The following is a 71174-nucleotide window of genomic DNA, read 5'->3' as shown; positions in this document are numbered from 1 at the left end:
GGCGAGCAAGGCAGACTGGTAGGTGGGCTGGGTGGGTGCCAGGTTAGGTGACCCTAACCTCACATAGGACACAGCCAAGACTGTGAGTCTCCAAAGTCAACATGGAGAGAAGCAACAGATGAGGAAAACCGCTGAGGGAAGGAAGGCTCTTGTGAAAGGAGAAAGACCCCAAAAAGCCTTTGCAAGCCAGGGTAGGTCCCCCATGGTCTCCCTCCTCCCTCCCATGGATGGTCCATATTATATCTTTCTGACTTCTGCAAAACTTCCTCTTGAGGAGGAAGAGGAGGAAGAAGAAAAGAGGGAGAAAAGGCTCTGGGAGACCTGGGAGCTGCTGCCCCCAGTTCCCAGCTCCACTTTCATACAAGCATGGGTTGAGGAGGGTCCCCCCCTTACCCGACGAAACAGGGGTGACTGCCGGCTGGTGCCATCATCTCCCCACCCACCACAGTGCATGGGTTGGAGCCAGCTGCTTCACAGCTCCACAGAAGCCATGACACAGCAGCCGTGTCCAAGGCCCCGGAAGTGTTGAAACAGCCTCTCTCCAGCCACATGCAGGATTTCCACCCAGGAGCCTGGTGGAGATGCAGCGAATGGTGCTTCAACGTGTGAAAAAAAAAAAGTAAAAAAGCAAGAAGCTCCTGTGGGGCCATCGAGGAGCAAGTTAACTCTACAGCACCCAAATGAGGGGAGGGTTGGTATCCTTCCCCTCCCTTTGTGCTCCTGGATACTGGGACTTCCTCCCTCTGCCCCCATGCTGCGTGAGGAGAAAGCAGGAAAAGCCAGGGCGAAGCCATCAGGGACTTCTGTTACAGGTACCAGCACAGCACTCCCCATTGCACGCAGGGAGATGAAGAGTGGAAGGAGGAACTGAGAGGCTCAGCCTTTATAGACCACTGCCATCCGCATAAATATTGAACCCAAATGCGTTCTACCTCATGTCTGAACCAAACCTAAGCGATACTTGGGGAAACCTCAAGTTCTCATGAGCAAACAGAAAAACATCCTCTGTGTCAGAAAAGGAAGCAGTGAATAAGGGATAGTGAGCAAGGAAAAAACTGCAAGAAGCTTCAAGAAAATGCGGATTTGTTCACAAAATTTGGGTTTTATCAAAAATCTTTTTTTTTATTGCAATCAAAGTTTTCAAGTAGATTTTGCCATGCGAACTCTAGTGGGCTCTGATGTCCTCGTCTGATATTGCTGTTCTACTTGATATTTGCTTTGGTTATTCCTGCACAGGTTCTCACTCACCATTAAATTCCCCCCCCCTTTTTCTTTTTTTTTTTGCAAATTCCTTGCAAGAAATTCATAATCAGCTTCCCTGAAAAACTCAGTAGTTCAAGAGTGCCATCTTGAGGTTTACTATATTTAAGGACTAACATGTTGATTGAACTACTAGTATTCAGGGAATAGTTAGTGAGCTCAAGCACCTAGAAAATAAGATATCATTTTAAAAAGGCATGAACATACATACAGAGGGGCGGTTTGTCTCTGCTGTGTATTACCTGCAGCTAAGGGATCTAGCTAACAGAAATGTCACTCCCAGTCAAGATTTTCAAAAGCAAATAATAATAATAATAATAGTGAATGCTCTGCTTTGGGGTTTTCTACTCAAAATGCCTTAGGAGATACTTGGTGTTCAGACTGTGCTCAATTCCAGACATCTGAAAATCAATGAACTTTCAAAGTATTTTAAGCCAGGCACTAAAAATGACTAATTATGATTACTATTTTTTTGTGTGTATGTCTATAAGATGCAGGTTTGCTTGTATTCTTAATTTAAGTTAAAAGTAATGTCAGAGACAAAATAAAAGTCTTTCATAAATATCTAAAATCAACATGGGGAGTATATTGCTTTTAGATATTCCTATGTTTTAAAATACAGGAGAGACTTTCACGCTTTGGGATATAAGTATAGGAGGTATTATGAAATAATTTTCCTTCTACAGCATTGTCAAGGCACTAGTAATTTATCACTGAAGGAAAGTAAATGAGTAAGTTGTTACAACAAATCATGCATAGGTTGAGAATTTACCATTGAAAGTGGGATGTTGCTTTTCATTCTTCCTGCTGCAACTGCCAGGTGGCTTTTGGCTTGGGAAAAGGATGTGTGCCAACATGTTCACAATAAAGTGCATTAAGGATGAGGCGCCCCAGGAAACTAGAGACCCTCAAAAATATGCATTGTTAGCACCGCAAACAACCTGTGTTTCCTTGTGATAGTTTTCATTTTGAAGCCCAGCAAAAAAGTAAACCTTTCTGAAATCATTGCCCATGATGTATATTCCCCAGTTAGCACCACTACGCGAATCGCACAAGTATGTTTCATTCTTTTTACAAGAGTTTTAGATTGTATTAGATGGAAAGTCCTAAAACTATGAATTTAGCTGAAGTCTAAATGAAAAGCCATCTCCCTCCAGCTATGTAACAGTCAGTTTAAAGGGAGAAGTCCTGTTTGTTTTCCAGTGCAGCAGCAGACTGCAGCAGAAGGTATTTTTATCCTAAGCATCTAGTACAGCAACGACACATCTCATGAAAGAAATCCAGTATCGGCTCTGATCATCTTTAAACTACCAGGGACTGAGTCATATCCCGGTCTGGAAGGAGGAGTGGGTAATAAACTAATTTCACAGCAAAGAAAACCATGAATTTGAGTTATTTTTCTTGCTTTGAAGTCCAAAATACCTTGCCAACAAATCTCGGCGGTGTGTCAGATCTTCCAAAGGGGATGGGAGCAGCCCACCACAGCCTAAGGGCTGCGCTTACTGCACAGACCTGCCTCCTGCCTGATGACCAGGGCAGCGCCGGGATGACTCAAGCTGAAAGAAAGATATTTGCAGTGGTCCGACAGGGGCCAAATAGTGCAGCCACAGTCAAGGAGGCTGGAGCAAATGAGGTCCGTCTCCACAAAGAGAGGCCATTTCGAAGATCTAGATTGTGTTAAGCCTATTGCCTATTCACAGGGAATAATGCTGGCTTCTGAAAGTAGCTTGTGTTATTTCTTGAGGAGTAGTTTGAGCATGAACAAGGTGGCAGAGTCTGTCTCTGCATGAGTAAGAGGTCACTGAGACGGAGATGTGAGCTGGTCCACTTGGAAACTATTGCTTGGGTACGAGCCAGGTGTCTATTTTGGGTCCCTCCATAGGCAGGAGTTGCCTGCAGTCAAGCCAGACTCCTTTCCAGGACAGGCCAAAATGTTGCCCTGTCTCCTGGAAGGGCAAAAAGCAGGAACAGTGGAATAACTAAAAAGAAATTAAAATTAGTTGCCTCTTAGGTCTAGGGACGTTCAAATAATTTCAAGGTTGCTACTGTAATTCTTATGATCAATTCCCAGTGACAACTGAGAAGCCAATGAAAAGGTTCAAAAAGATTTGTGCAAAAATTAATTTCACAGTCTGATCAACTACTGAAAGGTTTTGAATGTGGAAGTTTCAAAACTTTTTTAGCCAAATGTTACATTTACAATGGCCAAAGAGGAATGAAATTTGTGTACATCTGAAAAAAAATGACATTCTATAGTTTGGCCTAATATGTTAATATCCTTCTGAATGTTTCATAAAATTTACATTAGTCACTGTATTACTAAGTTGTCTTTGAAGTTTTTTTTTTTAGAGTTACTGTCGTGTACCATAATATATCTTACATGTGCTGTAAAAGAATGGCATTGTGTCCTGTCATGTCCTTACCTTGTATTCTAAACAAAGATTTTTGTCTGTGTTAATATAAAATCTGAATACTCTGGAAAATTGTAATTTTTTGAGCCTTAAAATTTCTATTGATATTTTCCTACCAGGCTTCTTGTTGCTTTGTCTTATTCTGTATTTTTATAAGATGCCCCAGATACTTGACATTCATGTTTTTGCCTTTCTGCAAACTTGATTTTTTATTATTACGACTCAAAAATAATTGGTGCTACCTTATAAAACAAATCATACATTTAAAATTTAAAACTTTTTCCTGCCAAAGTTAGTAAAATTTATTTTTTGAAGAGAAAAATGAATAAAAGAGAAAAAAGATTTGCATTACAGCTGTATTCAAAATAACAAAAACTGAGGAATGAGGTCCTTCACAAAATACAAAATAACTGGCAAGGACAAAAAGCAGAGAAAAAGAGGGTGCTGGGAGGAGTTCGGAGGGGGAGCTTCAACATTGTGTACTGGACAGAAATCCAAAACCAGATGGCAAAACTGCTGATCAGAACTTGAAAAAATGAGGCGTTTAACGCTGCTGCGGGGAAAGCAGCTCTTTAAGTCCTAGGAGAAGAGTCCTTCTCTTGCTGTTGAGCCCCTGCATCCTGCTTCCCTGTGGGCCTCGTAGGGTGTCCCCTTCCTCACTGAAGGGTCCTCTCCAGCTTGATGCTCCCCAGCTGGGGTGAGGGCTCTCCTCAGCTGTGGGATAGAGGCAGGGTCTCAGCACTTGGGTCCTTTGTGGCATCTGCCATGTACCCAAAGCAATGTATGCAGGGACCAACCGCCGACCAAAGACTAGCTTACGACAGTGAGCTGGTTGGCTTTCCCAGCTTACATTCAAGAATGAGACTGAACCACACACATCAGGAGAAAATAATTTTATTGGAAGGAGGAGAGCGGCTCATCTGTCTTGAGTTAAGCCACCACTGTAGTGATTTGGAGTGGTAAATACAGGAACGTTCTCTGGATACAGCTGTGAGGTAAGAAAACCATAAGCTTTTCCACAAGATATTTCTGCAAGGGACACACAAATGATCTTTTAATTCCTGCATGTGCAAAAAATATTTCCAGGAGAATTTAAATAGCATCACTTGCTTGAGAGCAAAGGGCTGAAGTTTATGTAATGACAACAGAATTTAGAAATTAGCAAGTAATAGAGAAGGAAACTGCTGTTTAAAAACACTCTATCCACGCATTGAGAAATACACACTCAATACACCATCAGTGCTGCTACCAGCTAATGCTGGCTGCATATTCTGAATTGCTGGGTATAACTCTGTGATAAGCTCATGCACGTTATTTCTTTGCATTGAGCAAAGAAACCTTAGAGCAGGACCTACAACAAGCTAGTAAACATAAAAGAAGGACTGTCTTTGAATTAACTGGAAAAAAATAAATCCGTATAGAACCTGTATGTAATCTTTTTACCTCTATGCGTTTTTTAAGCCAAGTTCACCTGCCAACAAGCCGAAGGCCTAGAGCTAGTGAAATCTGGAGCTGAATGTGAGAGAGGAGACCTAACCAACCTCATGAGCAACTGAGTGTAAAAGTTATTGAGAAGACATCGTGCGAGTGTGTGTGCACATGCTTAGTTTTTCCATGTGAAAGGTGGTACATATAAATATACATATGGTCCATTGCAGCTGAAGGCATGATTGTTCTAGAGTCAATCCCAAAAGTATGTGCACAAATGTGAGCTTGCAAGTGTGTGCAGGGTATGAATTCCTCATGGTGTGAGGAGACACGATGAGAGTTATGTTCACCCACACCACTCACCAGCCAAGCCGGCGCTACCCATAGTACAAAGCCAGCAGTATCAATTCAACCCAGATGAAACTAAAAAGCCTAACTGTAAAGTTGCCAATATATAAAGAAAAAACAATCATATCAAATGCGTGTTTCTGTGTGCAACATCAGCTGCCTTGAGGGGATCCAGGGTTTCTAAGTAAAGCCAACCGTGCTAAAGCTATCCAGCCACACCTCTTGTAGCAAGGCTGATGCCTTCACTAGCGGGGCGCTTTGCACCAAACAATACTGCAACTGATGAATATGGCGATGGGGGCGACAGCCATGGACTAGGGGGCAGAAGGGATAAAAATATATATGCAGAGAGCTGGACACACCATTTTCCTTTGCTTACTTTTGATCTTACTGCCTGGTAAGATGTTAATGTTACCTGTTAAAAACTTGAAGATCCAGATGGGACCAAGGCTGTAACCAAGACGTCTGTGGCTGCCGGTATTCCTAAAGCCGAGCCATTTAGGCTTGTTCAGAAACAGTTTTGACTGTGTTAAAACAATGGGAGCTAGAGGAATTTTGCTCCCATCGTTGCTACCGTCAGTGGGACTGATAGTAATTGTAGGAAATTAGTGAAAAAAAGCAGCTGCAAACATAGGCACAGCCTCAAGCTATCAAAGTGACTTCTGAGCATTATATTTCTCTGGAGAGGAATGCCCAGTCTCCCAGGAAACCAAGTTTGGCTACATCCTCCTCTTGCCTTTCATGTAATGTGTCAATACTTATTTATAATTGTATTTTCTTCATGTAGAGTCAGAATACGCGTTAACCCCTGATTATAGTTTTTTCTTTTTAAAGTCCATGGAAACACAAGTTTCAGTTTCCCCCCTGTTTCTGATTTATGATTAAGATATATCTCCTCTGTGATGGCTCATATGCTGTCACTTTTGAACAGAAGAGCACTAGGGAACTTCCAGCTTTGAAATTAATTACAGGAATAAAGCCTTCTTTGCATATTTTCTAATTATCCCTTTCTTTGTTAATGCCAAATAATGCCTTTAGCATCTTCCTGGAAAAAGTCTCATTGACCCTGCTCTGTGATTATGGTGCTTTTATCTCCCATCTGTGCTGTGAAAGCTACAGGCCTTTCATTTCCAATGCAAAAACCTCCAGAATTAAAACCATTAGTACAGACAATAAAAAGATTAAAAAGCTGTACAGGTACATGATGCAAGCCACACACAAATCAGCCTTATCCTCTCCTGGATGAAGGAGGGGGAAAAAAGGTGACATGATTTTTATCCTGTGACTGTCCCTATGACTTCAGCTCATGAGCGAATTAAACTTTAAATTAACCTAAACATTCTGCAGACACTGAGACAATTCGCAAGCACCAAGAGTCCATGGGCGAGATGTCTGGAGGAAGGTTGAATCCCAGTCAAGGCTGAGCTTTGGATCAGAGCAATCACGCTGCCTTTCTGGTCACATTTGCTCTTTGCTAATACTTGCCTCAGTTGCAGAGGGGGCTCTCACGGGTCGAGGTGTCATGCATGTCCGCTCTGACTTGCTCCAGAAACACTTGCATTAAGAGGTAGGGGAGCAAGGAGGGTCTTGGAGGGGAAAGAGCTTGGCCCAAGATGGGTGACAACTTGTGACCAGAGTCTGGAAGAAAGGCTGGTTACCCGACCACCCGGACCAGCCCGGGAGCACCCTCGGACACCAGCCCCAGCCGGTAGCAGAGGGCAAACGCAGCTCAGCCTTCGGGCTCAACTTGTCCCCGCAGCAACCCCACGCGTCCTGCCTGTCCGCTTCTCCCCATCCAGCACGGGGTACCAGCAGGGATGCATGTGATTGTGCTTTTACACATAATTCAATCACCACCCAGCATCGTCAGGTGCCTCTGGGAAGAGGTTTTCAGGTACAGTGACTTCTGGCCAGAGCCAAAAGGTGGAGGGAGTTTCCCAACATGGTGGCACCCTGCACCCAGGGCAAGCGCCTGGCAGCTGCTGCTGCTCCACTTCACTGATGAGATACTCCCTCCTGATGGTCCGGGAGCAGTCACTTTACAGGAAAAGCAGAAGATAGCCTGTATCCACTATGGATGTTTCCATCCCTCCTCCCACACTGTGCCCACCCCCTGTGGCATCCTGGAGATGGCAGTGGGGCAGGGGCAGCCGCATGGCCAGGCAGGCTGGCAGAGCAGGATGCCCAGGACAGGATGGTCAGTACGCTCCAGATTGCCTAGTGAAGCAAGGTTGATCTGCCAACGTTATGAAATTCACAGAAAAGTGCAGGCATGTAATTTTTGCCGCAAGGTCCTCATGTCAGACCTTGCTGTTAATTTTTTTTTTTTTTTTTTCCTTGGATTTGGCTCCACAACTTGCTGTTCTTGTAGTTTGTTCTCATGATCCCTTGAGTCATGCTATGGTGCTATGAGCTGTTTGCAGAAAAGTTGGCAAATAGCTCCTATTTCACTCCCTGTGTGATTTAACCATTGCAAGTCGAAGGGCATGACATTTGTGGGGGTTAGTGACCTGAAGGCCCGGAAGCACTGGTGCAAGCCTGAAGGATGATGAACTGTTGTGTAACGAAGAGTCAAAAAGGTACATTGAACGTTTAATTGCAAACACCTGGGGAGCAGTGGCAGTCTCAACTCCCCACCCCACCTTAAAATGTATGAATTGGCTTTCCATTGCTTCCCTGATATTTTTTTCCATTCCAGCAGAGACTAAAGCTTTTCCAGAGGAAATATTAGTGAAATGCCATGGAGGATTATAGGTAACACAGCGCTGGGTTTCCGCCTTCAAGCAGGACCCCAACAGCTCAAAACCAGCTTCGAAGCAATCACGTCACAGCAGCAACAGCAGCAATAAACATCTGATAAAGCAACCAGAGCAAGTTCCTTCAATTTTAAGACATTGTTTGCAGTGGAAAAAGAAAATGAAGAAAAGAAAAAAGATCTCCCATGTTTTAAACGGTTCCTTATGCAAAAAATTCTACCTTTTTTTGGCAATTTCTTGAAGGTCTTGATGTTTCTTGGGGTTTCTTCAAAGAAGATCAACAGAAAGCAGTCAGAAAATGAGTGCATTGCTTATAATACCTAAAATGAACAACTGTGAGGCCCCAGTCCAGGCCTGATCCACTTCTTTAAAATTAGGTTGGCCCACACTCTTCATTTATTTACTCCCTCAGTAGCCCAAGGGAATATACTTAGTGTGTGAAGTGAAGCACGTGCCCTTGCAAGAGCAGATTTTATGTCATTAAAAGGAAAAATGTAATACTGCAAATGAAGAAATGTCGGATCAGAATTGCATTTACTTCCCCACAAGTGCCAGCCAAGATTTTTTCTTTTTAAACGTATACCTACACTTTTGGCTTCCAGAGACATGCTGCTACCAAAAAAGGGCCCACAAGTGACCTGTGATATGATCCATTGTCTTAGGGTGTGTTTGCAGCCTATTAAAGAAGTGCCTGAGGAGGACGTAAGCAAAAGGGTTGTGGGGGAAGAAAGAGGTGGGGGATATCTGGGAACAATCCCAATTTCCGAGCAACTCAAAGAAGAATGGGGCCAAGGATGGGACTCTCATCTCTGTCCTCACACAACTTCCCGCCAAGAAATACTCTTCCCTACAGACAGTTCCACCACAGCTGAGGATCAAAAGCCAACCTCCACACTTGAAATAACTTTCTATTAAAGTTGGGTTTAATAAAGTGAGCTTTGGATGAAATTTCGGTTCTTGAAATTACAGCAGAATTTCTTTGGTTGGATTCTGTTCATATTTCCTTGTTTCCGCATCCACATTTTGCTATAAGCAATAGGTTCTGGTCAACTTCTTTTATCTTGGTGAAATTTTGCCTTCCCGGATTAGGAAAAAAAAAGAAAGTGGGATGTTTGTTGTAAAACACTGCTAGGAATTCCCCCAGCTAATCCTCCTTTGCTTCTTTCTCGAAACTTTGAGACACAAAGTATTGCTTTTGGAAGGGGGAAGTAGCTCTGAGAAAAGCGCGGCTCTTTGTGAACTCTTGGAGGCAAAGACAGCCTAAGGAAGCAGTTGCAGAGTTGCATTGCAAGGAGCTGTTAGTCACTTGGCCTCCTAGAGACTACTGTGACGATCCAAGCCAAGAGAAAAATGTATTTTATTTACAACATGGAGGAAAGTTACAAAATGTTTCTAAAAATCAGTAGCTGCCCCGTGAATTCACTCTCTACAGAGTTCAACAAGCAGTCAGCCGTTGAAAGAGTCTCTGAAAGTTTTCACTCCGTTGCTGGCTGCCTCCCCTCACTAGCTATCTTCCCAACCGAGGTTAAATAAGGACAAGCCTTTAAAACTCTAGTATTTTAAAACAAGTTACCTTATTTTTTGCTGATTTGGCATCTATTTCCATGGAAACAGAAGCAAGAACTAGAAGCCAGCAGCTGAAGTTGGCTACACCACTGTTCTTGGCTTGTTCTACTTCCATTTCCATGGAAACTGATGTAAGATCAGTGCAAACAAGGCAAAGTTTGCTTCTTTTTTTTTTTTTTTTTTTAAATTAACCCTTTCTTGATTTTCCACTTCTAGATTTGTTTGGTGCCAGAACTGCAGATACAAAGTCACTGGAAATGCAGGGAAGAGCAGCCCACATATCTTCATGAATCTGTGCATGCGTGTGTGCATGCACTTGTGTGTACACTCCATTATCTAACACAGATCTTCAAAGTAGTCACCGATTTACTTTAAGGATACTAAAAATCACAAGAAAATAACTAACTCACGGGAGAGTTAAGGAAGAGTGGGAAAGAGCAGCCAGTTACTTCCCTGCGTTGACAGGACACCTTTCTGCCACAGGTTTGTAGTCTCCGGGACGGTATCCGCGATGGAGGAGTGCACTGAGTCTTGGGGCCGCCTGGCCATGCCTCTCCCAGAGGTATCCCACCTGCAAGGAGCTCCACGAGACTTTGCTCTGCAACCAGTGCTGGTCCCCAGGGCATCCTGGCTAGCACAAAGGCTGCTGTGTCACGCGGGTGTTTCACAGGGAAAATGGCACCTGGGCAAGCAGAGGTGGTAGATGCAAAAGCAGCAGTGGAAGAAAGAAGTACATGCCACAATGGAAGCTGACGTGCAGGATTGTCCCACATGGTTAAAGACCAAAGTAATAAACTGGCAATGGAGCAAAGCAACTTGATGAGAAGAAATGGCACCTCCTTGCTAATTGCTTTCTAGGAGTTTTCTAGAGCGTTTCTCCTCTGAAGCCATGTATGGTCCCCGTTTTGACTATAAAACCATTGAAACTCAGATTTTAACTTCTTTTTTTTTTTTAATCCTAATGTGGCAATGTGCTGGAGCACGTGTCACAGAATCATAGAATCATAGAATCTTCATGGCTGGAAAGGACCTTTGAGATCATCGAGTCCAACCAAACAACCTACAATCTCTGCCACTAGAGCATTCCCTGAAGTGCCACATCTAGACGTTTCTTAAATACCTCTAGGGATGGTGACTCAGATGGTGTCACAAGCCTTCAAAGGTGCCTGGTAACATATGCAATGTAGTGTGCAGCCAAAGCATTACAGACTGTGTTGCAGAGTTTGTAGAGGCTGGAGCTGACCACTGCTCATGGATCATGAGCTATTCAGTTTTTCTTTGATTTCATGACTGAACTTGATCCAAGATTAAGTCACGTTTAGGGAATTGATTCACTTACCCTGCTTCATTAACAGGGATTTTGGTGCCTATCCTAGAAAATCTGGATCCAGGCATGTAAACCCCACTGTAATAAAGCATTGAATCACGTACCTCAGTCTTCCACAAGCCCAAACAAATATAATTTATGTATATGCTCTACTTCTCCTCATTGTTGGACCCCAGACACCAATGCTTACATGTAGAAAAGGTTTTCCAGATAGTAACAGTCTGCTTATACCTGGGGGGCTTTGGAGGAGTCTCCCTCACTCAGTTGCTCTTTCTTATGAAATGCAAGGAGGAAGCTGGTGGGAGAAAATGGGTAAAGAGAAGGAAGGTGGCCAAGGTCACACATCTAATTACCAAAACATTCAAATTATAGCCGGAAGAGAATCGAAGCCAAGGTTTTAAGAGAAAGGTGAAAAATTACAAGGAAAATCAATACATTTCATGTCTTGATTAATTTCTCCTTCCAATTAATACACTTCTAGATTAGGCCAGATTTTAAGAACACGTTCATGTTTGCACTAGACACAATAGCACCCAGTCTGCATCAGCCCTGACCCCCCCTGAACAGGAATCGATGCCCGAATACCAAAAATTGTTAATGCATGTGGAAAAGGGTCTCTGCTTATTGTCACCTGCAAATGTCAGTTGCATGATAACAAGAACATTAAAGACTATGTAAAGTTGTAAAGGATACAACTAAAGGGTTGTATCCTTTGGTACATGGGAAAAACAAAGGTCACTGCCTAGAGTGCACCTGTACTCTTAAAATTCATATTTGAATTCCCTGTCCTAGCGGTGGATATTGGTCAAGGCCAGTCCCAAGGTTAGTCAAAGCAGCCTTCACATCTTTCTCACAAACTACCTGACCTCTCCTTGCATCCAGACAGCTGGAATGATAGCGCTGATGAAAAATACGGATTACCGTACTCCCACTCAAAAATACTTAACCAGAGATTCCAATGTGATGGGCAGAAACCAAATGGGACCAAATAATTGGTATCTAGAAAGAAATACACGGTTTGACAAAGTTAGTAGTCTGCCACTGGATCAAACATCTGTCATGTTTTATTCTTTCGGGGCATATTTTTTTAAAGATTTTTCCTTTACCGGGTAACTAGTTCAGAAGGAATCTTTTCATACCCATATTTTAAATGTGTTTCACTTTAGTCTTGAAAACCAGGCTGCTATTTTAACTGCTCCAGTTCATTAGGCAGCCCATTCCAAGCGGGCCATTTTTATTGTAGATGACCCTGTTTTGTCCTGCTTCTGCCTCACAGAGGAACTTGATAGAAAATCTGAAGTTACAAGACCAAAAAGTCTGCATTATTTTTAATCTTTTTAACAGTTGGGACACAGAATCAATAGCACATATCCAAGACAAATACTGTGGGTAGGTCTTTCCCTTCTGGAAAACTGTAGATGTGAAAATATTTCTACTTTTCTATAGAAAGAGGATCTTATTTAATTTATTTTGCTTGGGGCGGGATGCTTTGTTTCTTTGCTGCAGTACTGTCAAAGAAAATCACAACGCGCGCACCAGTGCTTCAATTGCAGTCACATGGACTTGGACTCCACGTAAGGAGCTGCTTTGCTGAATGAGTGTTCCAGGAGCACACGCAGCGCTGCTGTTTGTGTTTGCAAGGCCACGGCCAACGGAGGGCAAGTTGTCCTTGAGAAGGAGCTTTGTTTCCTTTCCAGAAAGCTCCTCCTCACCTCTTTCCTGCATGGTTTGTGCAGGGAGTGACCAGCACACCCCGATCTGGTGTGCAGCCAATTTTCTTTTCACTATCATTTTCCCGTGGGCTCAAGATCCCTGTATCTCATTTTCTGTCTGTGGACACTGATGCACCAAAATCCGGGATCCTCTTCCACACTTTTCAATGCTTGGCATGATCTCCTGTAAATGCCTTAAACACCACAGTAGCTGATAGCATTTGGTGGCCTTTTGTACTGACATTTCAGCCTTTCACAAACTAGAACTGGCCTTATCTGTTGGCCACAGCGCCTGAGGCTTTTCTTCTAGCTGGCTTTTTCCTCCAGCTGCCTACCAGTATGCAAAGGCAGAGATTTCTGAACAGCAGGCTTCCTCTTCTGCAACAGAAGAATGGAGTCAGGGAGAATCAAAAAAATACCACGGATACAGACCAGTACCTTTTTTCTTATGTTATTAATAGATTAGATTATTGATTAATCTACTCTGATTAATTACATCCAGGCTTATCAACCAATAGGAATTATTTCCTGGTGAGGAAAAAAAAAAAGTAAAATTCTTATCTGTGTTTTAGTATTTTCATTGATTCAAAATGTAGAAAAATCCATACACACACACACACACAATATCAAATCTTCTCATAGTGAATCGAAGCGCAAACACGCTCTACCAGCTCAGCTGTTGTCTTTGACACCACCCACACCTCAGTGGCTCCTTTTTGTCTGTATTTGTAGTCTGGGCAGTGGGTTTTGCTTGCTTGCTTGTTTCTCCTCTCATCTCCCTTTCGCTTTCATCTTTCAGCAGGAGAAAAAGGGAAAGAAACCGGGTGGGGAGAATAAGAGCGTGTAACAGAAGTTGTCCATTACAAATCCAACTGGAACAAAAATTTTCTGTTGCAGCTCACTCCAAAACAGATGTTTCTTTCATAATCATGCAATCAGGAGGAAAATGCAGAAAAAGGAAGTGATCGCATCCTCCCAAATATTATGAGTTTTGTAGCATTCAAAAAGATGCATTTTTTTTGTTTTGAAAGAATTGAAAACGTGTCAAGATGCTCTAGCTAGTAATCCACAAATCCAGCCTGAACTGGGATTGAAGTGATAAGCAGCTCAATATCAAGTCTGTACTGGTTACTTGGCAGTAGTTTAATGATTATCTTGGATGTGATTAATGAAAAATACTATTAAGAATAATCATGTTGCACCACACCCTCAGCTGACTTCCACCCTGTCCTGCGAAGCCGCTCTGTGCAGCAGCCAAAGTCTTATCCTGGCCCTGCAGGCAGCAAGACCCAGGCAGGGCCCACTGAGGACCTCAGGAAGAGCAGTAGCCTCTCCTCTTCCAGCAAAAGCTTGATTTTTCCTGTGTTTTGTTTCTTGTCTGTGCCTGGCAGTGAGATGCAGCCCTCCCGCAACCCACCAGGCAATACTCTGTTGCTCAGCAACCCCCTACTTCCTGAGAGGGCTCTTTTGCAGCAGTGAACCTGGGCTGAAGAGGAAAATGAGGTGATGTGACACCAAAAACCTGCTGCTTAGGTCTCCCAAGCAGCAAAGTCCCTATGAGCAGATGCAAGTCAGCAGCAGCAGCAGCAAGGACTCTGGTGGTAACGTCAGCTGAGGAGCAGCAGTACTGCACCTTCTGCTCCTCTGCATCTGGTTTGTTCTGAAGCATTTAGTGGTGATTACCCAGAATTAATTAATTAATTAATTAATTAATTAAAAAGGTCTCCTGCTCTGCAAAGCCATCTCCAGTGTCCCAGTTAGATCCAGAGCATGGAGCTGGCATGATGTTTGGCGTGGGGTGAGCCAGCCAGCAGCAACAATGAGATGGGGAGAGGGTGTCTGGGAGGCTCCACCGGCATAAAATCCATTCTGGGGTAAGACAGCCTTGCTCAGGAGGAGTCAGGCAGGGGACCAGGGTGGAAAGAGGGAGTGGGGAACAGCTGGATTGCATGAGTAGATTGGGTGGAGACTATCCACCCAATGGATTGGGTGAGTTGAGCAAAAGGTGTATTTCATGCCTTGGGAAAATCAGCCTGCACCCCCCTCATCTCCTCCAGAGCCAGCAGCAGGGGAGGGCAGGTCCTCTCCTGCCTCGATGAGCCGTCAGAGACTGCAGCTATACCCCTTCAAACCCACAGTCACTGGAGCCTGCAGAGACTGGGGGTTTTGGGGACCCGTAAGATCCACTGCCCACAGTGTTGCGACCAGGACTGGATTTCTACACCCCTCATACCACTGTTGGTAGAAACTACTTCAAAAGCTTTTCTGTGCTTGGTCTGACTTTGATAGGGCAGTACGTGCATTTTAGAAATTATTCCTTCAGAGCCACTGACTCCATGTTCTCATGCAGTTAATGGTATTGCATAGAAGTGTCTTGTTTTAAGGTCTATGAAGGTCCCATTGGGTCATAGAATCACAGAATTAGAATCATAGAATTGCCTAGGTTGGAAGGGACCTTTCAGATCATCTAGTCCAACCATCAACCTAAATCTGACAAAAATTAGATGGGTCATTAGAGCCAACCCATAGGCAGCTCCAGCAGACACCACTGCAATCAGTGCCCTCAAAATCCGAGCTGCTACTCCCATCTGGCATGGGCAGAAGGGGACTGTGGACAAGTAGCCACAAGGCTACTGTGGACCTAGCTGTTTGCCACCTGACCACAACACCTATGTGTGGTGTTACCAGAAAGAAAGGAAAACAAATGCAGTCTTGACATTACCTGCTGAGCCACCTCCTTAAAAGAGAGGCTGCCCTCGGAAGCACAGCCCTTCTCACAACATATAGCAAGCCGCAGTTTCCCAGCTGCCATTTTAGGCTAGCTCAGAGGTAAGCGATGTTTTTAGCTTTGTTTTCAGTGCCATGAGTAGGGCTGGGTGTTTCCTACGCACATCATCTGCGCTCAGGACAGCCCAGCCTGAGCAAAAGTGCTTGAGGAAATGAGGGGGCTCAGCCCCTGGGCAATGCCAGCAGCAATTCTGTGGTGGGTATGATGGACCAGCTCAACCAGCTCCCACTCTTTGAATAAAAAGTTGCTTTTATAACACTTCAAGGTGATGAAGGTGCGATACACTGTAAGAAAACACAGAAGTATACATGCTGGTCCTAGGGAAAGATAAACTTTTCTTTACATGTACCTAAACTACGCAAAAGTGCAAGAACCCAGCCATCAAGGCATCATTAATGGAACAGAAACCCCACCATCCATGTAGTGGGTTTTTTTGTGCCAGAGCACAAGGTTTGCTGTGGTAAAGGCCTAGTTACCCGCCCCAGAGGCTGAAGGCCTCCCCTTTCCATGGGTCGCCATGGGGCAGTGAAGGCTGAGGCACGCGGACGGGGGAGCCTGGGTCTCTGCTCTTAAAAGTTACAAAGGAAAATTGAAGACCGAAGGCAGGCAATTAAAATATTAAAGAAACTGAAGGATATCTGTTTTATATATTACATAATGAAGATAAAGACAGATTGCTGGCATTTAATTTTGGTATCATCCAGGGAGTAGCTGGGCAGGGAGCACTGTGAACACGGACAGCGTTGCAGAGCTGCTGGCAGGAACCAGTGGGAAGGGCTGATTTCTGCAGGGGGGAAAGGAGCAAGGTACCGGCAATAGGAAATGCCAGGGATGAACTTCTGGATGTGGGAAGCAGTTAATACTGGTGTTTAGCTTTGGTACGGCTCTTTCCATCAGCATATTTCAAAGAGCTTTATACTGGAGTATAAGGCCAACTGTGTGCATGGTGCAATGCAGAGCTGTGCGGTGAATGCGTACCAGCACCCGCCGGCCCCTCTCGTTTGCAGCACTGTCAGGGTTCATTATATCCCCCTTCCCTCTCAGCAGGGCTCGTTACCCTCGTCAAGTCTCTGCTGCACCCTGTAGACAAACCCTAAATGTCACTGTCTCCATTTTGCATGTAGGGACACACCGGGAGATGAAGCAACCTCTTACAAGGGTATGGAGTTGAGGAGAGACCCCAGATCTCCCAAGTGCCACAACTAATAAGCATCTGTGCTTGAAAGAGCTGCCTTGCCCTGTTAGGATCACCTTCCTTCGGCAGCCCCCCTGGAAAGCGAGGGGTGATCGCAGAGCCCAGCATGCACCCCTGCAGCTCACACGTCCCTTAGTCCCATCAGGCTGCAGTTAAACGCTGGAGGGGACAGTAAAGGATGTCTACAGTGCACCTTTTTTTCCCTTTAAAGGATATCTACAGTGCACCTTTTTTTCCCTTTAAAAAACATGCTAGGAAATGGCTTGCCTACATGGTGTGGGTGGTCCAGCTGGGGGGATGAGAAGTCTCCAAAGCCTCAGCCTGCTCCTCCCTGCTCCTGCGGTAAGATATGGCCCAGGAGAGCCTCCTGTGTCAATCAAAACGTGACTGGTGGGGATGGGAGAGGAGCAAAGCTTGGTGCCACTGCAGCAGTACCCTATGTGCTGTGTTGTCTGGGGCCAGGGTACAACAAGGGACAAGGTCTCCTTTCTGGGACCCCAGCCGCTCTGGGCCCGGGAGAGGCGTAGTCCTGAGCCCAGCATCCCAGCCAGGATGGGTAATCAGCAGTTTCCGCAACTTTCAAGTCTTTGGCCTAATGGAAACAGCTTTTGGGTGTGATCGCAGTAGTTTCTAAACTCATTCGAAACTTCTGGCAAGCTCCCATGTTAGCCCTTGTCCCTTTCTCTAGTATCTTTCCAGTGCCAGGACTGTCAGGAAAAGGTATTCAAAAGCACACAAGTCTTGCTGAAAAGCTCCATTTTTTAAGAGCAGCTTAGAGGCCGAGCTGTTACGTCAGCTGGGTGTTTTGGAAAGCTTCATGCTATCCTGCTTTCCACGGCGTGAAACACTGCGGCGCAATTGTTTTTAAACAACGCTGTTTTCAAGAAATAAAACGGCAATGATTCCACCTGACAGTCTTTTGAGCACTTCTGTGAGAAGGGGAAACTGAACCAAGAAAGCACGCAAGAAGTCAAGCAATGCACCATGGCAAATCTCCAGGAATAAAGCAATGCTGAGGGTCTGGCTTCTGGTAAAATGTACCTTTCTGCCACACTATTATTCCTTCCAAATCAGTTTTTACTGTGTCCCGCACATGCCCTTTGCTCCAGCGACAGGATATCCTTCATTTGTCTGCACTAAGTGCAGATGAGCACTTCTTCGTGTTGTTTTCCAAGTCGGCTGATGGGAGGGTCAGCAGGGTCCAAAGCAGCTGCACCAAGTAAAGGAAAGGTAGCCATGGCAACCCAAGTTATCTGCATCCTCCATGTATTTCCTTCTCCCCACCCTACATCATATCTTTCCCACCCAAACCTCAAGCCAATAGAGCCAGTGACCAGCTGGCAGGATGGGGACTGCGGCAGGGTCTCCCGCACCCAGCGTGTCTTGCCGTGTTTCGGGGTTCACCGCTGCAGGCTGAGGTCACCAAAAAGAGACCGAAAGCATAGAGAGGGGTAACTGGCAAAAGGCAGAGCTCTCCGCTACTGTAGATGGGGCGCTGGACATGTTGCCTTTGCTCCAGAGTTGCAGATTCGTTGATGCTGCTCCTGGTGTTGGCTCTGAGCTGTAACCCTTCCACAGCAGCAACAGCTTCTCCGTCTGCGCCCCACACCAAACCCAGCTACAGTTTTGGCCGGACTTTCCTGGGACTTGATAAATGCAACGCCTGCATTGGGACATCCATTTGCAAGAAATTCTTTAAAGAAGAAATAAGGTCAGAAACTCAGCACACTAATTTTTAAAGCATTCTGCGTAGTAACTTGAAAGTTGCTTGTTAGTATTTCCAAGTACTTTAATGAACGACAATGCAAAGAGTAACTTAGCACCCGGTTGCCATTACAGCGCCTAGTATTTTAATTAATGTCTATAAGCTGCTGCTTTGTCTCTGTTTTCTTTTAAAGCCACACAACCATGATCAGACTTCAGCCCTGAATAGTAATTTGAAAGCAGGAGTAAAAGGCACAACTTTCTGCACAGAGAGCGGCTCCGAAACAGTTCAAGGCAGTGATGGGGGAAGGGAAGAGGGAAGGAAGAAATCAGCTTGTTTAGATGTTCTGGAAATATTTTATTATAAGCACCTGCATAAATGCAAAGGGGGTTTAGCTTTGTACGCTTCCAACGGACTATGTTAACTACAAACATATAAACATGCTATATAATTTTGTACCAGGTGCAACAACACAAATGTGCAGAATTTCACGTGCGTATTAACTAAGATCAAAAGCAATCTAAACATGCCTGAAGGCACGAGAACCTTTGCACATCAGGTTACCTACACACTTGAAAATAGACGGGACTGAATTATTAGTATGCTTGTGGGAGGTTTCTGTGAGAACTTGAAGGCAGAGGCAGAAATTGTATCTGCTTCGAAGTCGATGAGACATACGCTGCCCAAGCGGTCATCAGGCTGATCCAATCAGTTTTAGGCTCAAAAGCAGAGCGTATCTGACGACAGCAGGGAAAATGTTGCCGGTGTATTTGAGGAGAAAGTTAAAAGCAGTGCTTGGCAGAGGAAGGGTTTATTGGGTCTGATATGATTTATAGAGCCATATGCACATCCTTTTATAGATATAAAAGCCTGGGGGAGAAGAAATTATTATAGTAAAATTGTATTTTTAATGCTATAATGTAAGTAGGATAATACTGGACAAATCACCATTTTTATCTTAAACTCTGCTATAAAATGTAGCATAGTAAAACCATAATGGTTTGTCTGGGATGGACTTGTAATACCGAACATCCATCCTTCCCTTGCTGCAGTTGGAGAAAGGCAGCTTGTGGCTGTGCTAGGCCGGGGCACCCCTTGCCATGGCACACCGGGGGTCCCAGCCCTCAGCACTTTGCCCTCTTGGCTTTCTGTCTCCCCCAGCTCATGCCAAGGGCAATGCCAGGGCGTGAAATTAAGTAGGGTGCAGAGGCACGAAGAAGGGCCAGGCCAGCAGTGCTGGGTTTCTCCAAGCCCAGCCAGGGCTCCTGTCCCAAAAAGCAGGATGGATTTGCAATCAGTGCGGTCAGATGGCTGACACGGGCTGGTGTGAGTCTGCAGGGGCTGGGGGTGCATTCGGGGTACGGGCTGCCCTACATTTTATTCTCTGCAGCAGCAGGGTGGCACAGGAGCTGACTCCTGCCCCGTGTCCCAGCTTGCTGCAGCCCCTTTGCCGCTGTGCGGGGGTTTTTAGGGAACTGCCGCCGGGTACAAAGCAGCTTCCACGCATGCAGCGTGTCACAGGTGCACCGTGTCGGTTGCTCCCGCTTAGCCGCTGGGGAGGCTGGGGCCATGCAGCTTCCTTCAGCCCTGCCCAAAATAGCAGTAGCCCTCTGCAGCGAGCAACTGCCTCTGGCTGGCGGGTGGCCAGCTGCATGGTGCACCGGGCCATGGGAAAGAGGTGCTACGTGAGCTAAAACAGGTGGCCCCTGCGCTGGCTTTCCACCGGGGGGACAGCAGGAAAGGGGTGCGGGTGTGCAGAGGAGGTGCAGGGTCTGCGAGTGCAGAGCTGCAAACATGTGGGAGCACGATGCTCCTGCCTCAGGGAAGGTAGAGGGGCTTCCTAAACTTTTATTTTCCTAGACTTTTCTTTCTCTCTTGCGAGCTTCCCACAAGCAATGCCGCACACAAATAAGTGATAACATACAGTTCTGCTCTGAGCGCTTTGGAAAGGGTAGGTTCTAAAAATGTTCTCCTGAGCAGTCAGTCAGCTTCAGGCTTTTCTTTGCAGGGGTTAAACTTGTTCTCCCAGTTGATTTCTTGAACAGCTGGGATATTTTGGCAAGTGGAAGGTTAAACAGGGGAAAATTCAGTGGCGCTTATGCTCTTTGATCCACCCCCGTGTACCTTTTCACATGTTCACAAAGGTGGATGGCACTTGGCACTCCTCTGTGTTAATGCTCATTAGAACATGCTTCATTAATTTTCCATCATTTCCGGGAGCTGTGACATGCATTCACACTCAACTAACGAGTAAGAAGATGTGGGTTTTGTTCCCAGAACGGCTGGTGACTCATCTTGTGCTCTAATGTTCTTTACTTCCCTTATCTTTGCCCAACTTTATCCATCTGTAAATGAGGTTACCAAAGCCCCACTACCAATCATCCTGAGAGCAGAGCGCAGCAAAAGTTCTTGCAAAATATTAGATTTTCAAAACACTGAGAAACTGAGCTGACCAAAACTATTTGCAGACTTGTGCCAATGCTGGTGATGAGCTTTGGCTATAAGTAATGGGAAGGAAGTCTGAGAAAGCTGGAGTGTTTCAATTTGATGAGGTTTTATATGGCATTTCTCGATTTTTGGTTTTAAAGACTTAACTTACTCAATTTAAAAAAAAAATTAAAACTCCAAATGCAAGCAAAATTATTTTGGCAGAAATAAAATACTTCATTTCATGCAGGAAAAAAAAAAAGTCTGATTTTCTTCAACGTTTAGTTCTGGGTTGATCTAAAATCTGTAATCTGTGACTCAGTTATTCACAGAGATCTTACTGAAAGTCTTAATTAAAGCACATTCAGGCCCTTAACTAAAAGGCTTCATACGAGACTGAATTATTATTACAGCACAACTTGATGATGAATCTTGAAAGTATCTAGCAAGTGTGCCAGGCCTGTGCTGCGCTGCCCAGAAATGAAGCCAAATACAGAATTGCTGTGGCCCATGGCAGGTTCCCAGGCCCGTGTGCCTCTCCCCCGGGAGCCCTGCAGAGGAAATCGCTCCATCCGCACTCAAATTAACGCTCAGCCCTGGATTTCACACATCCATGCGTTGCTTGCATGCGGGAGGCGGTGCTTTCCTGGTATCTGCCTGACGTGAGCTTCCCTGAACACATACGCTTGAGCCAACTCACAAGGCACATTTATGCTTAACTTAAAAAAAAAAAAAAGGAATGCAAGAGAAACCCAGCCCACAGCCACCTCTTCCCTGTACGTGCCTGGCACACTGTGCCTGCTTTGCAGATTAGGCACTGGGAGGGGTTGAGATGCACAACAAATCACAGTGAGGCATAGCAACTATTCTCTGCTCTTTGGTCCTAGCTCAAAACCAGACCAAAAAAAAACCCCAAAACCAAAAAGAAGACATTTATTTTCTTGCCAGATGCCCTAATTGTAGGGAAGCTCCAATTTCATATTGGGCAAAATGCCCAAATGACTGAAATGCCTGAACCCCCCAACCTGCTCGCACAAGGGGCTGGGCTCCTCCACTTACGGTCAACCTGCATGTCCGTGGCAAATCTTTTGAAGGAGGCACATGGCTAGAGCTGAAAGCCAAAGCAGAGCAATCATCAGCACTTTGGGGAGACAGGCTTTCCCCTCCCGGGCACCCAAGCTTGCCCCAGAGCTGAGCTGCACAGGGTCTGTAGTGAGAAAGGGAAGTGAAGCACTGCCTTCAAGAGGGGTCATGGGAAAGAGGCCGGTCGGCCTCTGGTCATGGAGGGCAGCTAGTGTCACCAAATCAGTTATTTGCATGAAATCAGAGGAAATTAGTCCCCCTAAAATTTCTCTGTGCCAATTTCCCAGATGGAAGTCAAAAGGAAATATCATAGAACTATAGGATCATAGAATCATTTAGGTTGGAAAGACCTTTAAGATCATCAAGTCCAACTGTTAACCTGGTGCTGCCAAGTCCACCACTAAAACATGCCCCTAAGCACCACATCTACACCTCTTTTAAGTACTTCCAGTGATGGTGAATCAGCCACTTTCCTGGACAGGCAGTTCCAATGCTTGACAACCATTTCAGCAAAGAAACTTTTCCTAATATCCAATCTAAACCTCCCCTGGTGCAACTTGAGGCCGTTTCCTCTTGTCCTATCACTTGCTACCTGGGAGAAGAGATCCACCCCCACCTCTCTACAACCTCCTTTCAGGTAGTTGTAGAGAGCGATAAGGTCTCCCCTCAGCCTCCTTATCTCCAGGCTAAACAATCCTGGTTCCCTCAGCCGCTCCTCATAAGACTTGTGCTCTAGACCCTTCACCAGCTTTGTTGCTCTTCTATGGACATGTTCCTGCACCTCAATGTCTTTCTTGTAGTGAGGGGCCCGAAACTGAACACAGTATTTCAGGTGGGGCCTTACCAGTGCCGAGTACACATGGCCACACTATTTCTGATACAAAATTACCTTCTCATACTAGATCAGCTTCAGCTTTCAGATTTGTTAATGTCTTTTCATCTAACTCCAGCTAGCTGATCCTGCAGGGAGCCTCTTGCCTCTCCTGTTTCACTTCTGAGCTATCGGCTTTAATTTATGGTGAGATTAAATTAGGATGCACTTTCTTATGCTCTCGGGCAAGGAGGTTCAAGAGGCAGGGAATGCATGACATTGGCAAACCAAAGGCCAGAGTTCAGCTGCTTCTCAAGAGCAGGTTACAGACGTACTTGCAAAACTGGCACCGTGCTCCTCGGCTCCCGCATGTGCGACGCGTGTGTGGGCAGGGCTGAGGGGGCTGCTGAAACAAAAAAAAAAAATCGTCACAGCCTAATTACCCGGCCCATATGCTCCCCTCCTGTGCCTGTGTAGGGGGAGCAAATTAGTGCAAGATCTCCATGGCTACTGTGGTGCTGCACGCCCAGGGCACATGTCCCCCCGTCCCCCCATCCCCCCAGTCGCACCCCAAACTCTGCCATTGCCTGGGGAGGTCGCTCATCCTGGAGGCTAAAACACAACCAGTGACATCAGGGGGGACCTGTCGACCCCAGTACTGAGTAAAGCCACCACCTCAAAACAAAAGGTCATTTTGATATTCCCAAATACGTTTATTGTCAGGAGGTTTTCTTCTGCAGGGTCCCTTTAAGTGTTGAGTACTCCTTTTTTGGGCCCCTTTCTCTAGGGTTAAGGAAATTTAAAAATGCTGGGGATTTCCCGTGAAGCAAAACCCTGCAGCCCTCTCCCTTCTTTCCCTCCCTCTCTCTACATGGCCCAAAAGAGCTCGTTTGGGCATTTCAGCCCCCCTGCCCCATGGCACTGTTCATAACCAGGGGTGGTTTAAGTGGGAAGCCAAGACAGACATATTTTCCAAAGCGTGTTTCCTCAGCTGATGGCTTCGGCTGTCTCTCCTCACCCCGCTGCCCAGGTCAATGGCAGAAAGCCCCTGGGGGCCGGTGTGCAGCCAAGCAACTGCGATGGCGCCGGCGCTGCGCGTCTGTCCGTGTGGCTTGTTAACCCGCTCTCCGTGGGGCTCTCGTTTTGGTTTGGCAGGTTTGACACCTGGCTTTCTTCTCATTTAAAGCTGCCACCCAGCTACCTGCTCAGCTACTCGGGCAACTACACTGACGATGCCAAGAGCTGGCGGCTTGTGGACATCACCCGGCTGACCTCCAAGTACCGGCACGACCGGGCTGACAAGCGCATCTGCACCTCCCTGCTGAAGACCAAGACCTGCAGCCTGGAGCGCGCCCTGCGCCGCACGCAACGCTTCCAGAAATGGCTGCGGGCCAAGCGCCTCACCCCCGACCTGGTCCAGGTCTGTGCCCCACAACACCCTTGTGCCTCACACCGGCAAGGGGAGGGAGCCCTGGGGGGTTACCGTGTGGTTTTTGGGGGGTAAAAAAGGGTCTGAAGGAGACATGGCTGCGACTTGACAGGTGGAGGGCAATGGCTGGCCCTGTCCCTCCTGATGGAGAGGAGGCAGCCCCATTCTCCCCCTGTCCAAGCCCACCCGCCATGAGGGAGAGGCAAAACGAGGCCCCAACGGGACAAAGGGTGCCTGAGGCCCAGGACAAATAGCCATAGGCAACACCGTGGCCAGCCTGGACAGGGCTGGGGCTCGGCCCCGGGATGGCGGGCACCGGCTCCCGGCTCCTCAGGCAGGCTGAGGCTGACGGCCTGTGGGAAGCCATAGCACCCAGTGGTTTCATGCACGGGTAAAACATAAAGCCATGCATACAAACATCCAGCAGTTTGAGTAGGGATACTTCTGACTTTTTTTTTTCCAGTTTTCCATCAGGTATCTGCGCTTTTTTTGCCCCAAAAGGGCAGCCCGTGCCTTGAAAGTGATTTTGCTCTGGGCCGGGGACTGGGGCAGCTTGTACTCCTCTGTTTTTGGCCAGCAGGTTGGGCAGCATGGGCAGTCAGAGCTGGAGCCTCGATTCCTCATCCCTCTGCCATCTATAGCAAATGATCTCAGGCGGGAAGAGGCACACTGCCCTTTCTGTCGCAGTCCTGGGGTGTCACAGGCGAAGCCAGGACAGGCGCACGGGGGGTCACTGCCAACAGGCAGACAGGCAGCCATGGTGCGGGGAGACAGACATGCAGGCAGGGACGGAGTGGCAGAGCGGGCAGGCGAGCTGGTGACTGAGCACTGCCCATGCCGAAGGATGCCATGGGCAGCCAGGGACAGTCACCAGGCACACCAGTGTGTTTTGCATCAGCTGGCTTGCATCTGAGAGCATAAGTGCCCTCCCCGAATACACACACTTTCCTCCACATCATCCATATAGCAGGAAAGCATTGCAATATCCACTGGCAAGGGGGCAGGGGCCAGTGTAGAGGCTGAATATACTCTGAACAAGACCCTGAGAGGCAAAGAAAGATTATTCCAGTACGTCTCCCCACCTTTCAAGAGAGAAGTGGCTGTGAAAAAGGGACGACTTTTTTTTTTTATAAAGGCAACTGCTTCCTCCTGCCTGCACGCTGCCGCATCCGCTCAGCTTTTCTGAGTGCTAAAGATATGCTGCTTTAGTTTTTCCACTTCTGTTACCCCATGAAGCCACACGCCTGAGGAGGGAGGGTGGGAGACCCCATGCTGTAGCAGCAGCAGGAGCAGCGCTGGGGCTGGTGCCTGAGCTGCTCCAAGAAGGATTTGATTCACTGACAGCCCCACATGTCAGGTCACCCTCTCAGGGGCTGAGATGCAGCGTGACACATGGTGCACAGGGAAAAATTATTTGCAACAAAGCTATGCTGTACTTTGTCTAGTAATCTTGGGAGAGGGACTAGGGAGAGGGGGAAAATACTCATCACTTCCACACAGAGCGTCCCGCACCTGAGCTTGTGGGCTGTGGGCAGGAACACCTCCCAGGGTGGCAGGCAACAGGTTCCCAGGCACCTGCTGGCCGTTGCTGTCCCCCAAGACAACATTGCAGGGGGCTGCAGGAGGGTGCCAGGCCCTCCTGAATTGCTGGAGTGTCCAAGGGGTTTGTGGCAAAACCATGCTGCCCCCTGACAGCAGCGCTGTGTGAAACAGAAGAAGTTGCGAGCTTAAATTTGCTGAGCTGAGTGAAAAAGTAACTGGGGAAATGTAGCTCTGCAGTATCACAGATCTGCTGCAAAGTTAAGGCATTAGCTGAGCCCAAATCCTTCTCCTTAAAAGGCTCCTGACGTGCTATACAGCTTTCCCTACACCGTCCTCGCTGAAACCGAGTCCCTGGCTGGGTCGCGCATACACGCACGCATGCACACACGTATGCATGCACACAGGCATACACACACACGTACATACACCCGTGCACACATGCACAGGCAGACACACACAGGCATGTGGAGAGGCTGGGGTGCCACAGCCTCACACCTATCCAGTTTCTCCCGGGTGCTTAAATTTCCCTGTGCAGCGGTGGGAAGATGAACTGACCCCAGCTCCAGGGCACCTCTGAAGCCAGAGCCAGGGCCAGCCCGAGGGGACGTGCCCAGGGACAAACGCCTTGGGACGTCTTGTCAAACCCTGCAGTTTTTCAGTTGGCGAGGGCACGGGAGGCTGCAGGGAGGCCCAGGCCTTTGCGCTGTCTCAGGATTGTGTTGCTCATGTTTTCATTGTTCTTCGGTTCTGCAAATTAAGCGGGGAAACCTAAACTGGGATATAAATCCCTTCTAACAGCAAATAGTCTTGAACATACAGAGGAGCACAGCAATCCAGAGGCCCTGGGTCCTACCCCCTCCTTCCTCCAAATTTCATCAGCAATCACTGTTTAAGATCGGGCATGTGCTGTGCAAATGCTGGCTTCGCAGTGGTCTGGATTGAAAAACAGCCTGCGGCAACAACGTTTCAGTCATACAGTGTGTGTGAGTGTGTACATGAGACCCCCTGCCAACCCCCAGCCCCATTGTATGGGCCACCACAGGTTACAGGGTGACCGTCCTAAGCCATCTGGCCCTGCAGAGCCAGGGATCCCCTTCCTTTCTGCCCACCCCCCCTGCCCTCCCCAGAGCCGAAAGCCACAGGGGCGACTCTGCCTGCACCCCAGCCCAGCGCTGCTGCCCCTCTGCCCTTTTGCTGGGCAGATGCGTGTTGTAGCCCAGCATGAGCCGTGGGAGAGGGGTTTCTTGGGGGTGCCATACATCACTGCAAATGCTTACCTGCAGCACTGCCCTTTATGTTTATGTCCCCCCCCCCCATCCTTTCGGGAGCGGTAACAACACACCACTGTTGATGCTCAACACGATGGCCACCCCGTTTCACAAGCCCACAGACACCCAGCAGTGCCTGTACTTCCCTCCCCACAGTTTTGCCTATATAGCAGTGCCAAGAAAAGCTAATGGGCTCAGGTAATTTTGTCTTATAGAGCAGAGAATTATGACAAACTGTTACGTGCTTGAATCAAAATGACAGACCATGAAGTAATGTTTTTTCGCTTTACGCTGCCTGCCCTGCCTGACCCAACTATCAGCCGAGCTGCCTGCCACAGTGATTATTTCACCCGCCACAATGAAAATCTTTATTGGACACAGCGAAGTCTTCAGTGTTTAAATCCATCCCACCTCGGAGATGAGCAGGATTTAGCTGGGGCTCAGCCTGCATGGTAGCCCCAACCACCCACTGCTTTGCCTGGGAGCTCATCACCTCAAACCGTGCCTCGTGCTTTTCCTGCTTAAGGGGAAGAACAACAAAAAAAGCAAGCTAGTTTCAGCACAGATCACCCACAGGGCAAATTTATAGCCCTGCCCACAAAGCAGAGCCTGGAAAATGCTGAAGGCAGGCAGATGAAAGCAGTACCGAGGTGAAAAGCCAGCCATTTTCAGCCCCTCTCTCTACTATGTACTGTTGGAAACCATTGACCGGCACCTCTGCCAGCCCTCAGCAGATGTGCCGGCACTGTGGTTATGTGGCCAGTACTCATCACTTTGCTCACAGAGCATGAGCAGTAGCTCGCTAATCTGGCAGCAGATCCGTCCTAGGGAAGTACAGGTGTTACTGGTCTGCCAGAGCCACCTCCCAGACCTGCCACCTCTTTGAGCCTGCACCTCACCATCAGAGACCTGCTTGGGTAAACCTGCTGGCACCAACTGCACCCAATCCCCCCCTGGAGGAGGACAATAGCAACGGTGCCTGCAGTAGGGACAAGCCCCGTAGCTTCACATGGTGTCCTCAGTTTCTCTCTTTTGGGGCTGAACATACCCCTTGGACTCAAACAGCCAGGAGCTCCAGGTGCTTTGACACCTATGTCCAAATGTTTCCTCCTGGATCTCACCCCAAACTTGGTTGTTTGGTGAAGCTGCACCCAGGCAGCGGCGTGTGGGGCAGGAAGCAGCAGTGCTCCTGGGCTATGCCGTTCCTCCTCAGGCTGGCTGAAGAGAAAGCAGATTGAGGAAAAGTTGTCTTCCAGAAGTCATCTTTACGTCAGAGTGAAATCTGGGTGCATCCACACTAGATACACGTACATATGCATACACAGGTGTTTAAAACACATCACATACTGGGCAGTAGGGAAAAAAAAGTCACAGTTGAGTGTAGGTAGTAGCCATTGCAGGAACTACTCATTAACAGATATAAAAATGTGGCAGTTCAATCAAAGTAAATAAGAAGCTTTCCATATCAATCACAAACAAGTCATCAGGCTGCCTGTCAAGTCGCACTGCAAAGGACTTAAGAAATTCTCAGATAAATTAGTATCTCCAGTGTTTCAAGTATGTGTTCAGATTTTTCTTCCATCGACATTTTTTTGTCTGACGGTTGTACAACTTCAGCTCCTTTTCTGCTGTAGGCATGTTTCTATCATTCAGCGGGAAGGGGAGGCCCCACTCTGCAGAAACACTTGAGCAGGTGCTGAACTTGGCGCATTTGAATAGCTCTGACCCCACTGCCCAGCTTTGGTGGATCGGGGCTTCATTCAGTCATAGAAATACGCACCGATGGTTGACATAAATGTGGCAGCACCCAGCCCTGCTCCTCTGCTCCCGCACTGTCCCTGGTGTGCCTGAAATTGTTCCTCGGGAAATGAGCAGATATGACCACCACGTGCAGCGCAAGTCCGTTTCTGTGTTAATAGGATGAGCTCTGACCTTGGAAAAAATCCTAATTACAACTTCCGTGCACTCTCTTTCTCTGACACTGTGATTTCTGTTCCTGCTGTATACTCTTAAGGGTCTCAGCTTCTGCGTTGCGAGCTCCTGGAGGCAGCAAGGCTTTCTAACTTTGGCTGCAAATATTTGCATACACGACGAGCTGTAAGAGACTTCCTCCACCGTTTATCTTTTCTTTAGCACAGCTCTGTTCTGCTCAGTTTTTCTCACTTCTCCTCCAAAGGGAAAGTGACAGAGTCAGCCACAAAGTGCCTGCAAGTGCTGCGAGACAGAAATCTGTAACCATCCTTTCCCCGCTCCTTCTATGGTTTTAGATAATTAGTTGAAAAAATATTTCCTTGATAAAACTACACCAGAAGAAGTGCGTGTATGAAGACCTGTAACTAGAACTGGGGAGAATTATTTTTGAGAAATGTTTTGTTCTCTTGTGAGAAAAAGTGGTGAAACAATGCTCCAGTTGGGGTTGAGTTTTTCAGGTAGTTTTGACCAGCTATTGGCATTCAGGGCTAGTTTCATGCAACTGATGACCAAGGAGGGAGGGGTTGGGACCTCACTGAGGCCGGCAAGGAGGCAGAGGAGGGGATGTGGGAGAGCCAGTCCCCACTTTCCACCTCCAACTGCGAGAGTGTCACACTTTTCCTTTCCTCGTTTCTTCATTTCTTCATCATGGCTGGGTAATTAAGTGTTTTATGCCAAATGAACAGCTCGCACAGGAAGGGCTGAAGGAGACCTACCTCAGAGTTACCAAATGACTTGAGGAGTTCCTGAGTCAAATCTTTGCTCTCAGCATGAAGAATGGCAGGGAGCAATGTGAGCTCCAGTACCCTTTCCTCTGAAGGACATCTCCCCGACATCAAATTAGAAAGAAAACCCAAAAGAGTAAAATTGGCTACTTGGATCATTAGGAATAAAAAGACTTATCAAAAACCTGGTTCCTTTCCCCAGCAGAGACATGGCAGGGCAGCATTTCTGCACCCCTATGGGCAACTCTCCGTATGTCCGCTCTCCTTGGCTATTAAGGATGACTGACTTCAAAACAGAGGCCTTTTTTTGACTATGAATCCATAAATTTCTATGCCATTTATCCCATCCGTAGATTGCTTGTTGCAATTTTACAAGCCAAACCTCCATATCCGAAAGGTGAAATCCAGTGATGGTTGACTTCATTAGCCCAACAGCTCTTTATTTGATGCTGGTATTTACAAAAAATAGGTAAGGGTTATTAAAATTTGGGTTTGATAGTTAATGTGCAAGTTTATTAGAGAGAGAATATATCCTGTGCTTGTATCCACATACAGTGTTTATTTACACTTTTAAAGCATGTTTACTGACCTCAGCAAATAGTATTTCCAAGAAAGCAGCTCGCAGGCTAAGCAAATAGCGAAGTGATCCGGAGACATTATTTAATGAGGGAAGTGACTCACTGGCTTAATGACGGGGAGGCCTCCACCAGCAAGCCGGGCTGCCAGGGCTGGAAACCCAGGTGGAAAGAGGAGGCCCGCAGGCACGGAGCAATGTGGTGCCATTCAGCCAGAGGAAAATGAAGCAGGTCTACAGCATCTGTGACTGTGCTGCAAAGACTGTGTGCCATTTTGGAAACCTGAGCTGTGAACAGGCATTTTTGGATGGTGCTGGGTTTTTTCCTGGGAGGGGTTTGCTGTAGAGATCCCCCCGGGTGTCTGTACCCATTACAGCTCTGCCGCAGGGGGCAGAGGCACAGTGGGCAGAGCACAGAGGTGCCTGTACCCCCAGAGCGGACCAGGCACATTGCAACACCTCAGACTGGAAAAATAAACACCTTTTTGTCGTGTTTTCCCCTCTCACCAGGGCCTGTCCAGCCCAATGCTGCGCTGCCCATCCCAGCGTCTCCTGGACAGGATAGTGCGGCGCTACGCTGAGGTGCCAGATGCTGGCAGCATCTACATGGACCACCTCACTGACCGGGACAAACTGCGCCTGCTGTACACGCTGTCAGTGAATTCACACCCCATCTTGTTACAGGTACACACCACCTTGCCCCAGCTTGAAATGCCACCCTTGCAAGCAAACCCTGGCATGAGATGTGCACCAGCCCCCAGCTGCAGAGGAGTCCCAGCCCTGGCCTTTGGCAAGCTCCCTAGCCTTCATAAAGCATCCTTCTTCTATGGGCTTGGGTGGCTGAAGCCAGGCAGACTCCTGCGGTGCTCCTTGCATCAGCCTGTGAAGTTGTGGAGAGCTATGGATGCCCAGCCCCTTAAATAAAACGGAATACAGACGGATTATTGCACCAGTGCACTGTGAAAGCCAGGCTTTTGCACGTCCTCAATACTTCACAGTGTTATGTTTGCATTGCTAATATATTACTTAAAATCACAGCCTGTTTATAAAAGAGAAAGAGCAAGCTTCAGTGTGGGAGGACCAAGATGCAGAGTTGAGGTTGAACACAGAATTGGGGAGCACTGATTTCCCAGGCTCCATGTACCAATGCTGTTTTCTCCATTTGCAAGCCCCTGGTAACTAGCTCCATGGCAAAGTGCAGCTTTGCAGAGGTGTTTGGTGGAATTCCAAATACAACTGAGCTCTGAGTTTGAATGCAGAGAGCTGGGAAGCCTCACGTCCCTCTCCTGGTCCCCCGCTGACACGCCTGGCACATGGCTCTTCTCTTTCCTTACATGTCTCCTAGGGAGTATCCTCACCTTTTCCCACCACCGCCCCAACTTCAGTCCTCATTGCTATTTCTTTCAAGCCTTTGAGATTCCACAAAGAAGAGAGACGGTGGCAGCATCTGCCTCCTGCCCTGGGCCACTGCTGCCCTCAGCAGCTCCCAGGGCTCTGCCTGGTCCCAGGGAGAGAGAATGGAGCTCGTGCTCTAGCATTCTCCCGGGGCTTGTTCAGCCAGCCCAGCCGCTGCTCACTGGGGCACGAGGCTGCACTCTCAGCCCTGTAAAGGTGTGGGAATGCAGCTTGCAGAGGTGAGAAAAATATGCCAAAGAGAAATGCCTTGATTTTACATGTGTGCCCAAAGTGCCTGCACAGTAGAAGCGATAAGTAACCTTAAACATAAAACTGGACAAGTTCATAGCCCCCACCTCAGCATGGCTTAGGGGTGCTGGGGAGACAGACAAGTTATAACGTAAATGGCAGAGAGCTTTGCGTTGGCACAGCTCAGCAGTCACGCAGTTCGGTTTCCACCTGGGATAACTGCCCTGCTACCACGAGCTGCAGTGATGCATGGAGCCCAGCCCAGGTGTGCCCACTGCAGCACGCACCCAGCGCTTCTCTCCCTGAGACTGCAAAGTCGCTTACGCAACAGCCAGGCAGTTCTTACAAATTAACAAAAACCCACCTCACCCCCAAGCCGTGATCTCAGCTATGCAGTGCTCAAGAGGGACCCATCAAAGACACCTAAAATTAGCTCTTCTGTGCCTAAAATTTTCATGAATTTGAACTCTATTATTATCTTGGACTTTCCAGTTAGTACGCCTCATACAATAGGTCTTGAAATACCATATTTTTCTTCCTTAATTAAAAAAAGAACAAAAAAAAGGCAAAAAAAAGCAGCATAGCTACTCCAGGATGGAGCAGCTCCTTCCCTGGCTGCTGGGACAGGCTGGGGTGAGGAAGGGCGGCGGGCGGCTTTAGATAGCAAAAGATGACACCAGCATTGCTGCTTGAAGCCAGAAAGGGCACTTGAAAGTCCTCTGGGAGGGAGGTGGGTCCACGGGCAGGGCGCAACAGCCCGAAGGCAGGGGCATTTCCCCCCATTCCCGCTCTCCTCGGCAGATCTTCCCCGACGTGGAGGGATGGCCCTTCCCGCGGTACCTGGGCTCCTGTGGGCGGCTGGTGGTCAGTGCCAGCACCCGGCCCCTGCGCGACTTCTACAACGCAGCTCCCGAGGTGGCCGCCGACCTGGCCCTCCAGCTCCTGGCCGTCCTCCGCTCCATGGGCACCAATGACCTCAACTATTTCTTCTACTTCACCCACGTGGACGCTGGCACCTTCGGTGTATTTAGCAACGGGCATCTGTTCATCCGGGATGCCAGCACGCTGGGGATCATTGACAAGGAGGAAGGTACTCAGCAGGCTCCGTGGCTGCGCATCTGTCGCAGGAGGGCTTGGCGAGATGGGGGGAACAAATCTTTCACCTGCTACGCTCAGCTCTCCTGCAGATATATTTTTTTTTTTAATCAACCAAACATTGCTTGCTAAATTAAATAATGAAAAGTTCACGGAGAGATTTACTGACAGCAAAAGCATCAGCAACTCCTGCCATCCTGGCTCTGAGTCAGGAAGATGACAGACATTTTGTTTGTGCGGTCAATGGTTTGGTGACTGATCGTGGGCGCTTACGTCCTGCCCGGCCCCCTCTGTGGCTAGCAACAGCATTTAGCGTGCACAGTGCTGAACGCTCTCATTTGAAGTCTTCCTAAATCACCTCTTTTGAAACTTTTGCCACACAAATGTCAATATTTGCAAGTAGAAATTTCATAACTTCATTTGTTTTAAGTGTTGGGTCAAATCAGACTCGTTTTAAGTGCATTTGCCACATTAACTAATCATCATTGTTATTATAACAACAAAATCCCCCTTTAGTCATTTTTACATAAAATCAAGGGTTACTATTCACTTTTCACAGGTTACATCGGTCTACTCCTGGAAGTAGGGCTGGTCAAAGACTATTCCTTCAATAATTTAACAATTTCATTTTGAATGTTCAAATTTTCAAAGGGCCTTTGCTCTGCTCACACATTCAGCTGAGTAGATCTCAAATATTCAGAAGCAGCTGTCAGACAATTTTCCACTGGGTTTCTTTTTCTTGTCCCAGCAGATATTCCTGTTGACTTGACTCCAGCTAGATGAGCTGTTGTTGCAATTTAATGATTTTGGGTAACATGGAAATGTTATGGTTTTGACTATTTGTGGTAGTTTTTGTAGGAACTCCATGTTTTATGTTAGTACTCCAGTTCTTCTCATTTTTTCTGCATCAGTTTAACTCGACAGGCTCCTCTCCAATTCCTCTGTCAGGCTGTTCTGCAGAGCTCTGCCATTCAGAAAAATATATATATTTCAGGAGTGAGAAAATTGGCCCATAGACAGCTACAGCAGAGGGTACTTTGTGGTGAGACAGCAGTATCCTTTAGACAGCAACAAACCTCACATTAATACCGAGGTACAGACATATGTGATTATCCATGATTTCACTCCCGTGCTTCTAACAACTGGTTTAATTGTCTCTAATAGGGAGCCAGCTGATTGACAGACAACAGGAGTACAAAGATATATTTAGCTGTTTGACTGTGGACTGCCAGTCTGCATTTGTGTCCTGTAACTCCATCAGAGAGAAGCACAGCCTCGTCATGGTGTGTCAAGAGCTTTTGCCTAAGCTCCTGAAGGGGAAATTCCTGCAACCCGTGCAGGAGAAAATAGACAGCTTCCTGCAGCACTGCGCCGATGGCCTTGCCGATGACCAGGGCATCAACGAGGCGGTTGCAGAGCTGGCAGAGATCCTGAAACCTCTACGGTCTTGCGATTCCCGTTTTGCCTACCGCTACCCTGACTGCAAATACAGTGACAAATACTGATGGCTTTGGAGAAGGAGTCCCCTGGGAAGGACTGGGGCAGTGTCGGCCCCCTGCCAGCGCGGGAAGCAAGAAGGAACCAGGATAGCTGGAAAGAGCTGCACCAAATCTGGGGCTTCCTCATCAAGGCGGAGAATGAGGGAGCAGAGTGTACATGGGATTTATTGTTCATCTCCCAGAGATGCATTTGTTACATGGGATATTAGACATGATGTAAGGCTTATGGATTATTAGCATTATCATGAGTGACAGGGGCTACAGGATTAATAAATCTTATTCACATATTTTGGCCTTGGAAGGGTTTTCCATGCCATCCGTTAAAAAGGAACTGCCTGAAGGCAGCACACTCACAACTAGCTAGATAGAGGAGCTTTATTACCAAGAATGTCTTTCTGATCAAGATCATATATACATAATGTGGGATGGATGGAAGCATTTAAGAATTTCCTTGTGGGGATTTTTAAATCATAGATAAACTGACTCACCGCATCAGTTCTGTACCATCACCCATCACAGGTCACTTTTATAAAATATTTAAACTGTATTACTTTTATGGCACACAGAACAGAAAGATGCAATCAACAGCCTTAAAAAGCTGAGAGGCCCAATGTCTCTTGAGACTTAATTTCTCTAATCCCCCAATATAATTACTTTTAGTCTTTCCCAAGTTGATGGGTAGTAACTGGAGACTAATAAATATTCTTGTTTTAAGTTCAGAAAAACTCCCAGCTCTGGGATGTGATTGTCCAGTAGATACTTTCACACTTTTCTTTCTAAAGAAAACTGAAGGAATCATTTGCACGAAATCATTTAAATAGGGAAAATACCTTAAGAGGAGAAACAACACAGGCAGAGGAGGAGAGATTAGTTCACCCTGAGCCTGGTGAGACTTGCTGAACACTCAATACTCCAGTGTAGGTGCTGGGGCACCCCCTAAAGACCTGGGGAGGTCTAAGTCCTGACCAGCAAGAGGTACAGCCATCCTCATCCATCTGCTTTTCAAAGGAGGAATCAGTAAGCCAGTCTCCAAAGGACTGACACAAGCACCTAATATTTGGGGCGCTGGACTCTTTTTTCACAGCAGTGGCCACCCAACACAGGTGCCCCATTTTGTGGGGGAAGGTTGCAAATGTTGCAAACCACAACTTTCTCACCCAGCACCTGTCAGTCCCTGTCCCGTGTGCTCCCTGTGGGGTGTCAGACACCCACACCAAACCTTCCTTGATGTCTAGGGGACTGCCAGACCTCACCTGGGTGTGAGGCTTTCTCTTGGGATACAGCTGCACGGGAGTCACCAAGAAAATTTGACTGAGCTGAGTCAGAAACTAGACTCTCTGGATCCCCCGTAAGTATTTTCATCGCAGAAACAGTCTTCCTTTAGCCATGGTTCAAAAAAGAAATCAGCAGCATAAAAGCAGAAAAAGATGTGAGTGCATTTGCATTGCTAATTGTTGTACGGAGTTACTGGGAGCAGGAATGGAAGTCAAGATTTTGTGTTGGCTGTGGAGGGTCTCTGTGTGTGCAGATCACATGGCCTGGGGTTCACGGCAGGTGTTGCAGACCGATTAGGCATCCAAAACCACACACAGGTCAGATGCTGCAAAAATCTGACCCGGGACACTTATTTTGCCTTTCCTGCTGGCATAAAGTATCAAGTGCACCTTTCACCTCTCAAGAAGCAGAAACATTGAAAATAATTTGTAGGTAAATTTAGCTCCAGGCCCAGATGGTCTAACAGCAAAAATGTTTAAATATACAGCCTAAGCTATGGCTGCAGCCCTCTTTCTCGATTTCAGTCTATTTCTACATCGTGGCTCTCTTCCAATAAGAAAAACATGTCCTTCACTGAGATCCATAAGGCTGACTAACAATCTGTTTTCAACAGTTTTTCTTGAATCTGTCTGCATCTCCGATCTCTCGGTCTGTGGTTTTACCTGATAGCTGGGCACTAGCCCCCAGGGCCCCTTCCCCTCCAGCGAGCCCTCCTCCTCGGTGCTGGAGGCTGGCCTCCTTGCATGGAGCAGGAGGAGCTCACGCTCCACCACCGCTCTTGCTCGGGTCAGCGGTGAGGTTCTGCCCACCCTGGAGCTGCCAGCCTCCTCTCAGTGCTGGAGGGCAGCCTCCTTCATGCAGTCATAACTAAAAACGCACACTGCAAAATGCCCAAAAAGCTTAAGATGAAGAACTGGCCCGGGCTGCCCATGCCCCAGCAGAGATGCTGGGCAAGCCGTGGTCGGCAGAGAGGCCTTCACAGGTGTCCCATGACTCAGGCTGGCATCTGATTCGGTGGTCTTTGGTTTAGCAATGGTTTGACTTGCACTGGAAGGCGGAGCAGCCCTTGCAACAGGGCTCCACACTGGGTTCACTCCTTTCCCCTGTGTCCTGGGCATTTTCCTTTTCACCACAGACATTTTCCTTTTCATAGAATCAGAGAATACGAGGTTGGAAGGGACCTCAAGGATCATCTGGTCCAACCTTTCTTGGCAAAAGCACAGTTTAGAAAAGATGGCTCAGCTGAATCTTCAAAGTGTCCAATGGCAGGGAGTCCACCCCTTCCCTGGGGAGATTATTCCAATGGCTGATTGTTCTCATTGTGAAAAATTTTCCTCTTGTGTCCAATTGGAATGTCCCCAGGAGTAACTTCTACCCAGTCCCCCTCCTCTCTTCCATGTGACTCCTTGTAAAAAGAGAGTCTCCATCTTTTTTGTAGCCACCCTTTAAATACTGGATCATGGTGATAAGGTTTCCCCTTAGCCTTCTTTTCTCAGGGCAGAACAAACCCAATGCTTTCAGCCTTTCCTCATACGGCAGGCTTCCCGGTTCTTTAATCATCTTTGTGGACCTTCTCTGGACCCTCTCCATCCTGTCCATATGGTTTTTGTATATTTTCTTTTGGAAATGAGCCATTCATCTACTGTATGGCTCTGTGCAAAATGTCTCCTGGGCAGTAGAGCATCTCTCTGCTAACAAACCAGCCCAGGGAAATGCAGAGGGGATGCATGTGCTCAGCATCTTAGAGAACGGCAGGAGCAAGCCCAGATCTCTCAGGTCTAATCCGTCATTGAGTCAAAGGACTGAGAGGTGTCACACAGGCTTCAGCTGGGCCCTGAGAACTCACGGTCCTAAAACGTCGGGTGTAAGAAATGGAAGAGTCATGGTCTTACCCTGCTGCTGGACTCGGTTGGCAAGACTGCAACAGAAGTCTTGAGGCACATGGCATCTATTTTCACACAGCTTGTTTCAAAGTTGTTGAAGCTGAAAGGAATCTCCCCACTGCTTTCAATAGACTTTGATATGAATTAAAAAAAAAAAATTATTAAAAATAACGGAATCATGGATTTAAAAATTATTAAAGTGTGGAGAGCTGAGTTGACCGCCAGTTTCTCTTCAGACATCAATTACAAAGGCCAGGCTCATGTGAGACTGTGACTAATATGCCAGCCATAAAATCAGTCCATGGCAGAACAATAATTTTCCTAAACTAAATCTCATTTCCCTATATTTGCCTGGCCTGGTTTTTTTGCATTGCCATTTTTTTTCTCTTAGCATTTTCCTTTCTCTTGGCAGTCAGGCTCTGGAATCGGTGCCCACCCTCTCTGCCAGCTCCAGTCAAACCTTGAAATGTTAGTAGGCCAAGCTCCAAAAGGATGTGAAATTAATTTATAAATGGCAATTATTTCAAACCCAATCCTTCCCAAAAGAACTCTCGAGCAATTTTTTCCTCTCTGCGTTCAAGTTGTTTCTGACGGTGGCTTTGTGTAAGCTTTTGCAAACTGTTCCCGGTAACAACTTAAAACAACTTAAAACATTTCCATAGCAGGACAAGGATGGCAGGAGAAGTCTTCCACCAGTCTCACAGGCAGCCTCAGAGATTCCTTTATTTGCAAGTAGTTTGCAGCTGCCTTTATGCTCACTTGTTTATCGCATGCCGATAACGCATGCCCCATATCCCAGATATTTTTAAAGTTTTCATGTCAAGAGGTTGGTAAAACTGCATTTTCTGCCATATTTTGTCTAGTAGAGTGTTTTAACATGGTGACTCCTCAGGGGATGGGGGCTGTGTACGGGCAGCCCATAGCAAGTGACAGTCACGGTTTTACCTAGCGTAGTTCACCGCTCCTCTAAGGATCATCTTCAGTCAGCTACTTCACACGTGTCCATGGTGCTCGCACCACGGCCTCCTGCCCCACACAGCCCCTTGGGAAGGAAAGGCAGCTGACAATGACATTAAATTGTATTTTTCATGCACTCCTCCCACCAAAGAGAGAGCACCCTGGCAGTGTTGGCTGAAACAGGCCCTCGTCACAGAAATTGGAAAATCGGTAAAAACTGATTCCCCTCCAGCAGCAACGCACCCGGTGCCTATTTGCTCTGCACCCTCGTCTTCATTCAGACACCCTCTTACTCAGATATGGCCGATGCAGGGGGAAATGCCACCGAGACACAGACTCTGAAGTGGCCACGTGCCCCCAAATGTCACAGGTGCATCTGTGCCCCTTGAGTCTGGGCCGTTCTGACGCTTCCCGGCACCTCCCAACCAGCGCCCTTGGCAGGGACGCTGTGTATCACCAGGAAAACACATGCAGATATTTGATATCTGGTATCTGGTCACACACAGAGCACCCCACTTCTAGCAGGGGCCACTTTCCTAACATCTGGTCCTGGGGGTGTTGGAGGTCCAGGTTTTCCACTCCATAGCTTTTGCGGGTGATAATTTCTTGCCTCACTTTATGCCTCTTCCACCCTCCTCCCAGCTTCCCACAAGGGGCTATCCAGAAAATATCGTGGCATGTTGGAGAACTTAGGATCAACAGCTCCTGTCCACAGGAGCAGCCAGATAAGCACATTAGTTGCAAGCTCAGCCAACAACAGTTTTTTGCAGGTGCTTTTTATTTGGCTTCTGTTTTCCTGAGACTTTAGGATGCACTTGGGTCCCATTTGCCAATTACTCTCTACAGCCAGGTGCTCCAGATACTTTATTGCTAATACTTCCTAAGTGAAACCTCAGCTTCTCCCATTATCACATGAATATGGAAAGTAGAGCTTTAACAAAAGTATTGAATGTCATGAGATGTTACGAAACCACAAGAGCCAGCACCACGGTACCAAGACACATTCATTTGATTAATAAGTGAGTCTGGCTGCCACTCTATCCTCTGTTTCTCTAATTCAGTGCTGAAAGGAGGTTGGTAGCCATCCTGAAATTGAACACAAACAAACATGAACTTCAGGGAAAGGGAAATTAAATTAAAACAGCTACTCATGGCAAGTCCACTGGGGGGTTGGGAGAGGCGTGCACAGTTTCTTTCTTATGGATTAGGAAAAATGGCCAAGCTCATCTGCTCTCCTCTGTATGAGGATGGCCTCAGCCAGAGGGTATTGGTAGGTTTTTAGCACTGCTCCTCAAGGAAGACTTGAACAACTGACAGGAGACCCCAAGGAAGGGTGAGGATGACCCAGACGTCCAGAAAAAGTGAAAAGAGAAGAAAAGACAGATGGAAAGCCAGAGAGCGTCACCTGATAAAGATCTTCAAACAATTTTTTTTAAAAGCAATAAAAGGATGGAGGTAATCTCTTCTGCATGGGAGCTTATGTGCTAGTAGGCTAGATGGGCTGCAGTCGGAATAGCATGGAAATGGATACAGGAGCTGCAAGGACTCCACTGCTGGGAGACTCGAAGCAAGAGCATAGTGAGACGGCTGAACATGGCACCAAACTGGGCAGGAGACTGACCCCGAGACTACCGGAGATCCTTCCCCATACAAGGGGTGACCATTGAGGTGGCCAGACCCTCTCACCTCAGATCTCTCTATCATGTGTGGTGAGCTGTCAACCCTTAAAACTGTGGTCCACAAATCTCGCTTGGAGACAAGACCTCCTAAAAGAGGAGCTGTTAGATGGGTCTGTTTGGTGGCTGAATCCGGAGAAGAAAATAGTGGGGTTACCCATCTGCGCATAGCCCACCAGAAGGGATGGGGCAGCAGCAGTAAGCCAATTTTCTCATTGAAAAAAGAAACACTGTGTTTCTGGCATAGTTTTACTTGCTGGATTTTACATTTTGGCTCTTCTGGAGCAAAGAGAGGAAGTTTCCCTTTCTCCACACGTCTCCAGTTGGAGCTGAAGGCACGTCTCCAGTTGGAGCTGAAGGCTGCTGCCTACCCTGTAAAGTAGCTCCAGCTGCTGCCAGCCCTCCTTGCTCATGCCCTAAAGGCCATCTAAATCCCACCACTGACCTTCTCACCTCTCCCTGCTACCATCAGGCTGGGATGGGGGCTGGCTACAGGACCCCCAGCCCTCTCCTAACCTTCGAGAGGAACAATCAGGCAAAAGTTTCCTCAACGGGAAAAGGATGATGAGCTCCAGCGAGAGCCAGAGCTGCACCTCCTTCGCCTCTACCAGCTCCCTCTGCAGCAACTCTCTGAGCCTGAGCCCGAGCCCCTCACTTCTTTAGGGATCAAAGGCCTGGGATTAGCGGTTTTTTTAACAGCAAGCTCTGTTCCTTAAATCTCAAGGTATAAATGGCAAGAGTCAGTCTAAAGCAAGCTTTTCAGGTGTTTGAAAGAACAAAAATACACCAGCCTCTTCCCTGGGGACATGGAGCTTTAAGAGAACAAGTTTTTCAAGCTCTACAATCCTATAGTACTACTCAGCAAGGATGCATATAGCTACAACCTTTGTCTTGCACAGTTCATTTGCCACATTGCATGTAAAGATAGCTTTTTAGACTAACACCCACAGAAGCGTCATGTAAGGTTCAGCGTATTATGCATTTTAAAAGGACCTTGTCAGTTACGCTGGATTTTTTTTCCTTTCAAAATTTAAACTTGTCAGTTTCATTCCTCTAGTGATGTCTTAAAATAGTGGGTTTTTTCTTGCTCTGGAAAAACAATCAAGTTACTAGGAACAATCAGAGACTTTTCACAGGGATGAAAACCTTCCTCTGTTCGTATTCTTGGTACAGAAAGAGCAAGAGAGAAGATCACCTTTGGGTTTTCATTCCGCTCTGGCTGGAGAAGCTGTAAACGTTTACTCTTTTTTTCCCCCACTATCTCAAGCTGGAGATGGAGTAAAGACAGTGCCCTTACACGTTTGCACTATTTCTACCAGCAAAACAAAGCAGGAATTTGTGTACAGATCAGGTACTGCTGAAGGACAGGAGGCAAAAGGTGCTGGAAGAATGATGCTGCTGGGGGAAAGCGCTGGGATTAAACATCTCTTTTACCAGTCAGGGCACCTGTCACCATTTCAGACAACCCTGAAGGGAGTCGCTGCATCAACACTGGTGTTTAAAAACGGAAATCCCTTCAGCAAGTGGGCAAGGGGTGGGAACAGCTGTCCAGGTTTCAGGAAATGAATTATTTATCCCTTCCCCTTTTCCACTCATGGCGCTCCTTGCTCTGCCTGTCCGTTTCCACCGGAGAGGGGGACCCTGCTGGGTGCCTTGGCCACGTGAAGGCTGTGCGGGATTAAACCTCCCCAGTGCCAAAGCAGCCGCCTGATGAGCAAGGCCAGGGGTGACGCCTGGTGCTCAGGGGCTTTCCATCTAATGGCTGAGTTGCCTTGGGACAAGCGTTGACAGGGCTTTCTCTTTGTGCCTACAAGGGTGTGAAAGAAAAAAGCCGTGTAGGAAGCACTTTTGTTGAATTCTGTGAGCAAAATGACCAGAAAATCCAACAAACCGCTGTTGACTTGTTTTGTCAACCTCCTTTGAGAAAGGCTCTCTGAAGTTAAGCTGTTACATGTTTTTTTCCAGCAGTAGTGTTGGGTTCTCAGTATTCTGCCTAAGAAGGAACGTCCATCCAGGCGCAGGGAGAGCAGGGAAGGGCTGGCCAAGCAGTGCTGAACTTTATGGTTGCACACCCCTAGGTAGGAGCCAAGCTGAGCTTTCTAAAAATACAGCTTTTGCATGACTGAAGGATTGTATATACAGCGATATAAAGTTACCAGGGAAGGAAGGCAGAAAAGAGTAGCTTCTGAATGGAGGACACGAGGACGAATGTGACACTGAGGTTCTACCAGAAATACATATATTTACCTTAAAAATTAGTCTAAGCCCTCAGCACTGGCAAAGTCAAGGAGAAAGTATAAAAGGCCAAATGCTGTGGAAACAACAAGCATTTTTCTAACTGGACCAGAGTCTTCAAAAGACTGTCAGCCTCAGGGACGTCAGTGTTCATGGGATTTTGTGAGAAGGATTGTTCATAAATTAGACAGAAACATAGATCTAAATGATGGGCAGTGAGAGAGTGCTCTCAGAACTAGAGGCAAAAATTAAGAGTTACTGGAAAAGGTGCAACTACAAAGTCCTTCTTTTCCCTGCTGCAGATCCGGATCTGTGAGCACACCCGTTCCTGCTCTGAGACACTGGCCAGCTTCTTCTGGAGCAAGTAGGGGCAAAGGCCCTTGGCACAGCGCCCTAAATCACCTCCTGCTGCTGGACGAGGATAGAAGGATGCTACGTGGCAGACGAGTGAGCTCTTCTAGAGGGAAGCCAGGTTTGCAGGTTGCAAGGACAGCTGTGAGCCGCTTCATGACTTAACTTTCTAAGCCATATATGGAGCCCAACAGGAAAGCCTGATCTGCTGTGATGTCTGCCCAAGTCTTTCTTCAAGAGCCCTGCAACAGTGGGATCTGTTTAAAGGCACCACATTAGAAGCTCAGAGTAAATGCGTACCGACAAGAAATAAAAAAATAAATACACACATACCCCAGGTGGCTAAACAGTAGCACAACGGAGGGATTCAAAGCAAACAGACACCCTTCAAAAAGTAGAAATCAAATGCAGAAATTAGGCAAATTAGATGCAAGACTACAATAAGGCAGCCCCAGAAGAGAAACCCAAGGAGCTACTTGCTCACAGCGTGGAGGCTGACAATAAACCCTTTCTCAAACACACCAGAAGCAGAAAGCCTGCCAGAAGAGCTGCTGTGGCCAGCACGCAATCTCAGCGCAAGGAGGCCCAAGGAACAAAAAAATCAGTATTTTGCAATGTTATTCACAGGCAGTGTCTCAAAGAAGAAATAGTAGTAGCTTAAGCAAATCTGTTAAGAGCAAAATGAGGTAAAAACCCACCCCATTCTCCCCATTTGTCGGGGTAAGGAGTCGATACACGGGGGAGGGTGGGGGGGGCCATGCAGCTCACCTCAACTAAGACTTTGCTGCTGCTCTATAGGAAAGTTGGCAAATAACGGTTCTGACGGAAATATTACGCAGGGGGTGCGAGTGAGGAGCCCTGCTCAGTAATTTGCTGCCAAGGCAGGCGACACACAGGATGGGCACGACCCCATTCAAGGCAGATGCTCATCGTGGGGAGAAAACCAGGAGCAGAGCAGCAGTTTGAGCAGGGGCTCCAGGGAGCTCATCCTGCCAAGGGAGCCTGGAATGAGTTGGGTTTTTTGGAGCACAGCACAGAGGAAAACGGGATAACCAGATGGGCACAAGCATGGGAGGATTTTCCCAGGGGAGGTCAGCTTCGCAAGGCATCATGAGCCTAAAGAGAGGTGACTGCGGAGAAAATCCCCATGTCAGGGATTGTAGGGTGGTGGGAGGACATAGCAGGAGAAGGATCCCTCTTTGTCTTGTTTCTTACATTCCTCCCCAAACACAACACTGGAGATTTGGCCTGATGTGTCAGCCCAAGTGAATTTCAAAGGTCACAGGAAAAGCCGTGAACGAGGGCTGGGGCTCCTGGGGTGACGTCCCAGTTTGTGGCCAGGAAGCCACTTCCGATGACCAAGGAAACATCTCCCTCAGTGGAAAAGGAGTCTTTAGCTTTGTGATGTCCATAAAATTAAAGATGTGAATAATTTAACTGTATTTATGAATAAAGCTATTGCAACATAGCTACTAATGACTCACTGTCTTCTCAAGGAAACACCCTAATTTTCCACTGATATCTGCTTTTGGAGGGAAAAAAAACACCCCACAACTTGAAGGAAATAAGCTTATCCTGATCCAGAGAAACAATCTTAAGATCAGTGTTGTGAGTGGGAGGGAGAGAGAGCACTGTGTAATGGCACATGGCAGCTTTGAGATCCCAGATCTATTAAAACGTTCGTTTGCCAGCCTAGCCGCTTTGCATGCCTGGAAATGTTCATTCAGAACAAACCTTTGTCATAATCAAAACCAAGTTGTCAGGCAAAAATGAATACGGTTTAATTTTAGAGGGCAGGAACCCTCAAGAGACTTTTTATTTCAACATCTGAAGCAGCTGTCAGTGGCTGTATGTGGATTAATACAAGTTTCTCTCTTCTCATAGACCCAAAACAGTCCAAGAGAGTTGATCTGATGCTTCTGTGCTTTTTAGAGTTTGGAAACATTGGTCTTGGAGAACTTGCTTTCCTCCCAGGTGAAGCCTGGTAGCTCAGGAACATGTCCCTCCTCCTGTCTCTCCTTGCGTCCTTCTTGGGTTTTTTGAGAGATTAACTACCGTGATTGTGCTCTCTTGATATCTTACCCAAAACAGCTTCATCTGTGGCTGCAAGGCTGCTTTTTCTTCTAACCATCCTCACTCACTTATGTTTGCTGAGACAAGTCATTTCTCCAGGAGGACCGAGTGACCCCAGCCTCCTTGCTAAGGAGCAATTGCTCATTCCAGAAACGGAGAGCTTTGTGTTTTTTGAACTGAAATGAAAGAGGACTTTGCTGAGCACCCAGTGATGCTCCTCAGCTTTGCCTGGGGGCAAGCAGCCGGGGAGGAGGACACCTTTCCGTGCGCCGAGGTGAAATGTGGCCATCAACCTGTTTGCTCTTAGAGGATGTCCCCACTGCCACCAGCCCCAGCTGCCAGGTCACATCTCTCCCCCAGGGGCCCGGCTGCAGAGGAGCTTTGCCGCGGCATCACCCGGGCCCGAGCTGCTTTGGCATCTTGGAAGAGGGAAGAGAAACTATTTCCTAGAAGTTGCTGCAGTTGGAGAGATGCCAGGGGAAAAACTTCCTCCAGGTGCGTGCCAGAGGAGACGAAAGCCAATTGTGAAGAGAGGAATTAGGGAAAGGTCATTATCACCCAAAATGCTGGGTCATCCAATTCCAACTTAATTAAGGGAGCATGGCGGGGCAGAGGACACCATGGCGTGAAGTGCTGGGCTTCTGCTGGTGCTGCCCCACATCAGATGGGATAAACCCTGCTCGGGGGAATTTGCCATCCAAACAGATACGGCAAATACATTACAGGATTCAGAAACCATGAAGGAGGTTTCACTGAAAAAAAAAAAAAAAAGCAAATGCAGCTCTTTCTAGTCCATTTCCTATTAATTGAATCACAATTTCCTTCCCCTGCTGAGCTGGTAACCACTGCAGACCTCAGGGGAAAAGGCCATAATAAAAGAACATTCCATCCAACAAAGCTCCTGTCCCCCAGCCCTTTTCCAAGCCCCCTGGAAGCAGGAGATGCCTCTGCCTGCTGAGCTCAGAGTCCATCGCGCCACGTCAACCGCACGTCATTGACCTGAAAGATTTGCCATGTGAAGTCACCTAAAAACAAGGCGAGACACAGGGGAGGAGGTCAGGAGCAGCCAGAGATGATCAGCAAGAGGAGCAAGATGCTCTCTGATGTGGAGAGGACATCCCGGGCAGGGGAGCGTGGTGCAAGGAGGTACGTGGGCAGGCAGCAGCCTCCCGTGCGGGGAGATGCGCAGGCTGTAGCAGAGAGGGGGCAACGCGACTGCACACGTGTGTGCGGAAAGACCACACAGCTCCAGCTGAAGAAGTGAGGACGAGGCATATAGATTTTCAGGTCAATCACACGGTGGGTAACGGAGGGAGGCAGGGGAGGGAAAGACGTGACCCGTGCAGCAGGGAAGCGATGACTCTGGTCAGAGCATTTTAGCGTGGCAAGAGGCAAATGGGAGAAAATCAAATAAAGAATCCCAGAGTAATTCAAGTTAAACCAACATTTAAAACAGCATTTCTGTAATGGGGACTAAGGTGTAGGAGCGTTGGAGGGACATTAAGCCTCCACAGTTTTTAAAACTTTAAGGCACTTAATGCTTTCTCAGGCAGCCCAAGCAAATGAGTCACCTTCCAAGAAGACAAATAAATGTCTATTTTAAAAAGAGCTATTTTTCTTGCATCCCTGTGGATTTGCCATTGTCAGTGACAGGCATAGATCTACACACCATATTGAGCTAATTGCTTTATCATATTCTCTGGCCTGGAAGTTCCTTTTAATGCCAACTTGCCCCTCAAACCCAAATTCTTGCTCCCCTCTGAGCATCAAATACACCGAGAGAAGGTGATGAGCACGGCTGAGACACAAGGAGTGTGTCAATGCATGGGAAGCTTACGCTAAGGGTGCTTGGCAGTGACAGCACGGAGATAAATGTTAAGAGAAGGTGATGTATTTTGAGAAGGAGAGATGAGCACAACTAAAAAGCATCAAAATGAGCACATAAAGCATACAAGACATTCAAGAAGCGAAGAGATTTGCCAGAATAGAGAGAAAGAGGGTTGCGTCTATGGCAGATCGATAGCTTGCCAAAGTAACTGGAGGAGGAAGGAGGTGCAAAAAAAGACACAGAGCAGCCAGTGAGCAGCTCTCCCTCTCAATGCAAGATATTTTTTTTTTTCTGTGTTTTCAAGTTTTTGAAAGCAGACACACCACCCGGCTTCTGGAAAATGAGAAGAAATGCACTTCCCTTCTCTCCAGCCACGGAAACCCCCACTTTCTTAACTTGTACATCTACCGCTGCCCTGTATCCACCTCCCGTGCAGCGCGTGAGCTCCCTGGGGGTTTGCTCTGAAGGCAGAAATGGTAAACGTGGGTAATCCCTGGCAAGGAGGAAAGGAAACGGTGAAACAAGATGTTCCAACTCTCTACCCTGCCTCCAAGGGCCAAAATCTGCCAGCACGAACCTCCTTATCCCTTATTTCCAAGAGCCTTTCTCGGCAGAACCTGGTGTTTTCCCTCGCAGGTCTCCGTGTTCCCCGTTTGCCTGGCAGCTCCCATCGTCCCAGCCGGCGGTGAGGGGACAAAGTGCCGAGCTGCCCCGGCACCCTCCTTCAGCCGCCAGCACCTCCGCTGGGGCTGCCCCCACAGCCCCCAGGCTGAACTGCTGCAAGAGAGGAGGTGGCGGGGAGGGGACTGGCCTTTGCTGGAGCTCAGGGGCTGGGCACGTTTCCGTGCCGAAAGGCAAATGGATTTTTCTAGCGCCGTCTCCACATTAATGCAGAGCTGAGTGTTGCCCGGCGTCGTGTCCCAAAAGCATCTGGTCGCTGCTGTCCGGCGGGGGTGAAGTTTCGCTGCCAGGCCCTCAGGCACATACAGCAGGGGCCGAAGGGACTGGCCGGAGAAACACCAGGCAGCGCTGAAATAGCCAGCGTCTGCTGCGCGCAGGGCAATCAAATACCTATTCCAACACAGCAGCACTTCATGCACTTCATTCATACAGTGTCTTGTGTTCTCCCGTCTTGTAATTGCGTCGATAAACCATAGACAGCATTTATCTGCAGTGTTCTTCATAGCACAGCAATAATTGCTAAAGGCTCCATCAAGGTCCGCGAACAGTGTTTTGCGCTGATTTTGAAATTTAGGAACTGAAGTTGCACTTAACGGTAATTGCCAACTCATTTTGTTCCATGCTGGAAAACTCACCCCACCTTTGCTTTTTACTTTGCAGCTGCGGCAGAAGTGGCTTCTCAAAGGTCTCACCAACCACTGACACACATTTTGTTTCTCTGTTAACCAGAACAGAGGGAGGATCACTGAGCACTCGTTCAAACAATTTTTTGCCTGCCCAGGCTTTTGCCCTGCTAGACTTTGCTCCTTCTCTTCTTGGTTTCCTACCTTTAAAAAATTGTATATTTGCACCTCTAAGATGCTTTCTTATAAAACCAGTGATTTTTTTTCCCCCCCCTGTTCTTTTCATTTTTCTTTTTCTGGGGAAATGTTTTCTGCTGCATGTCAGATGTAACCCTGTAGAATTCCTACCCAGGTAGAAGCTGAAAGATGCTGAAGTAGGATTTAAGTGTTAGGCTGCAACTTTACTTACAACCACAGAGTACAAACACGGTTCAGTGCACACAGACACAGCGATTTCTCTCTCATCCATGTTTAGGAATACCAAAATCTCTTGTTGCATTTGAGTCCTGCGATGGGTAACGATGAAAGAAACTTAATCCGTGTAGAGCTGAGGTCTTTTTCTCCTAAGATGTCCACCAGCCCACGATCTGCTGTAGGCTGGTTCTTGGCCAAAGCGCAGTATTTTGCTGCAAAACATGTCAGCATTGTGCCACGTGAGTGCTTGGGATGGCAGCCCCGTGGGGCTGAGCCCACACTGCCATTTCTCAGTAACATTATACTCAAGCAACCTGTCACCAAAACCAATTTTTTTATTTTTAAATCTGCCAGCCAGGTTATCGGGTATCTGCACCCTTATCTGATGACTTCTTATCAGCATCCCTAAGCTGCCCAGGCACTTCTGCCTCCTCTAGAGTAACCACGATCGCTTTTGTGACCTAAAAACTTACCTTCCCGCAGACTCTCACAACACCTTCAGGGTTCCATCAGCCTGGGAAGCACAAGCAGATAAAAGGCTGGGGCACAGTACTAAGGAGCAACAGCCCTAAACCCCCTCCAACACACCTTACAGCTCCTGCTGACAGTTTTCCCCAGGCTGATGTAGCCTCAGGGGATGTGGGGGAGCCCTCAGCCCTGCCCTGGGTCCTCCACGAGCAGGACTCGGAGCAAACTGCCCTTGTGCTGCTAAAAGGCTCCTAAAACACCATGGGGGATACGAGCAGGGCTGGCCTCATTTGCTCTCCCCCTGCTCCTCCTTCCTCCTGACGCCCAGCAGAGGAGCTGGCGGAGCTGCCCTGTTTGCAATGAATACGTCCCCGAATCGTTAGCGTTCAATCCAGGGCAGCAGAGGTAACGCTGGCATCTCATGAGCAAGGCAAGGTCCTGCACAGAAATACAGAGCCATGAGCCTGCCAGCAGCTCCTGAGCCCCTGGAAAGTGTTTCCAGATGAAGATATTTGCCCTTTGAGGTTGGCCTTGGAGTCCTGGAACCGAACCGCGGCAGATGCTCTTCTCGCATTGCGCTGGACACCCTGCCCAGTGCTACTGCCCTCAAAAAACCCCTCCGCTCTCCCCCCTGAAAAAAAGCCTGTGGCAACTGTAACTGGCTGCTAGTTATTATTCTTGCCTTTTTTTTTTTTTTTTTTCCACAGCCCACATGAGGTTATTCCTGGTGGCTTGCTTATCTTCCACCAACCAAAATTCACTGCTCTCTGAGGTCCAGTTTGGTTCTTAAAAAGCTCATTTTTGCACCCACCTGAAAGTTGCCTGCAGGCAGGAGGTGACCAAACCCTGTTTGCACCCGCTGCCCACCCCTCAGCCTTCCCCAGGCTCTGGAACCATCCTTTGAGTTACTGCTGTGAAGGTCAGGCAGCCTGTGGGACGGCCCACTGGGAAAAAAACCCTTGAACCCTTAAACTTTCCATATTTTAAAACTGAACGGATTAAAACTGCTGTATCTTAAAATTGAACAGATTAAAACTCCAGCAGCGGCCAGGACATAAACTGCCCATTGCACTTTGCACATGGCATTGAAAGCTAAAGATGCCTGATCACTGCCGCAAGGAAAGTCCAGTTTCCTCCAAGGACTACTCCATTTCCCACTGGTTTGGTGCTGAAAAGTACAGAGGAGGAAAGGGCTGAAGATATTCTTTACTCCTGTTGATGTTTCTTTCTGCCGGGAAGGCTGGTATAAATTATAGCCCAGCCAGATGTCAGTGGACACATCTTACACTACTTATTCTCTCCATCTTCTCTCGTGGTGTCCTTTCTGCCCCTTTCAGTGACTCTAAGTTTTTGCGTGTACTTGACAGCCGACTCTTTCATACCACATTTCGTGTTCCCATGGACTCTGGCAAAGGCCAGGTTGTACACTTTGCCTTTGGGTGGGATTCTTTCAAGCATCTCCAAGCTCCGTGAATTAAAGGAGTTAGTGCTTTATCCCATTTAACCATTAGCACATCAATTAACCATTGCCCAGGCTTTGCTACTTTGAAATTGCTCTCTCCTATGGCCATTCTGGCTTGGTATCCCTTTTCACCAGCTTCAGTCCCAAACCACGTGTCACTTCCTACATCCTGGACAACCACGCACCTTTAAACCAGGCCTAGAAAACACCTCCTGCCAGGAAAAAATTGTGGGACGTGTCATTTGAGAGTGGTGCTCCATCCTGCCTTCTGCAAGAGAGGACCATCGCCCGTCAAGAGCTCAGGGCAGGACAGGAGGGAGGCAGGGGGCTCTAACGATAAATCCATTTCCATCCCACATCCACACGTATGCCCAAACTGCTGTGTATCCCCAACGCCCTGCCGTTCCCCAGGCAGGGGCAGCAGCAGTTGTATTTTAACGCTTCAACAAGGCCCATGGCTGATGTTATTGCCCAAGGGGTGAAGCTGGAAGCTGAGCCCTCCCTGTTGTTGTCACTGTGAGATGCCTTTTCCCGTCTTCCATCCCCCCAGGATGTTTTTATGGCCTCCCAAATTAAAGGGGGACGCGTGCCCCTCACCCCGTACCTCATCTTTTAACGGGCAGGCGCCTTGTAGCAATCCCCCCCGCCTCACCACCACCCCTGCTGCTACAAGCGGTGGGAAAGCCCAGCCTGTGAGGGGACACCAAGCACCGCTCCTCTAACACAAGGCCACTGACACCCACTCATGTTCTTCCAGCCCATGGGCTCCCTGAGACCCAGGGCGACAGCTCCTGTGGGGCTTGGGGGCTGTCCCCCTGTTCCTAGCCTAGACACAGGGCATCCCACCCCACCCCACGGAACCTCCTGCCCTGGGTGCTCTCCCTCTCCACCTGCTGTTTTCTTTAGCTTTGCACGTAGCGCCTGGCGCCAACATGGAAATCTGCCATCTCCCCCCACCTCCCCCGCAACTTTTCCCCAATTACAAACATCCTGCTTTTCCCTTTTTGGAGGAAGGCTGCTTTTTTCCGGGCCCGGGGCTGGGTAGGCCCCATGCCCGCATCACTGCCTTGCTAGCCGCTTCCTCCCTGGCATCCTGTGCCCCGCAGGTAGCCACCCTCCACCGAGATTGCTTGAACTTGTCTGGGCACCACCTGCGTCCCTCCTTCCTCTGCTGTCAGTGTCACCACAACGGAAGCCGTCAATACCGGTTGGCTTTGACCTGCCCCGTCAGTAAATCGTTGCCCGCATCAGCCTCTTCCCCACGCTGCATGGCGTGCTGGTCACCCACCTGGAGTGCTTCCTCTGCCCGCTTCCCACGCCAGCTAAAGCAGCCATGGGAGACGAAGCTCCCCCCCAAACCCTCATCTGTTGGCCCCATCTTAAGACATCGGATCATTGGGCCACGACTCTCTGCTATGGATCCAGACAAAAGGCAGGGAAGCTCTGGCTTTTCCTTTTCCTAGCCCTCCAGGTGAAATAACATTTTCACTTGAGCCCCTCCCCAGGATCAGGGCAGCAACCAAGAACGAGCACCCTCCAACCCTGTCACCTCAGTTGAATCCTTGCACCTCCCATCTCCCAATCAATAAACGTACTCGTGGCCAGGATTATCACCAGCTGCGGAGTCCCCAGTCCTCACTGCCCACCTTTGTCCCAAGAACCTGCTGTACTACGCCCAAGTGAGCTGAGCTGTGCTCATTTAAGCAAAGCAACATCATTTTAGTAGAACTTTGAAAGTCCTTCCTTCTTTTCAACTAGAACGGCGCAGACTTGGGATACTTTGTCTTTAGCATCAACGAGTTCTCTGCCATATAAATTCAGAAAGTTTTGGGAATTTTCTGTCACTAGATACTTCTCACTTTCTAGTTAACCTTTCTCTACTTACTTACTGATATAGCTACCAACATCACTACTTCTAAAGTGTAACCACTGGTAGGACTTCACTTGTCCAAAAAAACAAAGAGATATTGCTCCCAAGTTATGTACCTGAAGGAAAGCTTAAAAATCAAATGCTCTGTTCAACACAATGCATGTACGGAAGAACTGAAATGAAGCGCAGAAACATACGACTATTCCTCCTCCCCATTTATGGAATACCCTTTGCTGTCACGCTCCTCCGGGACAGTTCTCAGGGCCACAGTTCAGTAGCAAATGTTGCTATTTAATTCCCTCTTATCTTTAATTCAACTTTTTGCCACTTTTTTTTTTTTTCTTCTATCTCTGGTTTTATCCATCCCCTCATAATGCCTTTGATTGTAATAGCCTGTACGTTTCAAAAATCCTTGCAATAAATGCCACGTCTTAGGCCATTTTCATCCTTTTACACTTGGATCTTTAATTTCCCTGCTACAATGACCTATGGCTCAGCTGCGGAGCTCAAGGGCCCCGAGACTGGGCTCCTTGGAAAGCGAGTTGTCCCCTCCGTCCAGCTCAGGAGTCCCCCTTCCCCCCCCGCCCACCCGATTGCCAACGCTTGGAAACATCCAGTGACTACAAATGTTTCGCTTCCATCATGCGCTTCGTAATTTAAGAAGCAGAAGTGCTTCGTAATAACTACAACTGATGTAAATATTAACTTGTGCCGTTTTAATAAAATGAAACAAAAGCATTCTAAATCATAGCAGCTTATAGACCAAAACCGTCCACCGGTCAGGAGCAGAGTGTAATCAGTAAGTATGAAAACCGCAAAATATTTAAAGCCCTGCAGCGGTTCAAATCCATGACAAAACCTCCGAGCAGAGCGAGCAACGGTGCCTGACGCCCTGCTGGTTTGGTCTACTTGCTCATTGGCAAAATACGATTTTCCTTCCTTGGTAATAGCATCTCCTCTTTTCCAAAGGGGAGGACAAAGTACAAAGCCCTTTTGATCAGCGCCCAGTAGCTCTTTTCCCTAGTTAGCAGTATTCTTTTACAGCACTGAGAAACGAGGTCTTTTTGTTTACCGTTAGTTGAGGTAAGTTATCTTGCTTTTATTTGGGTTTAAGACTACTGTAAAGGAGTAGCTTTTCAGTTGCAGCATGGTTTGTCAAGATTACAATAGTTATGACTGCATAAAATACATAAGTAAAAAAATTATGATTTGTAGAGCTTGTTATCAAGAGCTGAGACTTACATCTTTACAGAACTGCAAATACTGGCTTCCTAACTGCTAGCTGATAATTTTGCCGGCAAGAGCATTTGTTATACTTTTTTTTTTGTTTTTAACCTCTACACCCTTTTGTCCAGCTGTTGTAAGAACTAGCGAGAAAGTTGTTTGTAACTACAGTCAAACTGTTGTAACAGCATCAGACAAGCTGTACCGATTCTTCATTAAAACACCCTTCATTTGAAGCTACAAATGTCCGAGGCGATTCTTTTTGTTCAAAAAGAAACTATCAGCATGCTCTGCGCCTTTAACACTTCACATCGATTACAAAAAATTTAACAATGCAATCACTAACATACCCCACTAATGAGAAATTATGAGAAATTGTTTGACGCAGAACCTTCTGCATCAGTCAACTCTGATCGATAAGAAAGCTATCCATTTTGAAATTTAGATTTAATGCATGTTCAAGAAGCTAATGAGAAAGGAGCAACTTAAAATAAATACCATCATTAAAACTGCAAACTGTTACAATGATATATTATAAACTTGTCCTAGATAAACCTAGTGCTTCAAAAATTTACCAGTGAATTCGTATTACAAAATATGTGAAAATACAATAGTATACCACAAAACAACATCCTTTTTGGGGTCAACAATGACGCCAAGATGATTCAGTCTTAACTTTTTAAATTGTTAATAGAACATATTGTAATATATAAGTTGCAATTTGGTTGAATTCTAGAGAACATCCCCACCCAAACTCAAATTCACCTTTTTCATTCCTCCTCTAAAACTAGTGCCAAACTTCCTGTCAAAGCCAGTATTTTCTCGAAGAGCTTTAAAGTTTAGCCGTTACTTATTTTCTACTACTACATTTTGGCAGCAACTATTTATTGGTTTGTTATTGCAAAAAGTGCAATTTAACAATAAACCAGTCTGAAGGTCATTTTATGTCTTGAGGATACATACCATATATTTCTTTAAAAATAATCATACTTTTGTAAGCAATACTTTACAGTAGACACCTCAAATCTACCATAGATGTAAAACTTAAAACGAGAAAAATTTAGTCTCTAAATCTTTATACACATATTTATATTCGAGTTTCTATATATATTATATATATACACAAGCACAAGAGTATATATAAAATATATATATAATCAGATTCAAAAGAGAACAAAAACTGGGCACTGTACATAAAATCTTTTTAAAACTCAAACAATAGAAAAACTTTAAACATTAAACAATTTTAATAAAAGTTTCTGTACAATGCTAAGCAGTTTTATTTACATATAGAAAATGTAATAGGAGTAGTGTTTGAAATTACAGAACTCCTTAAAATTTCAATGGCAGGTAATCTGGAAAAAATAACAGCATTCCATTCACAAATATTTTCAAGCAATAAATATGTATTTATAAATAGTGTAAATTTACATCAAGATTAGAAACAAAAATCACAAATCTGAAGTTTATTCCTTAGTCTATGTGCAACCCATTTATCTTTGTGACTTGGCTGTTAATTGTTTTAAATTTTATTTAGGAACAAAAAGTGTAACCGTCATGGTTTCAAAACAAGACAGAAAAACATAAAAGCAGTAAAAAAATTTATATCACCTAACTCTTCACATTAAAAAAAAAAAAAAAAAAAGTTGCCCAAAGAAAGACTTAAAATTTCTAACTACCTTACAAAGAAATGACCAGCTAAGCTAGTACTTTTCCAAGGGAAATTCTGAAGGGGAAAAATGGATGAAACCAACTCATCAGCCCAGAAACAGAGAAATACAAAAGAGGTGGTCTTCAAGTCAGTAGTCTGTATAATGTTGCCAGTTTTGTCAGATATATACAAAACATGGAATTATTTTTTTGAAGTACAGCTGGATGAGCTTTATTTGTTTTGAGTTCTGGAGTAGGAGGCAGTGCTCTCTCCTGTCCAGTTGGTTGACACTCCGCACTTGGAAGGTTGCATAGACACAGCTTTCAGCCAGCAGCCTTACGGGATAGCTACAAAAATCAGTGGTGCAGAACTGGGTCACTTCCTGAATATCAGAAAAGTTTTCATTTAATGTCCATGAAAAAATGTCAAGATGAGGAGGATGGCAATGGAGGAGCCTGAAAAAGAAAACATTAAATTACCTTTTCTACAAGGGTGTAAAACTCATTTGTTCAACCAAGACCTGCGCAAACGGTAACCATGAGAGTTTAAAGTCACACGCGCTACTGTTTTTACACTTTAGGCCTTTTTCAAATGGATACTGGATTTTCTTTTCCAACTTACTCAAATACAACGCATATTTTATGACTGCTCTGCATCAGGATTTTCCCTATACTGCAGACCGGAGTATGCTGTAGGGATGTCTGTGTTAATACAATGTGAACTGCCAAAACAAGTCCCACTGTGGCAGCAAAGAGCTCCATGTGGGTTCAGTATGGATATATCTTTATATACTCTAAAACAGGGATTCTCAACCTGTTTACCAATGGCGGGGAGGGAAGGATTGTCCATTTGCGTCTCTCTAAATGCCTTGTGGGCTTCATTTTTTCCCCCCCTCTACCTTAGCAATAACATATAACCCTGAAGTTACGGTATCTGTGGAAAGGGTCTCAGATTCTCCGACATGGGAACAAAGTTAGGGTTTTTTTGGTCTTTTTTTTTTTTTTTTTTGTAATCCTGGAAGACACCACCAGAGCACCCCAAGAGTGAAGTAAGCGAGGTGGCTTGTTCCTGCCTGCTTTCAGGAGACAAAGTCTATAAGATACCTAACTATTTCCCAATATTGCACTTTGTGGCATTACCACCAAAATGCTGAATCTTTGATGGCATTTCCTTCTCTTTTCCCGCTCATCAGTCCTGTCATGATGCGGAATCCCTTCAAGAAGTTGCCCACAGTCTTTAAAGATACTTGTAATCATACTATAGTACCCACCCATGAAACACTTCCACTAGCTGATCCCCATATTTCCTCCCAATACTTCACCCCCGACACAGAGCCTCTCCGTTAGGCCTATTGCACCTTTGCCATCTGAGAATATCTTCGTCCTGTGACTTGCAACAAACCTCATCTCTTCTCCTAGATCTGAGAGATGTCACTTTTAGGCTATGACTCTTCTCAATCGAGATTGTATCCCCTTTAAAAGAAATTAATGTGCACACCAATTTCACAAGAGAACAATTATTAATGAATGCCCTTCAGGACTGCAGGTATAGGCTTTGGTGGGGGAAGGAGCTGCTCACAGGTTGAGAACCCTTGTTCTAGGGACAGCATCATCACTGCTACCTATATAACATTATAAACACAGACAACAAAATACCCCTCCCTCCCCCCCTCTTTTCCATACAGAAACATTCTTGCCCATTTCAACTCAACTGGATGACGTATCTGAGAACAGGTGTTGATTTATATGCTTTTCTATAACAGATCATCACTTCGAAATTGCAGTATTTCACAAACTATAACGACAATGGGCTCCTAGAAGTATGAACTGAAGTTCAACCACCTCAGGCTCTGTAGGACCAATGAAGAGAATTAAATTCAGAGTACCTGGTCCCGCACTCTCACCAGCCTGAACCTTGAGGCCTTAGCTCAAAAGGTCACAACTTATCATGCAAGCATTACATGGAATAATTGTCTAAACACACATTTTCTGCAGCACCTGGAAACGAATCAAAAGGCACAGCCATTTCAGGGCTGTTGTATTTAATTCAACATGAAATTCTCATAACTCTTAGTCCAATATTTGTCTCCTTTGACAGAAAGGCAAGGCTTATAAATAAATCCAGCATCGCTTTCATTGTGATTACAAACAAGCCATCTTTGCCTGAAACAATGAAACCTGGGTGAAATGTTAGGACAGTTGTGCTGACACAGTTCAAAGCAGGAGGCTGCCATATATAGCACAAAGCTATAATGGCAAAGAGGCTTTTTGCTTTAAATTGAAATGCAAAGGAGGCCCCAAGCCAAAAGACAGAACTGTTTGAGAGCATCCACTTGCTAAGCAGAAGGACAGTGCTGATTTGGGAGGGGATGGGTGGGGAAGGGGAAGGAAGGGGTCTGAGTGCATAGGATGCTCTGCTGCTATACTGACTTCATACCACAACCAATGTATTAGAGATGCTCTTGAACCTGGTGCTAGTTTCTCCAAGCTTCACTGTCCTGATTCTTCCCATCTCCATCTGATCCAGTTATGGTCTTCAGGTGATCTCTATTGGATTTTTAAAGCCACAACTTTATGAATTGTAACATCATACTTTTCCTGAAAACTCAGCGGTTATGTTCTGCAGTAAGTTACTCTACTATTTCACATAATTCTGACTCTTCAGCGCTTTGCTCTGTAAATATCACACACAACCCATACCTCCATTTGAATCAGAAAGTCCACGGTACTCACACAACGGAGTACCAAGACAGCCTACGACTGCTTTACAAATAATGTATTTATGCACCCACTTATTAATTTGACTTACTAATGTAAATTGATCATAGACTTGCATCAAGTCCTCCATTTTGTACTGTTCTAGCACCACAAAATTTTCCAGGTTCGTGCTTATCTTTCGTGCACAGTCTTGGCAATGTACGACATAGGTCTTTCGAGAATTGCTCTCACTAGTGACAAAAAGCAGATCAAAGACTTCCACCTATTAGATAGGAAACAGAAAGTCAGCTGTTACAATTTCATTTTTAAAAAGTTGAACCACAAAAACTGTATTTTCTTTAAGATTTTCACCCTTACCCTGTGCATGCAAAGAGAAAAATTAGGTTTGTTCAGGGAATAACGTATACTCCTAAGGCTCAAGCAGAAAAGTGAAATATTCTAAACCCACTAATACTACACTCAGAATGTCTGCATGAACAGCACTATGGGAAAGCTTTTGATCAATATTGACAAAGCAGGATTCATACTCTGAACAGGGGTTGCTCAGTAACATGGGGATTTATAACAATTAGCCCTAATTTTCCTTTTTTTAAATTTGTCTGCAAAAGAAGTTTGTGATTTATTTCCTTACTACTCAGTCACATGCTCATCCTGCCCAAGAGGCTCAGTGAGAAAATAACTAGAAACTGATTTTCAAGGGGTAGAAAAAATTTATTTTCTTTTAAGCTTCATGAAAACTGTTATCCAATACTTTAAAGGAACTATTAACAGAAAGTAGAATCAAAAATTTCAGCAAAAAGGTTATGTCCTGTGAAGAAAATGTACTTAAATTCTCTCTCTTTTGGGGCTCTTGTTGACTTCTGAAATGAAGACAGATACACCTTTAAAATGAAGCTCAGCAGATCAAATTATATGCAGGAAGGGATAACAACTTTTTATAATAACTGAGAACTGAAAATCGACCTAGCGTATAACAATGTCATGAAGCACGGTAGAAGAGACTGCAGCAAAATACAGCCTGTGTCTAGAAAAACAGCTTGATAAGCTCTTTGAAGACAGTATTGCATCACACATCTGTGCTTATGGCATATAGTAGATGCTGCAACTTAAAAGCAAAATTAGAACAGCAACAACAATGAAAGACAGGACAAAATTTAAATAAATATTATAGTAGTACACAGGACCAACACATATTTCTACTGACCTCACAAATGCTACAGTAATGAGCTGGCTCGTCCTTTGCTCGTCCATGCCAGACAATCTCTTTTCCTGCAGCAATTAGAGCTTCCCTCAGTGTCTGACACTGTTTGAGAGTTCTTAACAGGCAGTACCTGCAATCAAAATCAGTGGTATGTTCAGTTCAATATTCAACTTTATAGCAAGATATAGGCCTTAATTTCTTCCAAGACCCTGCACCTGGAGTTTCCTCTTCCTCCGGGATTTCAGAAACAGCTGGCTAATAAGAACCAGTATGGACCTCTGTGCTTTGCTCCATTTCAGTCCTGCCCCCCTTGCCCTGCAAACAGGGCATTTTCGACTAGACATCCTTCATTTTTGACTAGAACACATGAATGCTCTTTTAAGCACAGTAAAACAATGTGTTTTCAAAAGCAATTAATGTATTTTATTTTGAACTATCAATTTAGCAGCAAAAAGTTTGAACTGCCAAGTTCAAAATAACTGTTTACATTTTGTATAAATGACTACAGCCTATAAAAGAACTGTTTTAACTAACATTCTAAAAACCCTGTTACAAGTATTTTCTGCCAAGTAAAAGGGAAAAACAATAGACAGGTTGGTATTAGAAAAAGAAGCCCCTCCATAGTTAAAAAAATTAATTTTGAAAAAGGGATAAAAAAAATTTAACACTTATTTTATGAATGAAGAACTGGTCAAATGTCAAATTAAAATCAACAATTCCCAGCCATACTTCTGTAAAGGATAAAAAAAAATAATTTTATATTCACAATTTTATATGGTTCTCTTCTGTGCTAAGAAGTCTAACTTGTTTTCTAGCATCGTACGAGCTACAGATGTTCTCTAAAAAAAAAAATTGGCAAAATAGGTCGCCGGATTTCTAAATTACAATGTTATTTACAATAATTTTTAGCTCTTAGCCATCCTATTTATTTGAGCCGCAGCCTCTGCAGCCTTTAATTTTCTCCTCCACAGGGTGGTTACGTTACATGCTCATTAGATGCAGAAGGAAGATTGAAAAAATGTAAGGGGAAGAATAAACATTGGACAGAAAACAAAGTGCTTACAAGTTCTATCAAAATGTTTTCAGCTTGATCCTTCTCCCATTTTAAAGCCTTAAAAATGTAATATATACGTTCTTTTTTTCTTTTTTTTTTGAAATGTTTCTTTCATGTGTTTCCAAGTAGTTAATAGAATCTTAGGCTTATTTTGAGATACTCTCCTCTTGATGTTATACGCTCAGACTGTTCATCTTCACTAAAAACAAGGCTATAGCTTCATTAATACCGTCACCGTAAAAAAATGCAAAACTGAAAGCATGTTTCTATGTTAAACATCATATTTTCAGATACTGAATTTCAAGAAAATTAAACAGCTCATTTAGCTGTAACTCCATCAACACTCTCAAAGTTTGATGTTAATGGGACTTACGTTGCTAAGGCCAACCATATGTAATAGATCATGTATTAATTCACTTGAGTGTTGGGCTAAAGTAAATGTGCGTCTGATAAGTTTAGTAACTTTGGTATAGCATTCTTTTCTGCAATACAGCCTGATTTCAAATAAACTTAAAAGCTACCATTTTTCTCTTCTCTTCTGCTGTTAGCCAGAAAAGTCTTTGGGTATGCCAAAGAGCAACTGGAAGCACATGTGCACACTTGCCACCATTGTGCTCCACTCCCGACTTCCAAAGAGTTTCAAAGTGTGATTTTCAAAGAGTTTTCTAGTGTTACAGTTGTGAAAAAAGAATTGCCCAAAATGTAACCCACACATAACACTACTGCAATGTTTGCCAAATTTGCAACCAAAGCCAAAAACAATAGCTAGAAGGTGAAATCTCCCTCCTTGGATAAAATTCAGATCCTAGTTATGGCACTTGAAAACATAAATGTTAACTATTTCATGCTGTCAAAGAATGGAGAAAGCATACAAACTACCACTTTCGAAACGCACCACAATTTCTTAAGTATGGGAAGCCTAAAGAAAGCCGAAAAGGTGTCTAGCAGAGTCACAACGTCTAAGTTAAATGATGTCAGCTTTTAGTATTTTAGGTCCCCTTTTATTCTTATACAGTGAGAATTCAGTAAAAAGAAAACCTGGACCATCTCTCTCTCAAATTCTTTACAGGTATGGCATAAAGAACCTGAGTAAATCATGTCCAGTCAAATTCAAATATTTAAGAGAGGAAAATTTTAAAATGGACATCATCCTGATTTATTATAGAAGGGCACTGAGAAACCTGTTTGAATATTAAATATCCAGTAAAACTTTTCAAAGTGTGGAGACCATCTCAATGGCAATGCAAAACTGACCTCTTTGTCTTTCAGCAATGTATCTTCCCTACTGAAACCAAAATGTATTTTATCTGGCTTCATGATTTTGTGCAGAATCATTTCTCCCACGTCAAGTTCTTTTATGTTTTTAAAACTATTTTTGTCAAAGAACTTAGTATTTCAGTTACTTTGGAATTAATTTTTTAAGCCCTTATTACTATGTTCTCACTACCTCTAAAATTCTTCTCTTGCTCAGATGCATTTGTAAAAGTCCTTCTAGCTTTCATCTAAGAGGTTTGCAGTTCATTTTTCTTTTCTTGAGGGTTGTGCTCCCTCAGTCAAGTTTTAAATCATTCTGTCCGCCTGTGTTCCTGCTCATGATTCTACTGTTAATATCAAATCTTTAAAAGACATCTCAGGAGAAAGGTTTAGTTTTTGCTTTGCCTTTTATCTGGACAGCACCAAGTTGTACATTAACTAAAAATATAAAGAAGCTTCAGATTTCTTGCAAAATCAAAGTTTCCTTCTATTATTTTTTTTTCCCCCATACTGCTATTCTATTTCTTTTCATCATTAATCTGGTTTCCAATATTTATATGTATGCTTAAATTTTAGTTTATTGCCTCTGTAGTGGTTACTCTCACATAAACCAACAAGAAATTTGTATTTGTGTTTCAAATTGGAATTCCAAATTAATTTTTATCATTTTCCAAGAGCTATTCTTTTGTGCTATTCTGATACCTAAGAAGGCCCAGAGAGTAAGTTGAACTACCCAAACACTTCAGGTATCTTCAATGTACAATTTTAGATACAGGCCTGCATTTTGGCAAAAACAATGACAGCTGTGTCACCGAAACATTTTTTTTCCCCAATGACAAACGAAAAGTCAGCTATTCAAGATGAAATTCAACCAGCTGTATTAGAAATCACTATTTCTCAAGTGTTTTCTTATACACACGCATACACACACACAAATGTCTATATTTTGTACATCATAAAATCCAGGAGCAACGGACAACAGCTATTTGCCAGCTGGTGCTATTTTCCTGCAGACAAGCAGTCCATAAAAAAAAAAAATAATAACGCAACTACTTTCCTATCTTAAGGAGATCGTGAAGGTTTCTGCATTTCCAGTATGCTAACAAAGCCAAGGTCAGATACCAGACTGTTTGTTCTGGTGACACCCATTTCTAGTAACAGCTATACCATAACCTACAATGAAGAGGTAACTGCTACTGGATGTTACAAACCAGAGCTCATCATTGGATCTTCTTCCCCTCTGCACACACAGCACAGAACCTGGGGTTTGGCTGACAACTAACTTGGATGGAGGGCTTAATCCAAGTAAACTGGAAATAGTTTCAGTAGACTGGAAAAAACACAACGCATACAAGACCAATTGTATCTGCTCCTCAGCATCTTTGTTTATTTCTGAAGTACACCTAAAATTTAGGTCTCTCGCTAGAAAAAGCTCAGCTGCTGGCAGCCAGCAAGACAATAGAAAACCACCATTCTGTCTGCTGTGTTTCTTCCCAATGTTTTAAAAGATTCTCTTGGAGAAGGATGCTATGCTCAGTCATGTTTTTCTCCTTTTAAGCCTAAACCATGGCAAAAAAACCCCTTAACGTGTACAAATGCAAATACAGGTGCCAAAAAATCAAAATCCTATTTCCAAAAACATTACAGAACTGTTTCAAGCTTTAGAATAGATGCCTGCTGGGCTAAATGGCCTTTTTGGCTTCCTCTCTCCCACAACCTGCTTCTTTTTCTCATTTCTAACTATTCAGTTTCTCCTCTCCTTTTTATGACAGCTAGCATCCTGACTATGAGCACTAATAGCTTAATTGAAGGGGCAGGATTGTCAAGCCTTCAGTAAAGATTTTCTTCAACCTAGGTATTACTAGACTTTAAGAAAGTATTCACGCGTAAATGCTATTCCAAAACCTAGCTTTACAGTGACTAAAAATCTCCCTGTCTTCAAATTCCAATATTCTTGATCCTTACAAAGTTACCATTTCACCAATTCCACCATTCTGCAACAGATGTTCAAGTCTAAATTAAATTCCTACTGTGAAAAGGTGTCTCACTCACATGTCATCAATAAATCCTACTAGGGAGAAAAAAGACATTATTTTTCTTTGCTCTTTTTCTGTAAGTTAACCCACCCATTTTTTAAAGGTCCATTTCAAGGCAAATTATAAAAGGACAATGCTTGTGGATCCAGTATGTTGACAAAACTAAGAAGTGCTCAAGCCGTAAGCTTCTTTGGTAGGCTTAAGGAAAACAGAAAGTGTTGCTGCCGGAGTATTTTCATGATGAGTAATGTGCTTTGGAATTCATTCCCCCCACTTCCTTTAGGACAAACCTACAATATATGCTGAAACGTCCATTCATTCCTTGACCTAGCTATAACGATGCTGCAACATGATTTGTATTTACTTGAAGTTGAACTTTTTTAAAAAAATAAATTACTGAATGTGCTCCGAGCCTGGAATATTCTTGCATTTTGGAATATGTGTATGAGAAATGTCACTAAACTCACTTATCATTTTACAGATCAATTCATTGTTCAGAAGGAAGAGCAAGAGAAGGTGGCTTTCAAATTCCTACTTTCCTTTATTTAAACACTTATACTGGATCTCCAAATGAAGTGTGTGAGCACTAACTAGAGGTTCTAGGAATGTAAAATTAAGTTTAACTTTGCTGTAAAAATGACTAAACATTCTAATATTTGGGTTGATGACTTAATTTTGTTATTTCTGATGGTATGTACTCTGAACAGCTTTTGTCATCTAAGTCAACTTCTGTAAACTGGTGTATTAAGTCTATGCAATGTTTAACAAAAAAGTAATTACATCATTCTAAAGCTATGCCACAATAACATCAAATTAATTGTATTTATAAATGGATTATTTGAAAAACAGATTGTAAAATAATTCTGGTTTGATTGTCGGGAATGGAAAAGTCTTACAAAGGATTACTTACAAACCAACTATTGGTTTATGCTGGAAGAGGAACTGGGTACAGTAAATGTTCAAATAAGTAAAACTTACTTTATCATTTCAAAAAGCTTTGGATCCGAGACCTTGATATTTCGAGCCATATTCCATGAAAGATGAACCATGGGTACTATGGACTTTACGCTCTGCAGTTTATTCCACTCGTACCGTTCCACCGCCAATTTATATTGACAAGCTACACAAAAACAAAATTACAGAAGCAATTAGTGAAGTTAAGAAACAGTTATCAACTACACCCAAAATCATTTGCTTATAACCAAAATTAATACCTTTTCAGGCTAGATTAAACTTCATTTGCAATGATCCATTAATCCCAACTACACTTGAATTCTATAAAATTTCTTTTAAAAAGTGTATTTATGATGCTAAAAGAATGCACAGTACCACAACAGCAACAACTGTCTGAAAATAACTGGCTGACAAATGTTCAATTCTATGGTGAACAGAGAGCACTATTTCAAAAAGGGTTACTTAAAAAAATCTTCAAATATTTCAGATTATAAAAAAAGTCTATATTTTAAATGTCTACATCTCACTTTATTCCTCTTTGTCATATTTTTACAATGCTATGGTATATAATTTGTCTTGAAAAGGAAGACTGCACCTCGAGAGATTTGTTGCAATGAGTCAGACTTTTTCATTAAGCAGCCTACTCACCCTGCCCTTTTTAAAAAAAAAAAAAAGTTTTACAAAATTTACTGTGACTAAACACGTGAGCTCTGTATCAGTCAGTCATGCAATCGTGGAGATATACTATTTATTGCACCATAATGAAATAAAGACACACCTTAAACTATTTAAGAAAAGGGGAGTTTTTTGGAAGTACATTCTCTTCAAATGCTTGACAGAATCTCATTTTAGCAGTGAGATTTCCATTCATTCTCACATCTAAAAACCTTCCAAGACCACAGTTCAAAACTAAAGACTTTTAGAGCAGAAGGTCTGGAAAAAAATATTCACTTTATGAACAAAATTTTACAACTGTTTGCATTTCCCGATGCTTTCACTGAAAAGCGATTAGGTATCTGTCGCCCTGAGAAAGTTAGATTGGACAAGTCCTTAAGTCATATGCAAGCTATAGAGCAGTCTGCTGGGTAGAAAAAAGGTTGGGGAAAAAAGTTAAGAAATGGCCTGCCTACAAGACAGAGTGTATGAATTAATCTAAATAGTTTATTCTGCTATTGTTTGCTACACAATCGTAATGTTTACAAGTCCATTAAATGAACAAGTGCAAAGACTGCATTTTTGCTGCTTTCTCTTCCTCTTACCAATGGAATTACTTAAAGCTTCAACACAATGTTTTAAAATACAGTAATTTTTTTTTTTAATCTAGTAAAGCATGGTAAATTAGTAAGAAATGGCAGTTTCTGTTGCAAATGTAGTACAACGTTACCGAATTACGTAATTCAGCACAGGCAGTACTCAACCATACCTGTAAGAGGGCCAACATTCCACGCAATGTTGTTGCACCAACCAATAGCCTGAACCCAATGAACAGTGCCAGCGTTTATCCACACCAAATCCCCTGGTCTTTGAATAAACCTATAAACTGGGACATTGGCTTCATACAAATCTTCCAAGTTTGGCCACCAAGATCCCATTAGGAAATTCATGTTATTCCTGAAACAATAGGAAAAATAAAGTCTTCAGCATTTATCTGCTATTAGTGGTTGATACTTCAATTAAATTACCTGTGAAAACTGATCACTGTGATAAATGCTTTCTGCATCTCATCAGTGACCCAGGAGGACTACTCTGTAAAATTCCTGATCCTAATTCCACAGTTCACAGGCTGCAATACATTAAAACACTTGACCATCTGGCTGCCCATGTGAAGCCAGTTTATGGCTTCCAGTTATTTTCTATTTACCTTCAAATTTCCCAGTATTTTATTAATGCTGTGGCATTTTATTAACGCTTGGTCAGATCTAGTGTGAGACTGGTGCTGAATGCTGCTTTTTTAACCAGGAACTGATTTTATACACAGACCACACCAGCTCTTAAGAACGCTTTCTGTTTTGAACAATGCCAACCATGTACTCGTACTGGCAGCTTATGCACGTGAAGCTTGTCCAACAAGCAACCTGTTGGCACCATCTCAACCGTGATCCACAGGTCTATGCTATGTTCAGCCACGACATGTCGACCCTCCTGAGAAGCATGAAAAAACACGTCCATATGGATTTCCTAAGCACGAACTCTTCCACTATGGTTATGCAAAATACACACTTCTTTCCCATCCTTATCCTGATTTTATACTGTTTTTATACTGCACCATGACACATCATTCGCAATTCACTGTTTTCAAGGACAATTCAGTGCCTCCATCAGGCACTCTAGACATTTTATGAGGTTATCAAGATCTTAGTTTCTCTGTCACCCTCAGGAGGACAGTGTCATGGGGGTAAAAGGCATGTTGTCATCAGAGACACTGCAACTGCATGAGTACAATTACAATTTTGAGATGGCTAATCTTTGTAAAGGTGGATGAAATATGAACAGTGGTCAGTAGACAGCCAGAAAATACAGAGTACAGAGATGAATCTGAAGAGCTCTGGAAAAGTTCTGAAGAAAAGTCAAGAGTTTAGTCCAGTTTTAACTGGGAAAGCTAAGAAGAAAAATCTCTTCCTTAAGATCAGTTTCAGAGGCTACCGCCTGAATGCTAACATGATTAGGGGAGACAATTGCTCCTCCTTTTTTTTTTTGGGGGGGTGGGGAGACGGGGGGTTGTGGGTGTGTGTGTAGTGAGGTGTGGTGGTGCATGGGCATGTTCTGCTTGTTTTTAAAGCATCCACTCAACACAAGGCACAACACAGAAACCCCAGTCTTAAAGCTGGCCAAGTATTTCCCCAACGGTCAGAGCACCTCAACTTTTCCAGCAAGCTACAAACATTTAAGTGTATGCAAAGCATGCCATGACACCTCCTGGGGTCCGAGCTCTCCCTCTAGATGCAGCAAGAAACCATGCCAAAATACCAATGACTCTGTACTTGCTTGTGTACAACATGTACATTAATCATAATAAAGATTAATAGCATACATCACCAGGAAGATACTTTAGTCCATCACTCCTAAAAAAAACCAAACCCAACACCAACAAACCAAAACAAAACCCCAACGCCCTCACCCCCAACTTTGTTCCAGCAGTCCACTGCAATAGCTCTAGAAAGTCATGACACCATTATAAAAGCATCACCATTTGGTAACAGTAGAGGCAGCTTTAACATGCATGATAGAGTGCCTAGATTAACAGCAAGGACTAAGATGGATTTTCTGATGTGGAAATGTTATGCTACAAAAACTGGATTGATGCCACACAATACACATTGCTAGCAGACAGTCTATGCTTATACTAAACTTCTTATTCCATCTTAATGTAGTATAAATTGGAATCTTGAACCTAGGCGAGCATTAGCTACTACCAATCTCTCACTTGTATATACTTCATTCCTGTGTTCGAAAAAAAAAACAAATAATGGACCCAAATGTTAATTTTTGAAAGCAAGACAATCCAAGTTTCTATACATTGTACAAATACCATATTTTGTATAAATTCTAGATTTTGCATTTTGACTTATTTTAAAAGACTTTTCTGACTGCATGGAAAACTGGAAAAATAATGTCCTCTTACAGCACCCTCGGTAATTTCCCCCCTTAGGTCTGAGAAAGGCACAGAGAACTTGATAAAAACAGAGAAAAACAGCACGCCCAGCTTACTTTTCACAGAAGTCGTTCATGACACCCCAATAGCTTTCAGGGACAACAAACCATTCACAGTCACCTGGACCAATATTTATATTTACGGAACAAAAGTTGTTATTTTCTTGATGACCTGAAATTTAAGAGAAAAAATAAACACACTTCATGTAAGGCTGACCTATCAAAATAATGCTATGAAAACGCAAAGTTACAAGTACTAAAAAACCCTACATCATAGTTTAAGTATTTGTACATATTTTTATATGACACTTCTACACACTACTTAGGTGCTTCACAGTGTTAAGAAATGCACTTGAGCTCCCAGTGACAAGAGAATTCCGCTTTTGTTAGTTTGTGGAAAATAAAAAGCTGGAACTACCAATCTTGCAAATCTGACCAGTACTTCAGCAGTTCCCTTTTTGTAGAAACGAATGCTTCAGGATGCTAAAGCTTAGATTTTGTGTTTTATGCTAGCTCTTGACAGTCCCAGTCAGGAGCAAGACTTCACGACTTCAGGCACTGAGTAAGACAAGTAGTAAGAAAATCTGTCACAAAGAGCTTTCAAAATCAATGTAGAAATGCCAGTATTTTATCTTCTTTTGACAGCTGGAAAACTGAGCCATAATCCCTAATGGAATTATCTAAAGTTGTACTTCAGAAAAAACAGACCCTGAAATTTAGTCCAGATCCCTCAAGTCTCAGTCCAGTGCTCTAACACAGCACTATTCATTATGGAGGGTTGAGTCCTATCCCAAGACAATAAAGAATCTAAAAAGTGAAAGTACACTGATTTCTATGATTGCACAAGACCTACTTTGGAAGCCTATAAAAACTTTCAGGGCATGCAAAATACAAATACTGTCCAAGTATATAAATCCGTTGCCTTTTTTCCTTTAAAGAATCCAGTATTTCATGCACGAGGTTAGTATGGTAATTACCTAGCACTGCAGAAATCCGGAAATTTCCACTATAAAGTAATTTAGTACTCCGTACATGCAGAGTTCAGTTAAACAAGAAATTAAAAAAATACTGAATATATACAATTTTATCACGCTTAGGCATGCTGTAAGATATGGAAAATCTGCAGTGCAGTTACATCAATACCACAGCAGTAGACCCTGATTTTTTTCATGCAAAGAGATTATACTCACCTGGTGTTCTGCTTCCTGGAACCTTCATGTACAACTGCACTGTGTTCATGCCCAGGATGGTATGACCAACATGGCTTAGAAGATTTCCTGCTGATACCACACGTACAAAAGCAGGAAGTTTTGTCAGTTCATGGAGTTGCAACTTCCACCTGCAGCAAAATAGCAAATCGACAAACTGTGAATCCCTAAGACTCTTAGAAAAGTTTGAGAAATATAAACATTTTCAAAAAATTGTTAGCACAGGAGATAAAAGAGCAGACAGCCTACTTCTACATAACTTCACTTTTCTTAAGATGGAAGCCAAGATAATGCAATACCTTTACTTGACAGTTACAGAAATTTAAATGACAATTTCATTTAAGGGTGAGCTAAAAGCCAGGGTGACTGGACTCACTCTTGCAGTTAGCCAGTCTGCTGCTATACTGCTAGAAAATTCTGCTTGCACCTTGGTGTACATCTTTTCCAAGTGAAATAAGAGCTGTGCTCTCCTCCCTCTCTAGGCCAGTCAAGAAACTGTTAACCATGCTTTCAAGAGCCAAACGATATTGTGCTACAACATATGTCAAGAAGAGTGTCTAAACACACCCTAGCCTGTGCATACAATTGCTGTCACCAAGAATGAAGTTAACTACATGCTTGTGCTACGGAACTGAATACTTGCATTAAGAAAAACACAGATCTTCAAACACAAAAATATCAGAACTTAAGTTTGGAGCTCTAATGTCACCCAGGTATCTGTGTTACTCTTAATTTTAAAATATTTCCAAATATAAACACAAACCTGACAGGCTAGTTGAGCGGAAAGATAGTTTTTAGCAAAAGCTGCGACTGCAGATCAGAAGATCATGCATCTGCCTGGGATCCTACAAGAACTATTTAAAGTATCAAAATCCAATTCCCTATGAGCCCCAGGTTAGTTATGCTTAGGTTCATTTAAAGTCTCTCTCCCAATGATTTGCTCTGGGTGCTAGTTTATTAGCAACAATTTTGTATCTACAGATGTAATTTTCTTTAGAAAAAAATAGCATCAGTATGAAAAATTTAAAACAATCTCTAATCACACGCATATATACACGCATTGATCTTTCAGTGACTATACCATAGAAGACCTCAGCATCTTAAGCAGGCTTTACTCTCCAGTTTCAAACACCACAACCTTTTCTTCTGCTCTAATCATTGAAAGAGATCAGAATTTTTGTGCCGCAGCTGGTGGGACTGACAGCCTAAACATGCTGGATCTTTTATGTAAATATATACGAGCTAGAGATGTAATCAAACAAAAAATTATTACTGGACACAAAAAAGTTTGCTTTCAGAGTATTTCTAATACTTTCTGATGTTTTTCTGAGCTACCTTCATCTACTCACAGGAAGATATGTAATCTAAACAATATACAATTTATTATTATTACACAATGTTTTTTTTTTTTGGTGTTTCTGGCAGAGGTATCGTGGCTTATCCACAGATAAGCACTGATCTGTCTTTACCACATATTTCAAACCCTGCTCCTGGACAGAGAAGCAAGAGCTATGGAAAAGTGGAAACAGAAAGGATGACAGCAGGAACAAAAGGAAACAAAAAACCAAGTAACAAAAATCCAGAGAAATAAAAAAGAAAAATCCTTTAATCTTTCAATTTCTGTGCAAAGACTGAAAACTTGGTATTGTCAGAAGTAATTAAAGCTGTAAGCAAACAATTTAAATCCTCAGAACGAAACAAAGTGAATGTATTAGAAGGAGGACAACCAAGAAGTCTCTGATGGATGCTTAAGTTCATTTCTGGAAAAATAAAAGACCCTAGAAATAGAAGCTTGAAAAGAGATTTTAGGGTGAGACGGACTCTTAACAACAGTTAAAAGACTAAAGGTAACAACTTAGTTGTG

General features: G+C 44.8%; 2 protein-coding genes across 15 annotated transcripts in view; one reads left to right on the top strand and one right to left on the bottom strand.

The window, feature by feature from the left end:
- The first annotated feature begins 18120 nt into the window (after window positions 1–18120).
- DIPK2B (divergent protein kinase domain 2B) lies at window positions 18121–44360 on the top strand. 2 transcript variants are annotated; one of them, XR_010072309.1, is made up of 6 exons: window positions 18121–18502; window positions 23973–24237; window positions 30837–31010; window positions 32772–33060; window positions 34230–35912; window positions 42893–44360. XR_010072309.1 is itself a non-coding variant. In XM_063344467.1 (5 exons), exons 1-5 carry the CDS (start codon window positions 18279–18281, stop codon window positions 34568–34570), a joined length of 1293 nt encoding a protein of 430 aa, XP_063200537.1. In that variant the 5' UTR covers window positions 18121–18278; the 3' UTR covers window positions 34571–36666. The 2 variants fall into 2 exon arrangements, 1 of the variants encoding a protein (XP_063200537.1); XM_063344467.1 differs by lacking the exon at window positions 42893–44360 and having other exon boundaries at window positions 34230–36666.
- Window positions 44361–54012: 9652 nt separating this feature from the next.
- The window catches only part of KDM6A (lysine demethylase 6A), a 161073-nt gene continuing 143911 nt past the window's right edge, over window positions 54013–71174 (bottom strand). For 6 of the 13 annotated variants that reach the window (XM_063344335.1, XM_063344385.1, XM_063344377.1 and 3 more), the window contains 6 exons: window positions 69293–69441; window positions 68160–68274; window positions 65875–66062; window positions 64476–64617; window positions 59157–59283; window positions 54013–58214 (listed from right to left, as the gene is read on the bottom strand). In XM_063344335.1, coding sequence (XP_063200405.1) covers window positions 57918–58214; window positions 59157–59283; window positions 64476–64617; window positions 65875–66062; window positions 68160–68274; window positions 69293–69441 — 1018 coding nt within the window. In that variant the 3' untranslated portion in view covers window positions 54013–57917. The remainder of the gene's footprint in view (window positions 58215–59156; window positions 59284–64475; window positions 64618–65874; window positions 66063–68159; window positions 68275–69292; window positions 69442–71174) is intronic. The other 7 variants (XM_063344368.1, XM_063344403.1, XM_063344394.1 and 4 more) reach the window with 4 other exon arrangements.

The sequence above is a fragment of the Chroicocephalus ridibundus genome, chromosome 1, assembly GCF_963924245.1.
Source record: "Chroicocephalus ridibundus chromosome 1, bChrRid1.1, whole genome shotgun sequence".
In the NCBI taxonomy this organism is placed as follows: Eukaryota; Metazoa; Chordata; class Aves; order Charadriiformes; family Laridae; genus Chroicocephalus; species Chroicocephalus ridibundus.
Note: the sequence above shows the minus strand (reverse complement) of the source record. Positions and strands in the feature narration are given on the sequence as shown.

What these genes read in the sequence shown, in the direction of transcription:
- DIPK2B (XM_063344467.1), top strand. Translation starts at nt 18,279, where the DNA reads ATGGGGCGCTGGACATGTTGCCTTTGCTCCAGAGTTGCAGATTCGTTG. An exon ending in TTCTTTAAAGAAGAAATAAG is followed by an intron (nt 18,503 to 23,972) that starts GTCAGAAACTCA and finishes TTGGTTTGGCAG; the next exon opens with GTTTGACACCTGGCTTTCTT. An exon ending in CACACCCCATCTTGTTACAG is followed by an intron (nt 31,011 to 32,771) that starts GTACACACCACC and finishes TCTCCTCGGCAG; the next exon opens with ATCTTCCCCGACGTGGAGGG.